The sequence below is a fragment of the Hermetia illucens genome, unplaced genomic scaffold, assembly GCF_905115235.1.
Source record: "Hermetia illucens unplaced genomic scaffold, iHerIll2.2.curated.20191125, whole genome shotgun sequence".
Lineage (NCBI taxonomy): Eukaryota > Metazoa > Arthropoda > Insecta > Diptera > Stratiomyidae > Hermetia > Hermetia illucens.
The window spans coordinates 431,504-503,592 of record NW_024037034.1 but is presented as its reverse complement, the minus strand read 5'-3'; the positions used below and the strand labels follow the sequence as shown (position 1 = coordinate 503,592).

At 39.8% G+C, this 72,089-nt stretch overlaps 4 protein-coding genes across 4 annotated transcripts; 3 read left to right on the top strand and 1 right to left on the bottom strand.

Moving 5' to 3' along the window:
• The first annotated feature begins 26,897 nt into the window (after positions 1-26,897).
• On the top strand, positions 26,898-27,266 carry LOC119661071 (EMI domain-containing protein 1-like). The gene has a single exon (XM_038070268.1). The coding sequence runs from the start codon at positions 26,898-26,900 to the stop codon at positions 27,264-27,266; it is 369 nt and encodes a 122-aa protein (XP_037926196.1).
• A 600-nt stretch (positions 27,267-27,866) lies between these two features.
• Positions 27,867-28,290, top strand: LOC119661070. Its single transcript, XM_038070267.1, has 2 exons — positions 27,867-27,959; positions 28,027-28,290. The coding sequence occupies exons 1-2, from the start codon at positions 27,867-27,869 to the stop codon at positions 28,288-28,290; spliced, it is 357 nt and encodes a 118-aa protein (XP_037926195.1).
• Positions 28,291-39,587: 11,297 nt separating this feature from the next.
• Positions 39,588-39,956, bottom strand: LOC119661069 (short-chain collagen C4-like). The gene has a single exon (XM_038070266.1). It carries the CDS (start codon positions 39,954-39,956, stop codon positions 39,588-39,590), a length of 369 nt encoding a protein of 122 aa, XP_037926194.1.
• A 4,326-nt stretch (positions 39,957-44,282) lies between these two features.
• On the top strand, positions 44,283-45,710 carry LOC119661067. Its single transcript, XM_038070265.1, has one exon. It carries the CDS (start codon positions 44,283-44,285, stop codon positions 45,708-45,710), a length of 1,428 nt encoding a protein of 475 aa, XP_037926193.1.
• Positions 45,711-72,089: the final 26,379 nt, after the last annotated feature.

Genomic DNA, 72,089 nt, shown 5'->3' with positions numbered 1-72,089 from the left:
TGCAAGTGGCAGTAATTGTTAGCACTTGCAACTCACAGCCGGTTTGGCGCGTGTTGTAGATAGGTGGGGCTGATAAGGTGAGGTGGCGCCTGAGGCGATTGTTATGGGTGCGTAGGGGGCTTTGTGTGGTCCGGGGTCGGGGCTCGGGTGTGTGCATGTTTGTTGTTGTATGCCATGTGTGTATTGCTTGGGTGATGGGGAATTGCTTATCAGGTTGACATATTTGGGAGCGTGTGAATATTAGACCGCGGGTCAGTATGTAGTAAGTTTGGAAATGATGGTTTTTGGAGATTTAAATGTACTTTGCTGATTTTGTTGAAGGTGCTGATAAGGGGTGATCGTTTGAGTGCCATGTGCTGATTGTTTGGGTGACGAGAAATTGCTTATCTTGGAATTTGCGTGTTAAGTTAGGTGGAGTTATAATAATAATAATGATAAAAGTGATTGTGTGTGTTTGTGTGATTGATTGTTATCGGGGGTTTTAAAAGTTTTCCGTAAAATCTATTAATTATGTATTGTCACATTCGTTTTGAGAATGATGGGGTCCTAAGTCCGCATCATCTTAATACTGGACCGGACCAAATGGAGAGCAATTTACTCGACCTTGGACTTAACCAAGGTTTATCACCTAATCCCAGTAGCTCCTAAAGACATTCCAAAGACGACAATATGTACACCCTTTAGACTCTTCGAGTTCACCCGAATGGCTTTCGGATTGTGCAATGCGGCGCAAACCTTTCAAAGGTTCATTCACACAGTCCTGCGAAACCTCGAGTTCTGTTTCGTATATTTGGATGATGTTTTGGTCGCTTCTTCCACTGAGTCTGAGCACTTAGCCCATCTCGAGTGCATTTTTCAACGTCTCCTTGAGGCCGGTTTAGTCCTAAATGTTGAGAAATGCAAATTTCTCCAAGAACAGGTGAAATTCCTCGGCCATTTCATTTCCCCTGAAGGAATACAGCCCGACCCAGACAAGGTGAAAGCGGTAACAAGCTTCCCGCGTCCAAAGACAGTGAAGGAGTTGAGGAGGTTCTTGGGCATGCCAAACTTCTACCGTCGTTTCCTACCCAAGGCCGCCCATCACCAGTACATTTTGAACGCGTACTTGTCTGGCCCCAAAACTAAGAACACACGAGAGATCGTGTGGTCTGAAGAGGCTATCCGCGTTTGAAAATCCGTACAATATTCGGAAATAGGCAGTTTGATTGTTTAGGGTGAGCGTAACATCTACGGCTGTATGTCTCGTAGTTTTGTAGTTGTATATGGATAGAAAAATGTGCGTTGAAATTTCTTAGATAAGATGAACACAAAATCTTTATTCCGATATTCCGACTTGTTTATGTTACGAAAATCATACAATTAAATGCCACTAAGAGTGCGCATACCTCCGGCGTAAATTCAACGCAAGTTACAGTAATTGTTAGCACTTGCAACTCAAATAGCGCCTTCCGCCGTTCTCAAAACGAATTCATTCAAATCAATTACATTCATTGACGAAAACGAAAAGTGACGCCAAATTGCTAACGACGTGAAGTATCGACAAGATGGCATCCGACACGGATAGCAGAAGTTCAATTGCGCGTCGCACTTCTTGTTTGTTGCTTCATACAAGTCCGCGTAATGAATTTTACTTGACAGCTCTATCGACACGGACGCACCCGTTGCTTTGTGTGTTGTATATTAGGCTTGATTCGTTGTCTCAGTTGCTGATTGTAGTTCGTGTTGTTACTTAAAAATAATGAGACGAAGTGTGAAATCAGTTGAAAAATGAAGTTTCCAATAAATCAACGTTAGATACAATTACGTTCTCGTTTGAGGTTTGAGTCTAACCGCGATATGGCAGTTCTAGATCGCCTTCGCGTTGTAAAAGCATTGAGACGGAATATCAATTCAGCTGAGGAACTAAGAGAATATTCGCGAGTACTATACGGGGCGCAGCTAAAGTATTTCTTAAATGATTAGCTCCTCAAAATACCAAAATGAAGCAACCGAAAAGACACTTACCGCGCTCACCTTTATGGGGTTTGCAAGGCTCGCTGGCCCGAAAGCCGCAGCTATAGACGACCCCTGCCAGCCGCCTCCACTGTCGAGTTAACATTGTGCTAAATATCATGACAGTTCTCTTGACTGTGGAATAAAAATCTTGAATGAGAATTCAGTTCTACGTCATTCTGGAAAAGATGGAAACATTTGAATATGCCATGGCACTCTAGGCCGCGGTCACATTTCGATCCTCCTGGCAAAGGGCAAAACTTGAGTGAAAATAGAGAGTTACATAGTTCTGAAACAAAGGGAATTATAGAAATGATTTTAATTTCAGATACCCTCAACTCTAAGTTTCCTATTAATTGAATTTATTCACCCATTTCAGTAAAACCGAAATAATCCCAATTGCAAATTAAAAGTCGAAAGCACCAATTTGAAATTATAATGCTGGGCTCTATGCACGACCGCTCGTATTAATTATTTCACAAATTAACCTTGTATCGATCAATCTTATCCACAATCACTTCAGACAAACAAGGTGAAATTAATATAAACTAATATCAAAGTCTTAGAATTTATTTATAAACTAGAATTGGATCCCTAATACATATCCGTTTTCTTGTTTAATTCTGCTTTTTCGGTTTAGAGCATACGATTAAAATATGATTATTACTACACAATTACAGAAAGTTTCTTGTACATATTTAATATATATGCTAACTATGCAGTGTCGTAATTAGCGCAGTTTCAGTTTATTATGCTTGCTAATACTGATATTTATTTCTTAATTCTTGTTCTTCAATCGGGTGAAATTTAGAATTTTTCTGAATTATATATTTCAAAATGAAAAGGGGCAATCTAACTTTAGATTCTATAAAGCAATACATATAAATATAAATAATGATGGACCGTGCTTGAATAATTATAAGACAACATTATTAAGGTAGTGAAAGACTGGGAGTGAAAAATTGATATGTGAAGAAGACAACAACAGAAAAATTTCTTATGTTTTTAAGGTTTTGGGTAAAGCAATAAATGAAACATTTGAGGCAATCAGAGGTAGATGTAAGGTAAACAACAACCTCGTATCCATTCACCGTTATCTATGGCAATTTATAGTTTTCTGTTCAGCTACATGCTCGTAACCACATGGTCAGATACCATCGCAGACATGGGAACCCATATTTACACAAGAATATCCATAAAAAGCATTTGTACTTGCTAATAAGTTACCACACTCTTTTGTTAACATAGCCTAACTATGTTGGACTTAAGATACTTGCGAAGTTGTCGATGATTTGCCTTAAGATGGTTAAACTTGTTGTCAAAGTGTGACTAACAGCTGCATTAGGCCTAACTACATCCGACTCAGTGCTTTACCTTTCGCTTAATTTAACTCTCGGCTCTGGATGGTGGAATATTAATAAAAGTGCTGTTATGTTGATTTGCAATTTAGAACTGTGCTGTCATTGTGTCTTACTCCTTATTAGTAATGGAACATTTAAGAATTTTAAGATATCTTGCCATAAACTGGGGCTAACGGTTTTGTCCAGGGCAGGGGCAACTCAGCAGCGTGACCCTAAGTGACAACAGATAGAAATCGCTCGTTTATATATTCGCAAAAACACGCCAAGAGTGCGCATTATATCCAAGTGAAACCGGCAATAGTTTGACCCTAAGCTAGGCTAAAGCTAGATTATTGTGGGGGATCCTGGGTCACCAGAGGTGAAGCAGCACGTGATGAGTTGCCTCTGCCCTGGATGAAACCGTTAGTCCAACATCAAGTGGAAGTGGACTTAGGAGTCCTCACTGTCCGAAACAATGACATAGCTTTAGCCTAGCCGTCAGTATTTTTTTTTTTTTAATGCTTTAGTGCCATACCCCAAACGAGGGATCCGTGGACCAAGAAACGTGCGAGTAAATTGCACTCCATTTGGTCCGGTCCAACATCAAGTGGATGTGGACTTAGGATCCTTCACTATCCTAAACAATATCTTGCCCTGTTGGAGGAAGTGAAGACAGTGAAAAAATTATGGAGAACGTGTAGTTCTGCAAATTAAATCGTGAACGGAAAATTATTTGAAAATTATATTTCTTGAAATTAAAGATTGCATTTTCAACGTTATCAAAATAAAAGAAATGTTAGAACACTAATAAAATAAAACAGTGATTTATGGATTTTTGTGAAAACCTCTGTAGCCTGCATAGTTGGAAAAGGTGCCGGTCAAGTTTTGGCAGCAGATATAACCATCTTAAGAAAAATGGGCGACAACTTTGCATGTATTTTAAGTACAACATAGCAGCGCTATTGACAATGCAGACTTAAGAAGTTTTCACTAACGTCCGTAGATGGCTCTATTTTGTTTTGAAATTAGTGTTGTCGAATTGTTCCTGAGAGCACCTTGAATTAAACTCAGTAAGGAACTCAATCTACTCTTACTCATTCTATTGGATGACAATCCTTCATTTTTAGAAAAACTAATTTCAAATAGCCATTAGTATTCTAATCGCAATTTATTTTACGGACACTTTTTTCGGTTTCTCCACTTCACTCATTACTTCTACCAACATTATCCAAAATTTCTATATATCCATTATTAATAACAAGAAACACCCGATAGCCCTCACAATTCAAAATTCCAAATCAATGAAACCATACTTTCATTAAAATTCTACTATCCAGAGTCGAGAACTAAAGATTGAGCGAAAGGCGAAGGACTGAGCGAAACTCGAATAAAGTTAAACATAGTCCATTTGGTACATTCGTATATATTGGAAGGAACGTTAATTCAATTTAAGTCCAACACGGTTAAGGCTATAGATTGGTAATTCGATTAAACATGGCTGACGTGATGTTCCATCTCTATCTTATCAATTGGATTTCGCGAATTTTATCCCATGGTTTGCCGATGCATTGATAATTCCTTGCTTTGGGTTAATTAAATATATTGCAATCTTGGCCGGAGCAGAAGTGTGGTGGATATCCAGGCATGTTTGCTGTGGTTAAAGCGTCAGTGTGTTGTTATTTCTGCTGTTTTAGACAAAATAGAGGGGACTAGCTGCTCGCCGATAAGTATGATTTAAAGTAAGATGCAGCTTTAATATTTGTGATTAGGCTTCACTCGACTTCAGAGCAGTAAATTGCGTAAGTATTGTTTTGTTTTATTGAGTTGCAACTGCCAATTCAGAGCAGTAAATAGCGTAAGTATTGTTTTGTTTTATTGAGCTGCAACTGCCAATAATTAATGTCACCTGCATTATTCCCATTGCTTCCATTTATAAGAATTGAATTTAAGCCGGAGGTATGTCTACTGTTAGTAGCATTTAATATTGTGGTTTTTCAACATAAATTATAGAATCTTTCGAAACGTTAATTTTGCAGAAACTTGAAAATTATGTGCAATGCAGTGATTTTGTGTTCGGGCAATCGGCCTGCGTCCATTTTTAAGGTTTTGTGTAAACACAAAACCTTATTAAAATCGGTTTACCGTCTGTCTGTCTGTCTGTCCGTCTGTCTGTCTGTCCGTCACACGCATTTTTCTCGGAGACGGTTATAGCGATTGACATCAAATTTGGTAGAAAGGTGGGAACTGTGAACGCTCGCACATACAGTGAGTTACATCCTTTTACGTTGAATTTAAGGGGGGGTCCCCATACATGCAAAAGGGGGGTGTAAAATTTTTTTTCATCAAATATAGTCATGTGGCATATCAAATTAAAGGTCTCCATTAGTACTTTTCGAAGCCGGTCTTAGTTTAGACATTTCTTGGAAATGTGGGGAGTGTGGGAGGTTGAAAGTGATCATTTCTTTAAGGGGGCCATTCTCAGAAACTACCAAACCGAAAAATCCGAAAAAAATCAGGAGGCTGCCACTATATGGTGTCTTGGCTCCGAAATACCTTTCATACCGATATCTGTTCAAAGAAAGTTAATAATAGTATATTACTATAATTTCTTGTAATTGGCTGGAAACCCCCCTTAAATTCATCCTAGAGGCGCGAAATTCGACAGTGATGTAGGCTATAATGTAGAGCATGATCATACCAAGTTTAATGAAAATCGCACTATTACTAACAAATTTATAATAAATCGAAGTTGTTGCTTCTTTGAAAATGAAGACTATCAATGTCAATATCACCCGAAAGTGGACATATGCTTATATTATGTGCCACGTACTAAGAAATACACAAAACCTTTCGTACCTGAAGCGTCCAGCTTCCGGTTTCCCGACTTGTTATGTTATGAAATTCATACAATTAAATGCCACTAAGAGTGCGCATACCTCCGGGATAAATTCAATGCAAGTGGCAGTAATTGTTAGCACTTGCAACTCACAGCCGGTTTGGCGCGTGTTGTAGATAGGTGGGGCTGATAAGGTGAGGTGGCGCCTGAGGCGATTGTTATGGGTGCGTAGGGGGCTTTGTGTGGTCCGGGGTCGGGGCTCGGGTGTGTGCATGTTTGTTGTTGTATGCCATGTGTGTATTGCTTGGGTGATGGGGAATTGCTTATCAGGTTGACATATTTGGGAGCGTGTGAATATTAGACCGCGGGTCAGTATGTAGTAAGTTTGGAAATGATGGTTTTTGGAGATTTAAATGTACTTTGCTGATTTTGTTGAAGGTGCTGATAAGGGGTGATCGTTTGAGTGCCATGTGCTGATTGTTTGGGTGACGAGAAATTGCTTATCTTGGAATTTGCGTGTTAAGTTAGGTGGAGTTATAATAATAATAATGATAAAAGTGATTGTGTGTGTTTGTGTGATTGATTGTTATCGGGGGTTTTAAAAGTTTTCCGTAAAATCTATTAATTATGTATTGTCATATTCGTTTTGAGAATGATGGGGTCCTAAGTCCGCATCATCTTAATACTGGACCGGACCAAATGGAGAGCAATTTACTCGACCTTGGACTTAACCAAGGTTTATCACCTAATCCCAGTAGCTCCTAAAGACATTCCAAAGACGACAATATGTACACCCTTTAGACTCTTCGAGTTCACCCGAATGGCTTTCGGATTGTGCAATGCGGCGCAAACCTTTCAAAGGTTCATTCACACAGTCCTGCGAAACCTCGAGTTCTGTTTCGTATATTTGGATGATGTTTTGGTCGCTTCTTCCACTGAGTCTGAGCACTTAGCCCATCTCGAGTGCATTTTTCAACGTCTCCTTGAGGCCGGTTTAGTCCTAAATGTTGAGAAATGCAAATTTCTCCAAGAACAGGTGAAATTCCTCGGCCATTTCATTTCCCCTGAAGGAATACAGCCCGACCCAGACAAGGTGGAAGCGGTAACAAGCTTCCCGCGTCCAAAGACAGTGAAGGAGTTGAGGAGGTTCTTGGGCATGCCAAACTTCTACCGTCGTTTCCTACCCAAGGCCGCCCATCACCAGTACATTTTGAACGCGTACTTGTCTGGCCCCAAAACTAAGAACACACGAGAGATCGTGTGGTCTGAAGAGGCTATCTGCGCGTTTGAAAAATCCGTTTTTGTTGATGCCTCTGACATCGCAGTAGGTGCTGCCCTTCACCAAAAGGTGGATCAAGTTTGGCAGCCGTTGAGCTTCTTCTCGAAGCATTTGAACCCCGCTCAACGGAACTACAGTACCTACGATGCTCGCCGCGTACTTGAGCATCAAATACTTCCGTTTCTCCCTAGAAGGCAGGCCGTTCACAGCACGGACCATAAGCATCCCACGTATGCTTTGAAACAAAAGCCCGACAAAGCGTCCTCTCGTCAGCTTCGACACCTGAGCTTTATAAGCCAATTTACGTCAGACATCCAGCACGTGTCCGGCAAGGACAACATAGTTGCTGACGCTTTGTCTCGTGGCTCCGAGGTTAACATCCCCGCCTCATTCGATTTCTCGGCTATTGTCGAGGCACAGGAGGATGACGCAGCACTCCAGAGCCTCAAATCCAACCCCAAATACAGGGAGTTGCCCATCTTCGGCTCAAACCTCTCGCTCTGCTGCGAAGACTAGGAAAAGGGACCTCGGCCATACATTCCGGCCACCTTTCGCAAGGAAGTGTTCCACGCAGTTCACGACTTAGCGCATCCAGGCATCAGGACAACAAATCGGTTAGTCACCAATAAATACTTCTGGCCCTCCATGAACAAGGATGTCAATTCCTGGGCCAGAGAGTGCATCGCATGCCAGAAGTGCAAAGTCTCCAGGCATGTAAGGAAAGAAGTGGGCTCATTCCCCCGCACTACCAAGCGGTTCCACACAATACACCTCGACATAGTAGGGCCTTTGCGAGACTGGCACGATTATAGGTATTGTCTCACAATCATCGACAGGTTTACGCGGTGGCCTGAGGCAATATCTCTGAAAGACATTACGGCGCAATCTTGTACCGAAGCCCTCTGTCGAGAGTGGATACCTCGCTTTGGCGTCCCTGCAGTGGTCATCACTGACCAGGGAATGCAATTTGAGTCCACCCTTTCCTCGGAGTTAGGCAAACTCCTAGGGTTTAAACGCCAGCGGACTACTGCATACCACCCGCAATCCAATGGGATGCTAGAACGTTGGCACCGGACGCTGAAAGCCGCCATTATAGTACGCGAAGATCCGTCCTGGACCTAAGTCTTGCCTCTCGTCCTACTCGGCCTACGTACAACCCGCCTAGAGGAATTTGCAGCCAGCCCCGCGGAGCTGGTATACGGGGAGAACCCGAGACTTCCAAGTGATCCGGTCTTCGACAAGAGATCGGGTCTCACAGAATCCGGGTTGGTGCGTCTGCTGAGAGACAATCTCCGAGGCATCAAGGCCACTCCTCCCACCCAACACTAACACGTATCGCGTTCTCGAGCGAGGAGAACATTTCTTCCAGCTGGTTGAAGGAATATATCGAATTAAATACCCATTACAGGAAAATGAGTACAAATCCTTTCAAGAAAAAATTCAAACTTTTGAATAATGCAGTTTATGGCAAAACAATGGAAAACGTCGACAAAAGAAAGGACGTACAAATTGTTACCGATTGGGAGAGTCGAGGCAGACATTCAGGCGCTCGAGTGCTCATTTCGAAACCCAATTTTCACAGCGCAGCTGTATTTACATCAAAGATGACAGCTATATAAATGCTAGGCTATGCTATGACAAACCAATATGCTTGGGATTTACAGTGCTTGATCTATCTAAACTGAAAATGTATGATTTTCACTATCATTATATGAAACCCAAGTATAATGATTATATTTTATTTATATTATAATGAAGCTAATTCTAAATTATATGGATACAGACAGTTTCATTTACACTATCGAAACGCAAGATGTCTGCAAAGATATTTTGTCTGATATTGATACATAATTTGATCCATCAGAATATGCTATCGATAATATATATAACATCCCTCAGAAAAATGCCAAAATTTTGGGTTTGATGAAAGATGAAAATAATGGTAAGATAATGACAGAATTTATAGGATTAAGATCTAAAATGTATTCATTTAGCGTGAAAAATGACGGTTTTGTTAAAAAAGCTAAAGGAGTTAAGAAAATAATAATGGATGATTATCGCGATTGTCTATTTAGAAAAAAAAAATATTTAGAGGTAACATGTTTATATTTAGGTCTAAGATGCATAATTTGTATACAGAATGTATTAATAAAATTGCATTAAACTACCTAGATACAATTCATAAGAGAGGACGGGGTTAGAACATATGCTTGGGAATATTTTAATATAAAAATGGATGCAAACTAGAATAAAATGATTCTTATGATAATAATAAATGGATGTAGACTAGAAAAAAAAAGTTTCCTTTCTCTCTCTCTTTTTTATGGAATAGAAGCAGCCGAAAGGGTAGGTAATTTCAATCGTTCAGAGCAGTATAAATAGATGCCATGATGGTAAATATACAATTAGTTGGTTTTCGCAAATCGATTGGAATATAATGGAGTTTTTAAATATACTTTTTCGAAGTACAAACAATTTAGCGTTTAATCTCGTGCCACCTGATAACAATACAGTGCAAGTGACATTATCTTTTCGACTTATGACTGTTAGTACAGTTTCAACAGAAACGAACACATCGTTTCGTTGAGAAACCTAGCCACTTCACAAACGCTTGGTTACCATTCCTTTTCAATATTTTTTCCACAAGATAAATTGCCGGATGCCCAGCTTTCAATAGTTCAGGCTCATAAAAACCATCTTCAATTTTATTTCATTCGTAATCTTCTAACAGATATGTATCGGGATTGGTTTCCGTTTTTGTTTTGATGGAAGCCGTCCACGCAAACTTGGAAAACGTGTCGATGATCGTAAGAAGGAAACGGAACCCGGATTGTCGGTAACATATGCTCTCATTTCAATTATATCGGCCTGCCACAAGTCATCCAAACCTTTCATTATGACTCGTCGTCGGTTAAAATTTTTTCGAGCTGACCTATGTAATTCGTTTACTATTTCCCGTTTGCTCATTTTAGAATGAACTGAATTTCGTAATATGATTGATAATTGTATTTGTTGTTTTTAAGGTATGACTTTGAATTGTCATCATCATAGTTTTGTAAGTTCGTCGATTTCAAATTGAATTTGTCTGTCTATGTATTCTTTGAGTTTCTCAATGTTAATATCAACGTAGTTCTTTGTAGAAGCATCAGTATCCTCAATGGGTTCTCCAAAATTCTTGAGTTGTTTGAATTTGATGTTGTAATCACCGCTTTCCGTTTTATTAAATCCCGTACTACGCAAACCCTGTAGCCCATCCTTACCAGGTTTTCCTTCCGGACCTCGGGGACCCCCCTGCTGACCTATAGGACCCTGAGGACCCGGGGGTCCTTGAAGTCCCTACAAACCACGTTTTCCTCCTCCAGTATCGTTTGAAAATCGACCAAATTTATCAACACCCATTCAATAAATGATGTGAGCTGCGTGTTTATTCTATTATTTGCGATTCTTTCAATTCTTAAATGATTGATATAATTTCATTGTTATGATTATTGTGACCGGCTTGCTGTGACGCAATAAGTAACCGCAATCGACTTACTAGTTCATTTGGATCATCCCAATATATATAATCAATCTATTTGTTAGACGTTTGCATTACATTATGATTTTTGCATTTAATATGAGGGGTTCATGTTAACCCTTTTCCTTCTTTTCTATTTAACAATTTAGAAATTATTCTTGTATATTTAAAGCTTTGATTTCCATTGATTTCACTGCTACTGTCATAAGAACGCCTGTGGGCATTAGAGTGTAGAAGAATACTTTTATAATTCTCTAAATTATCGTCAGAATATATTGTTTCATCTGGATACTTCATAAAAAACAGTTCATATAAACCCCGACTTCCAATGTAAGATTTTTCATTTACAATTATACGACTACCATCGATTGCGAAATCTGAATTTCCTATTTTCCACTGATTTCCATCATTGTCATCCCTATATACCCCATAAATACTGTCAATTACAGATGGTTGATTTACATAGATATCTAGATATTGCCTAGTAATAACTGGAAAACGATTTTGCTTCAGGTATTCTCCCAGATATTCTTGCCCTTCCGGAGTGGCAATATATTGGCGAACAGCTCTTGTAGAAGAAGTGTTGGTGAGGTTAAGTTTCGGCTTAAACTTTGACTTAGGAGTTTGAAAAATCTGTTCATTTTTTTCATAGACACGATCTCTCCTCAGTTCCTCATCTTCACATTTAATACGAGCTGATGAAGACTCTTCTTTAATCTCTTTTTTAAGGTTTTGTGTGAAACAAAACCTTATTAGAATCGAGACGGTGTCTGTCTGTCCGTCTGTCTGTTTTTTTTTTGTTTTGAGGAGGTGGAAATCTTGAAAAGACACTGGTCTGGACACACCAGCGTGTGGGATTTTTACCCACTAAAACCACCCCCGACTCCCTCCCTGCCCCGCGGAACCACCATAAGGTATTACATCACTTGGCGGAGTCAGCTCACTCTAGCTTAATCCCATTTCTTCTATACGCGGCGCACGTGACCGCGTTTTTCTCCTTTCCTCTGCCTTTCGCAATTTATCTTGAATTGATGCGATCATGGAGTTGACCGCATCCCAATTCTCTTGATGTGCTAGCATTTTCGGTACCAGATTTTCTGGTACCAGCACCTCTCCTAGAGTCTCCTCTAGGTTCCTCCTTTCTTCCACAAATCTCGGACAGTGGAAGAATACATGCTCTAGGTCCTCTGGGACTCCATCGCAATTTGGACAGTCGGGTGAGGTCTCCAATTTAAACCTGCGAAGGTATTGGAGATATCCTCCATGCCCCGTGAGAAACTGGGTGAGATTATAATTAATCTCACCATGTCGTCTCTCCAACCACTCCTTGATGGCAGGAATGAGCCTGTGAGTCCACCGACCCTTTCCCGAGCGTTCCCACCGCTCTTGCCATCTATTTATGGATCTCTCCCTCTCAGCCTTCTTCGTCTGCAATAAGGGAGAGATTGGCTTCGCTTGGTATATATTCGCCATCCCATCTGCCAAGATGTCAATTGGCATCATTCCAGAGATGACGAATGCTGCATCATCTGAGACACTCCTGAAGGCAGAGCATACCCTCAGAGCTGTCCTCCTGTAGACTCCATTCAGTTTGCTAGTGTTAACTGACATCCGCAACGCCTCGCTCCAAACTGGGGTCACATAGAGCATGATTGAGGTCACCACCCTGACTATAAGCAGCCTAGAGGTATGCCGTGGCCCTCCCACGTTCAGCATCATTCTGGCCAGGGCCATACTAGCTTTGGATCATTTATCACAAACATACTGTACGTGTTGCTTATTGCCGAGCTTCCTGTCTATCACCACCCCCAAGTATTTGATGGCCGGCTTGGAAGTGATGATATGATTCCCGACTCTAACACAGGCGTAATTTCTCTTCCGGCGCTTCGTGATGAGGACCGCTTCCGTTTTTTCCTCCGCAAGCATCAGACGAGAGCTCTCTAACCAGCATTTGACAGCACTGATTGCCTCGGTTGAGTATAACTCAGCATCTTCGAGATGCTTTGCGACAACAACCAGTGCAATGTCGTCAGCGTAACCCACCACTGTGGCTTCCTCCGGAAGGGGAAGATTAAGTACATCGTTGTACATGATGTTCCACAGTAGTGGGCCCAATACGGAGCCCTGCGGGACACCCGCGGAAACGACGTACTCCTGCGGTCTGTCATCAGTGTCATACCAGAGCCTCCTTTCAGTTAAATAACTATCGACAATTGCGGCGAGATAGGCGGGAATACCAACCTTCGCTAGGGATTCCCGGATTAGATTCCAATTGGCCGAATTGAATGCATTTTTCACATCCAGGGTTACTACCACGCAATATTTGCTGGTACTACCCTTTCCGTGGATTGCATCTTCGGCCAAGCCAGTAACCAATTTGATGGCATCAATGGTTGATCTGGCTTTACGGAACCCATACTGCCGATCTGAAAGGCCGCCTTGGCTCTCAACTACCGGGAGTAATCTATTATAGATTACCCGCTCTAGCATTTTCCCCACCGTGTCCAAAAGACATATGGGTCGGTATGAGGATGGTTCACCTGGAGGTTTACCAGGCTTAGGCAGAAACACCAACTTCTGCCGCTTCCATACCGCTGGAAATATTCCCTCGGACATGCACGCTTCGAACAACTCAGCGAACATGTCCGGGCTGGATTTCACGGGAAGCTTAAGGGCCTTATTCGATACTCCGTCCAGACCCGGTACTTTATTGTCTCCTATTCTGCCGCAAATCTCCAGGAGCTCGTCTCTGGTGACTGGCGGGATTGCCGTCACATTCAGAGGTGGTTGGAATGTGTCGGTGCTCTCCTCTTGCTGGAGGAATAACCCCTGGATGATATTTAGCAAGAGGGTGGGGCACGTGATCTGCGGAGACGAACGGCCTCTAAATCGTCCCATCACGATTCCATAAGCTCTCCCCCACGGATTTACGTCCGCTTCTGAGCAGAGCTCCTTAAAGCATTTCCTCTTGCTTCGCTGGATGGCGAGCTTGAGGGTTTTGCGGGCTGCCTTGTAGGCGCACCTCTTTCTGCCCTTGATCGACTCTACCTACCGCCCTCTGAGCCGCTCTTCTGGCTCGGTGGCAGGCTGATCGAAGGCCGGTCAGTTCATCATTCCACCAGTAGTTTGGTCTTCTACTGGGGAATGCGCACCTCCTAGGCATGGACGCGTCACATGCTTTGGCGATGCATTGAGCCAGATGGACAGCTCTCTCCGTAGAGGCGCCTGCTATATCAGGTTGATCTAACCACATCTCTAAGAAGCTCTGCTCATCCAAAGATTTTGCAGATCAGCTCTTTGCCCTGAGGTTCGACACATGTCTCAAAGAAAACTGCCTGTTGATCGCTGTGGGTGTAGCGTTCGCTTACGCGCCAGGACATACCATGCGCCAGCGAAGGGCTGACAAAGGTCAGGTCTACAACTGAGCCTGACCCCCCTTTCTGGAAGGTGTTTACAGCACCTTCGTTAGCCAAAACCATGTCCATCTGCGCGAAAGCTTCTATTAAACTGCGCCCCCTAGCATTTGATTCTCTGCTACCCCACTCTAGGGCCCAAGCATTGAAATCACCAGCAATCACCTTTGGACTACGTCTCCTCGCGTCGAGCACAAGATTATCAAGCATTTGCTCGAATTTAGACAGTGCCAAACTTGGTGGGGCGTAGCAGCTGTATACATATACACCACTTATTTTCGCCCACACAAAGCCACTGGCTGCCTGACTTGCAGTACATTGTATGGTCTGTCGACCGCAAGCCCATATCGCCGCTCCACCAGTCGAATCTGTGACCCATACGCCACCGTGACGGCTTCTCTCACTTATGATGGCGATTTCCATCTTTGATTCGAACGTGGTCTGCTCAAGTAAATCCTGAGCGACCCTGCAATGATTGAGGTTTGTTTGAATAAACCTCATTTTCTTATTGCAGTGAGCGCCTTCCTAAATTCAGGACATTTACTACTTCCGGCAATATGCCGGTTATCCTGTCCCTCTTTCACCTCGCACAATAGGCATTTGGGGTCCCTCTTGCACTCCCTGTCAATATGACCCTTCTCCCCACACCTTCTGCATCGATCGGATCGATCAATGCTGCTGGTGCATACCTTCGCGAAGTGCCCAAACATAAGGCATTTAAAGCACTTCTTTAGTGAAGTCTGTTCTCTTAAACGGCAGACAACCCATCCAATCCGAACTTTTCCGGCAGCCAACAACATCTGCGCTGCCTCCGCTGGTACTCGTATTGTGGCCGTTTGAGTACCGCCATAGGCTTTTCGTAAACTTACAACGGACTCCTGTGTAAGTTCTTCCAACTTGAATTGCTCCTTCAGAGCAGTATAAATTTCTGCTTTTGATGTTATTTCATCGAGATCCTTACATTGTATGTAGATCTCATGTTTTTGGGCACGCACTGCGGCATTCTCCCCAAGTGAGTCCTTCACCTGAGTGCGAAAGTCGTCAGCCTTGCCCACGCTGGATCTTTTCAGCTCGAACATGAGACCCCTTTCTGGGTTCTTCGGATTCGATTCACATTTCCGCTCAGATCTTTTAGGTCGGGATCCGCTTTGACCTTTCTGAGTATCTCTGCGTAGGACAGATTGCCCTTACTGGAGATAACAATCGCATCTGGACGGGTTCGCAATTTTGCTTTTGCTTTCGCTTTTTTGGTTGTAACCTTAGTCCATCCATCGTTTCCGTTCGTCTTGGGCTTCGCAACGCTGGTCGACTTTTCTACATTCGCTATACGCTTTCCTCCTTCAGAGCTATTAGTGCTGGTTTTCAGAGTTTCCTGCCCGCCTTTTTTTCTCTTAGGTGCCTGCTGATTATTTGAAGGATCCCCCTCTTTTTACCGTACTCGTTTATTTCGCCGTGTTTCGATGGTAGTACGGTTAGGTGTCACTTGGGTCGCTTGTGACACTGTTGGTGCAGCGGAGTTCGGCGTATCGTTGGTATTCTTTTCCTCCATCTGCGATATATTATAGAGGACTCTAATAGCCCTCACCATATTCTTTATGGCTTGGTGCACGTTGTGCTTGTCCTTGATGAACTCGGACAGCTCAACTATTTTTGCCCCAAGCTGGATAAATGGTAATTCCTCCGGTTCGGGACTCCACTCCTTATAAGCCCCGACAGGGTTACTCCTTTTATACGATGTTTCACTTCTGCCAGTTATTGATCTCGCCTGTACTTTATCCTTCATCGCCTTTACCATTGTAGGAGATCTCAAAGTTTATGAGCTTCTTTTGAATGGATCCTTATCGTGTTCCTGGAGCACCTCTTGCTGTCACGCATCTTGAATATACGCTGTGGGTGTTGTTACAGTTTTTGTCGTCCAACGATCCATCGTCAGTTCATCCTTGGTTGCTCTTGCTACTGGTGTCCTCGGTAAGGTCGTACTTCGCTTGAACACTTCCTTCTCCAGATCCAAATCACTTGTAACATTATATGCCAAGGTGGCCAAGTTGTCCACCACCGAGGCACTGCGGTCGAGGGATATCGACGACCGGGAGCCCGCTTGCTCACTCCCAAAAGCCGCCGGTACTGGGGTTCCGAGCCCCTGCACCGTAAGTTTACTCCTTCTCTCGTCTTCCATGGTGGTATTATGTTCTGGGTATCCTCCCATAGCCATTTTGGTCCACGCAGCAGAGATGAGCAAACACTAGCCCATACACAGTCAGAAAATAAAAGTGCATGAACACATATTTACACATCAATAGGTATGCCCCTATCCGCCGCCTGGGGTCGCGCCTGATGGGAGATCTGGCAACTCCTCACAGGTCTGTCTGTCTGTTTGTCTGTCTGTCTGTCTGTCACACCCGATTTATTCGGAAACGGCTGGACCATTTGTCACGAAAATCGGTGAAAGTATGTAATCTGGTGTTCCCTTAACATTCAGTAACTAGCGCCATCTTGTGTTAACTTTAAGGAGGGGCTCCCCATACATGTGAACGGAGGCTGCAAATTTTTTTTTCACAGAATGTAGCCATGTGGGATATTAAATGAAAGGTCTCAATTAGTACTTTTCGAAACTGGTTCAATATTTGACGTTGAGTGAAACATAGGGGAGTGAGGGCTCAAAATATGACCCCCAAAAAGGGTAACAGGTCTCGTTCTCAGAACCTATCCAACCAAAAAATCTGAAAAAAATCACAGTGGCGCATCTCTACGAAATCTCGGCCTCAAAATATATCCGGTTCCGATATCCTCACAAATAAAGTTAATAATAGTATATTTCCACATTTTAGAAATTCACCCGGCACCCCCCTTATATTCATCCCAGAATTACAAAATTTGGCCCGCGTATAAAGAAGAACATAATGCACAAGTTGGTCAAGCTTGAAAAAAATCCAACTATTATTAAAAAAGTTATAGGGGGTGAAACTTCACATTTTTTTGTGAATTTTGTGCACTCTACATCCGGCAAACGTCTTCATCACATATCAATTCGCCAATACTACAACGAAATGAGTTCTTATGAATGGGGTCGGAAAGAATTATTTTGTTTTAGTTTTTTAGTCATTTGTATATGAATATCAATTACTCCAACGAAACATGTGTGTATGTAGGTATATAGTATATGCGTGCTAATGAACTTTGCGGGTAGTGCCTAATTCCGATAGATATAAGAAGTAAATCCGAAATATGGGTACGATACAGTTCGCTCCGAAACTTCGAAGCGAACAGACGTGACGAAGAGAATAAAGAAGAGAAGAAAAGTGAATTACAGTGCGCGGTGATAAAATCACTGTACCGAGTGTTCGGAAAAAAGAAAACAAAACGAAAAAGTGAAAAGTGATTTGCCAGAGTGGAGGAAGATACCTAAAGGAAGTATCGTCCAGTACACGTTTTACAGTGCATCTCAAAAATTTTGAGACACTGTACAAAAAACTGAAAAGTTAACTACAAAATTCTTTTGTTATTTCAGATAGCAAGAGTAACCGATATACAGCCACGCAGGACGGGCTTGGGGACAGAATGTCCGCCAAGAGGAGTAAGGTGATACTCCCTGGCGAGATGTCCTCCGAGGAAGAGGGGAGCACGGGCCCCGAGGTCAACGAGGTTGCTTTGGGTCTGCAAAAGGAAATTGCAGACCTGAAGTGCGAAAGAGCGGCCATGGCACAGCAATTGGAGTGCCAGCAGCTGCTCATCAAGCAATTGCAGCAGAAGCTAGCGTCGCTGGAGGAGACGGTCCGCGCTGGGCCGCCAGCAGTACAGCAGCAACGGAGACACCAGCAGCAACAACAACAAGAACAGCATCAGCAACATCAAGAACAGCATCAACAACATCAAGAACAGCATCAACAACAACAACAGGAGCAACAAGAAGCCCTCGCAATGGACATCGTGGGATCGCCTGCAGCCTTCCCTGAGGTCATCATCGATGAGGACCCCTTCAACTTTGTCCGGAGCCGGAAGAGTTATAAGAAAAGCAAGGTTAGTGCGAAAATTGTTACCGCCCTACCACAGCCACCACAGCCATCCGCAAATCCTTCCCCGTCATTGAAAACCAAAAAAGTTAAAATCGCAGCCATTACCGGCTACAATTTAAACGTGCCCCAGTTCCTCCGATTAATTAAAGCTAAGGGATTGAAAGCATCCCTAAAAACACCAGGGCGGATAGAACCCTCATTTTTACGGACACGGCGGCAGAACACGCCCAGGTCTTCGCGCTCATGAAAGAGCAAGGGCTTAACGCCACAACCCGGACTCCGCCTTCTTTGCGAAATAAGTCCCTAATTATCCGAGGGCTTCACAGGGAAACGGACCCCACGGACATCCTGCAAGAACTGCAAGCCGACCACCTTGAGTTCAAACTCAACACGGTGGCGAACTTGGTCACCCGCAGAGACAAAGCTCTGCATAGAGAAGTCCCCACCCTCCCGATGAAATCTCAATCGGGACTATTTATAGCCACGTTCGAGCCCTCTCAAGAGCTCACCGAAGTGATGAAGGTTAGATACATCCTTCACCAAAAGATCTCCTGGCAAAAAGTTATGAGCTTCGAAGAAGTGCAGTGTTACAACTGCCAAAACTTCGGACACATTGCGCAAAACTGCACAATAGTACACAGATGTGTCAAGTGCTCGAAAGCGCACCCTCGTGGGGAATGCACGAGGACTGCAGCCGAAGGAGTACTCTGCTGCAACTGCGGACAAGCAGGCCACCCAGCGAGTTACCGCTTATAAAGAAATGGTAGCTAGGAAGGAAGCTGCCAAGCAAAGAAGAGCGAATGAAAGCTCCCGAGCCAAGCACAGTGACACAACTGTCACAAAGCTTGGCCAGACCCAGCGTCTCGTACGCGCAAGCTGCCAGGAGCTCTGCACCAAGAGTGGCAGCACAATCTGCTCCCACCCCCGCACCAAACGCCTTCCACGAATTGGTGCAATCTCTCGCGACGGCCTCCACCAACGAGCAGCGGCAATTCGCTGCAATAAAACTTTTAATGAACCTATGGAGTTAAATATCGTTACCTTTAACTCCGCGTCCCTGATCTCACACGCCCAACGTGCCACTGCCCAAGTGTTGATCGACAGTCTGAAAGCAGACTTATACTGCGTTTCAGAAACTCACCTCAATAGCAGGCATAACGTGCAATTCACCGGGTATAATATTATACGGAACGACAACAACACTGGCGCTGCCCTTTTAGTCAGAAAAGACTATGAATTTGAGGAAGTCGTTATACGAAACCTGCTTACCTCTTCCGCTGCGGCGGCAATAGTAAAAACCACTGATGATAGACGGATTTTGGTAGTTTCCGTCTACATCAAATGCAACTGTCTAACTGAGCAACTGGGATAAGATCTTAAGATCTTGGGCAATCTCCAGTTAAAGTACAAGTACCTCATTTTCGGTGGCGACTTCAACTCTAGACACACCTCCTGGGGCGATACGGCAGTCAATAGAAATGGGGAAACCCTGCTTAAATGGATCCAAGACCCTTACTCGCCAGCCTATGTCGATTTGGTCTTGCCAGATACTCCGACAAGACCCAGTAGCCAATCAACCATTGACTACTTCCTCCTATCCGAGGAAACTTCCCTGAACTTTCAAGTGATATCGTGCACTACTCTACCAGGCATGTCTGACCATTTCGCAGTACAACTTAAACTGTCCTCGTCCTCCCAACTGCGAAAGCAAGTAATGACCACCGTAAGGTCCTTCGCCCACACTGATTGGGACAAATTCAAGGCAGACCTTGCACCAAGGCTGAACTTGAAAAAACTCGCAACTGACCGCAATCTATCAGACATGGAGATCGACGAAGCCATCACCTTGGCCACAGATGCCATTAATACTGCTACACGCAGAAACACAAGGCTTATCAAAGTCGACGAGTTACAATATAACTCAGTCCCTCACGATATCATGCTCCATATGAAAGTCAGGCAAATATGGCGTAGGAAACTCAAACGGATTTTCCAGAAACTCGGAAATAAAGTCAATGCTGAGTATAAAGCATTGCTTTCCCGGATTAATTGTCTGAGTACAATAATTCGGCAAAGAGTGGCGAATTTCCGCAACAAAGAACTGACAAGGAAACTAGCAGATATTAAGCCCAGCCCAGATATGTTTCAGCATATCAACAGGCTAACCGGCAAACATAAGTCCCGCAATATCGCTCTTTCCAAGAACGGGGAGCACATCTGCAGTGACGCTAGGAAAGCGCAAGTTCTCGCGGAATCTTTTGAGACTCAGCTCAATTCCCCTCCGCCTCAAAACAACCCGGCTATATCGTCGATTGTTGATTTAACAATCAAGGCCTTCGTCTCTGAGAGCTCCAAGAAGCTAACAAAATTCACCACAACCAACACCTCAGTCAAGCCATCGGAATCGCAACATTTTCTGAGTTTACCTCAACTCACCGACTTAACCAGAAACTTCAACGGTAAAAGGTCAGCCGGGCCTGATGAAATCCCGAACTTTGTCATAAAGAACCTCCCCAGAGCCTCACTGAAGTTTTTATTAGCAGTTTTCAACAACTGTATTAATAACGGCTACTTTCCATCCACATGGAAAGTTGCAAAAATTATTGCGATCCGAAAGAAAGGAACCTCCAACGAGCCAAGCAATTTCAGGCCCATTTCCCTATTATCCAACCTTGGCAAACTGTTTGAGAAAGCATGGACAATTGGGCTAGTCCAGCATTGTAATCTCAACAAAGTTATCCCTGACCACCAGTTCGGACTCCGCTCTAAACACGGAACCCAGCACGCGCTGAGCTACCTACACGACACTGTCGTCTCAAGACTTAACGTCAACAATAAACCCACAGTAACATGTGCGTTAGATTTGGAAAAGGTCTTCGACTCCGTGTGGGTAAACGGACTTATATACAAATTGATAGATAATGACTTCCCTGTCCCGATAATAAGACTTGCGTTAAGTTTCTTCGAAGATAGGCACTTTTATGTCAGCGTGGGGAATGAATTCTCCGATCTCTTGCCGGTAACGTCGGGTGTACCACAAGGATCCATTTCAGGGCCAACCTTTTACAATATCTTCACGGCTGACGTTCCGATCCCCGATGACGGCGTTGAACTGATCCAATTCGCCGATGACACGCTTATCTTCGCTTCGAACCTCCACCCCAACAGGGCAGCCAAAGCGGTTGAGAAATACATTGTAAATCTCTGCAGGTACTACCGTAGTTGGGGAATCAAGATTAATGAGGGAAAAACGCAAATCTGCACCTTTAGGAGAAAATCTAGATACTTAGGTTCTAGAGGCATCCATAGAAAAACTAAACGCTTGAAAATGAGAATCGGGAACACCACAGTGAGCGGATCTACTTCGATCAAATACTTGGGAGTAACCCTGCACGAACTCCTCAAGTTCAAACCCCACCTTCAGCTCGCTATCAGCAAGGCACGCGGTGCAGTCAGTAGCATCTACTATCTTCTTCGCAAGACAGTAGGTCTCAGCACCAAAACCAAACTGACCCTGTATAAGGCCCTTATAAGACCTGTTATCTGTTACGGAGCACCAACTTGGATCTCTTGCTCCAACCAAGCAATGGCAAAATGCGAGTCATTCGAACGCCGAATCCTTAGACATTGCACAGGTTTGTCTTACAACTGGAAGACAAAAAAGATCGGCAAAAACGTCGAAGTGTATAGGCGAGCCAAAGTCAAACCACTTCGAGAACACGTTCTCACAATAATGGAAAGGTTTTTCGAAAGAACGGAGGACCACCCCAACCCATTAATTCGGCAACTCTACCAACAGGGTAAAACCTCCCCATTGGCCACATTCTTAAGGCCCTGCCAAATCGTGAGTTCATCTCTAAGACCCAAAATCCTAACCCTTTTTGAAACTCCTTGCCTGGTAGGGGTGGATAGAGGATAAGCACAGGAAATTGTAATGTGCTCATTGTAAATAGTAGTTAAGAATTATTTATGTTAGATTAAGCTAGGTTAAGTTAAAATAAGTTAGGTTAAGTTATATGTAACTAGGTTATGTAAGTAAAATTTCACCTTCTCACGCCTTTAGTGCGGGCGCAGTTTGAATATGCTGAGTCTTATAAAAAAAAAATTGTCAAGATCGATGTATATGATAAGAATATACACAGTAAAGTAAACTACAGAGAAGGTCGGGTTGGCCAAACGATGTAATAGTCACCCGTTTTGATAAGTAGTAGTAGGAATGAAAAATAAACCGAAATTTGTCAAAAGATAGAAACCCGGCACAATGAAAGCGAGAATTAAAGTAGACTTAGCTGCTACAAACAATATAACAAAGGGACGGAAGAAGACTCTCAAGACTCCAAGGATAATACCCATTCCTAAAGTTGGTGGAGCTCTACCTTTTCTAGTTCCTTTTTTCGCAGCATTATCTGCTATTGGTGCTTTATCCGGTGGAGTTACGGGAATAGCTTCTTCTTCTTTTTCTTCAGCCTTTGTCCCGTTCACAAGCGGGGTCGGCTCGTGTGACTTAATCCGATCATCATGTTTGTAACGACATTGTATGCATTTTCTTGGTCGACTTGTCGCGGGGCCTGTCACCAAGAGAGCGAAAGCTGTTAATAATGCTACCAATGCCAAAAAAACCTTAGAAGAAAAAAAGCGTCATAACCAGAAAATGGGGGAGATAATGGGGGGAAGTATGTTTTTCATTGATTTTCAATTCTCGTTTAGCGAATCCCAACAATTGACCAACGGACCTTTCTTCATTGAAGTAAATTGGAGCATTTGACTTTATTTCACTTTTGAGTGTATTATTATTAGCCTGTATTAAAAGAATTATTTTGTCATTGATCTTCGCTAATTCTTTATACAGATAGTTGGCAATATCATCAATTTCGTACGATCCAATGGGTATTTCTATAATGTGCTTCCCAATGTGAAATAAATTATTTTTTTCATCCACGTTAGGTATAGAATTATATGTTTGAAAATCAACAAGTCCGCATACGTAACCACCTTGTAAATCGATTGGTGGAAAATATTCAGTTGTAAGAATGGATGAATTTCCACTTAGAGTTAATGTAAGTGCCATGGCAGCATATAAAACAATGATTGATTTTCAGTTTTAAAAGTATTTATATATATATATATTTACAAAAGATTGTACAAAAATTTCAAACATAAATGTCCACAGTTATATGAGTCGTAGCTTTGATATGCATTGTAGTTGTATTTTATATTAGAACCTAGATAATCTATTAGCTCTTTCGGTGGAGGTAAATTTCCAAAACTATCAAAGTATTCCACATATCGATTCTGTTTTTTGTATGCTACCCAATGAGTACCAGAACCCTGCATATTATCCAGATTTACAATACCACATTCGTTTTGCTTTGCAGCTCCCCTCGGTAAATTATTTCGCATGAAAACTCTTCTGAAGTTTGACAAGAATCTGGCGAATCTCTTTAAATCATTCTCATTTAATGCTCTCTTGGGTAGCGTTTTTAAAAGTTTTTTGAAGCAGGATTCAAAAACAACCCTAATCCTTTTCTGTACGGTTTTAAATGCAATCCTCGGCCTAATGTTATCTCCTCCATTTTTTGGTTATGACGCTGTTTTTCTTCTAAGGTCTTTTTGGCATTGGTAGCATCATTAACAGCTTTCGCTATTCCCGCAGCTCCACCTGATAAAGCACCAATAGCAGATAATCCTGCGAAAAGAGGAACTAGAAAAGGTAGAACTCCACCAACTTTAGGAATGGGTATTATCCTTGGAGTCTTGAGAGTCTTCTTCCGTCCCTTTGTTATATTCTTTGCAGCAGCTAAGGCTACTTTAATACTCGCTTTCATTGTGTCGGGTTTCTTTCTTTTGACAATCCTTCGGACTTTGGAAACAATTGTTCCAAATTTCGGTTTATTCTTCATTCCCATTCCTAATTTTACTTTAGCTTTCATCATGTTGGTTACAAGTAGTGCGTTAGCTCGTTCTGACAATCCTGCGTCTCCTGATCTGACTCGCTGCCATGCCTTTTCAGCTAATATTTTATCTAATATATGACGATCAGCCGTTTCTTTAAATTTTGAATATCCAATATCATGCTCTTTACAGGCTTGATCCAATAAGTTTATTCCTGAATCACCTCTAGCAAGCCGCTCGCTTAGTTTTGTACCAGGACCATAGTATTGATAACCAGGTAGATGCAGTTCAATTGGAAGTTTATTGATTAGGGTATTAATCACACCTCTTCCTTTCACCGCTTTTCGTGTTGTACTAGTATATTTATTTTTATGATCAATCATTTTATAGTGACCGTTCTCTTTGCGTCTATGTATGCGTATAATCCTGCTCGGTTCAACAACTCTCGCAGACTATAACACTTTTTGCAACAACGTAATTACTTTCAGTCTGGTTGTTTAGTTGCACTGATAATGCGGCTTATACAACAACAACAAAGGTTGGTGGTGGAAAACACTGACATTACAAATGAAAGCTGTATAGCTAAACACAGCAATTTATTGCCTAATAATATTCGGGGTATTATTACGGGTCCTTCTAACTGCGGCAAAACTAACGTTATGCTTTCTCTATTAAAGCATCCAAATGGTATAAAATGTGAAAATATTTATATCTATTCGAAATCATTACATCAACCTAAATATGAACATTTGAAGCAGGCTGTTAAAGCTATTTCCGGATTGGGCTTATATACATTCTCAAATAATAGTGAAGTGATTTCGCCTGAAGAAGCCAAATCTGACTCTGTTTTCATTTTCGATGATATTGCCAGCGAGAAACAAGAGAATATTCGATCATATTTCTGTATGGGACGACATCATAATATTGATAGCTTTTATCTGTGTCAAACATATACAAGAATACCGAAACACCTTATTCGAGGTAACGCAAATTTTTTGATTATATTCAAACAGGATGATGATATGAATTTAAGACACATTTACAATGATCACGTAAACACCGACATGACTTTCGAACAGTTTAGAACCATTTGTGCTGAATGTTGGAATGATAAATATGGATTCTGTGTAATTGATAAAGACAGTTCTTTAGAGAAGGGTCGATATCGGAAGGGATTCGATATATTCATAATACTATAAAAGCAAATCCACAGTATGGAAAGAACCCCCCATCTATTAAAAGCATCATTACTAACTTAGCAGTTCAGGAGCAGTTCAAAGCAATTCAGAAGCAGTTCAGAAGCAGTTCAGGAGCAGTCCACGAGCAGTTCAAAGCAGTTAAAATCAGTTCAGGAACAGTTCAAAGCAGTTCAAAGGATCAGTTTGATGCAACTCAATAGCTGTTCAATACAGTTCGATAACAGTTCAATACGGTTTGAGTGCAGCAACAGTGAGGACAGTTCCAAACAATTCAAAAAAGAAACAAATCGATTTAGGTGCTGCAAAAATCAGTTCAAAATCAAACTAAAACCTATTGAAAGAATATTTCAAAACATTTCAGATATATTTCGAAATTTGACCAATTGCATCCGTTGCTGATTCCATAAACAATGAAAAGAACAAAGCTTGACAAACAGTTGCTCAGTGATATTGTAAAGACAACCGATTCAATAAGGAAAAAATATCAACAGCTGAAAGCTAACAAAGCCGGAACAGAGATTCAGTTGGAAGAAACATTTAAGCCCATCACGGAACCCCTCAAAGAATTTGTTAAAAAAGCTAAAATATTGCAGGAACAAGACATAAGAAAACAAGAGTTTAAAGAAGAGTCTTCATCAGCTCGTATTAAATGTAAAGATGAGGAATTAAAGAGAGATCGTGTCTATGAAGAAAATGAACACATTTTTGAAACTCCTAAGTCTTCTACAAAAGCTGTTCGCCAATATGTTGCCACTCCGGAAGGGCAAGAATATCTGGGAGAATACCTGAAGCAAAATCATTTTTCAGATGTTGCTAGGCAATATCTAGATATCTATGTAAATCAACCATCTGTAATTGACAGTATTTATGGGGTATATAGGGATGGCAATGATGGAAATCAGTGGAAAATAGGAAATTCAGATTTCGCAATCGATGATAATCATATAATTGTAGATGAAAAATCTTACATTGGAAGTCGGGGTTTATATGAACTGCTTTTTATGAAGTATCCAGATGAAACAATATATTCCGACGATGATTTAGAGAATTATAAAAATATTCTTCTACACTCTAATGCCCACAGGCGTTCTTATGACAGTAGCAGTCAAATCAATGGAAATCGAAGCTTTAAATATACAAGAATAATTTCTAAATTGTTAAATAGAAAAGAAGGAAAAGGGTTAACACGAACCCCTAATATTAAATGCAAAAACCCTAATTTAATGGAAACGTCTAACAAACAAATTGACTATATATATTGGGATGATCCCAATGAACTAGTAAGTCGATTGCGGTTACTCATTGCGTCACAGCAAGCCGGTCACAATAATCATAACAATGAAATTATATCAATCATTGAAGAATTGAAAGAATCACAAATAATAGAATAAACACGCAGCTCACATCATTTATTAAATGGGTGTTGATAAATTTGGTCGATTTTCAAACGATACTGGAGGAGGAAAACGTGGTTTGCAAGGACTTCAAGGACCTCCAGGTCCTCAAGGTCCTCAAGGTCCTATAGGTCAGCGGGGGCCCTCGGGTCCCCGAGGTCCAGAAGGAAAACCTGGTAAGGATGGTCTACAAGGTTTGCATGGTGCGGGATTTAATAAAACGGAAAGCGGTGATTACAACATCAAATTCAAACAACTCAAGAATCTTGGAGAACCCGTTGAGGATGCTGATGCTTCTACAAAGAACTACGTTGATATTAACATTGAGAAACTCAAAGAATATATAGACAGACAAATTCAACTTGAAATCGACGAACTTACAAAGCTATGATGATGATGATGACAGTTCCAAGTCATACCTTGAAAACAACAAATACAACTATCAATCATATTACGAAATTCAGTTCATTCTAAAATGAGCAAACGGCAAGTAGTAAACGAATTACATAGGTCAGCTCGAAAAAATTTTAACCGACGACCAGTTATAATTAAAGGTTTGGATGACTTGTGGCAGGCCGATTTAGTTGAAATGGGAGCATATGTTAGCGACAATACGGGGTTCCGTTTCCTTCTTACGATCATCGACACGTTTTCCAAGTTTGCGTGGACGGCTTCCATCAAAACAAAAACGGGCAAAGAAGTTGCTATAGCAATTGAACAGATTCTCCAACGAGGACGCATTCCTAAACACCTACAAACAGACGACGGAAAAGAATTCTTCAACAAACATTTTAAAAATGTTATGACAAAATATCAAATAAATCATTATTCCACGTATAGTCCACTTAAGGCATCAATTGTTGAACGATTCAATCGTACCCTAAAGAATATGATGTGGAAAGAGTTTAGTATGAATGGAAACTACAAGTGAATCAATCAGGTCGATGATATAGTTGATGCCTACAATAATAAAAAACACCGAACAATTAAAATGGCTCCATCTGCTGTGAATAGTTCCAATGAAAAATTACTCCTGTCTACCGTATACAACAACATTAAGGTGATGGGTCCATTTAAATATAATGTGGGTGATCATACAAAATAAATAAATAAATAAATAAATAAGTAAATACAAGCATGTATTTGAAAAGGGCTACACACCCAATTGGAGCACGGAAATGTTCAAGATTCGCGAAATTCGTATTACCAATCCCGTTACATATCTATTAGAAGATTACGAAGGAAATAAAATTGAAGGTGGTTTTTATGAGCCTGAACTATTGAAAGCTGAGCATCCGTCAATTTATCTTGTGGAAAAAATATTGGAAAGGAATGGTAACCAAGCGTTTGTGAAGTGGCTAGAGTTCTCAACGAAACACAATTCCTGGATAAATACCAAGGATATGATATATTAAGGTTCACAATGAAACACTGTAATTTTGATTGAAGAATAAAATTTATTTATTAGTTAATCTTTTGTAAAACTGAAGAAGGTTTTTCATTTCATTTATTCTCCTACGAACACTATAACATTCACAAGTGTCTGGTCCGCATTTTGCATCGTCATATGTCCACGGGCAGCTCACGTAATGTTTTCCAAATTGGCTGACTTTCTGCGACATTTCAGCGTATGGTTTCAAAAACGTATAGCTGCTTATAAATTGGTTAAAGTGCTCCGTAAGAATTAGCAATCTGTTGGTACAAAAAAATTGTTTCAACTTCTCAATAGAACGTTGAAGGTCGTCGTCCACATCGTTGTTGTTTTTATTCGTCGTCGTCATTTTTTTAATTCGTTGTGCACAGGTTCGCGGTTCAAGCAATACTCATAGAATAGGTTTGCTTCATTTTCTTCAAGTCCAGAAATTCTATATTGCTCCTATAGTCTGGATCTGCCTGTTTTATATACTCAACCTCGCCATTACTGAGTATTCTTTCGGTTTCGAACTCATGGTATTCATAACATGCGATTTTCAGTGAGCGCATGGAATAGTTGCTATCATATGTACATCGAACTGTTAAAATTTTGTCATCATCGAACTCTAATTTATAGTGCCTGTAAAAAATATTTTCGCTCTCGATAATTTCAGCTATTTCCATTTCCTTCTTAATCAAAGCTTGCCGAAATCCTTCTATTGCTTCATCGACTGTAACATATCTTCTAGACGGTTCTGTTGTTGTTGTTGTTGTTGACGTCGACGTCAGCCATGATGATGATGAAATAGCAACATCGGCATCATTTTGAAACGACGTGTTCGTTTCTGTTGAAACTGTACTAACAGTCATAAGTCGAAAAGATAATGTCACTTGCGCTGTATTGTTATCAGGTAGCACGAGATTAAACGCTAAATTGTTTGTACTTTCGTTGGTATTAAGATTAACCACTGGCAATGGGCTACCTAAAAGAAAAGGCACACCAAAACCTAACACAAGAAGTATATTTAAAAACTCCATTCTATTCCAATCGATTTGCGAAAACCAACTAATTGTATATTTACCGTCATGAGATCTATTTATACGGCTCTGAACGATTGAAATTACCTACCCTTTCGGCTGCTTCTATTCAATAAAAAAGAGAGAGAGAAAGAAAACTTTTTTTTGCTAGTCTACTGGATGTGATTATTATCATATGAATCATTTTATTCTAGTTTACATCCATTCTTATATCAAAATGTGAAAATCATTTTGGAGTCTCGATGGTTTTGTTCAAAACCACATTGTCATGTCATCTATAAATATCCTCAAGTGAAAGCCTTTCAAACTTATATAATAAAGAAAAAGAATGAACAATAAACAAACATTTACAAGAAAAAAAAAACAATCAGGTTGGATATACACACATTTCAAAATTTATCATTGACTATTTAAAATTCTCTTTCAGCTAAATCGACTTCAAGATTTCCCTCATCAACAGCCTCCAGATAACCACCGCTTATCCGAAACGTTTTCTTAGATCTTCCATTCTCCCCCTTCTCTTTTGCAATAATTTTACTCGATAAAGATTTTTTATTTTGTTTTTTTCGAATCAATCGATCAAACTCCCGCTGAATTCGTATGATATCATCTCCATAATAATCATGATGACTTCCATTTCGGCGAAGAACCTCTTTAGTTCTTTCCTCTTCCACTTTTTCAAATTCATTTATTCCATATTTTTGCACTTATTCAACATCATCACCACCATCTATGTCGTTGAACGGACAACCCTTCGGATATCGGCTTTTCGTCTTACATCTTGTCAAACCTGGCAACACTTTTCCCATTACAGTAATTTCACCATTACCTGAAACAACAACCCCAAATTTGCAATAAAAATACACTACTGCCTTCATCACCATCCCACTCACCAAATACTTCAATCTTAACATGTTGCCAGATTTGAAATGTAAATGTCGTATCGAAATTTCCAGGTTTGCAATCCTCTCCATTCCTTAAGCTTAGTACAAGCACCCTTGAACCATCCTCAGGTGTCATATAAACCTCCAGATAACCCGAATCAATCTTCACGTTGATAATTTTAAAACTCTTCCATACTTGTTCACATATACAATATTTATCTCTATGCGATAACCGCTCAATCCAAAACATGGCTTATCGCTTAACACTTCTAATCTTCCTTCACAACTGACAAACATCACTTTCAAACTTACAATATATTCACCTGCGGTTTAATATTCGCACAGTCCCTCATATATATCAACTTGATAAGCGATTTCCCGTCACCCAAACAATTAGCACATGGCACTCAAACGGTCGCCTCTTATCAGCAACCTCAACAACAACAACAAAATCAGCCAAGTACATTTGAAATCTACAAAAAAAAAAAAAAACCATCATTTTCAAACTCGAAAATTTACTAATAGTATATTACCAACGCTTAGAAATAGATTAAAAAACTCCCCCTAAAATTCATGCTAAGTGTACTAAATTTTGCACCGACATAGAGGACAGCCTCGTGCTTACACATGCCAGGTTTCATGAAAATCCAACTATTAGTGGGAAAGTTATAGCAGTTCAAACTCATCAATTTCGTGCTAATTAACAGCATCCTAAGCCATACAAATAAGATGCTGACGTCATAATTAACGGGAATAATTGAAATCCCAGTGAAATATTAAAATTCCATCTAAGAAGAATCTAATTCTCACTAGCCCTTTTTAAGGTTTTGTGTAAAACAAAACCTTATTAAAATCGCTTCAATGTCTGCCTGTCTGTCTGCCTATCTGTCTGTCAGTCACACGCATTTTTCTCCAAAACGGCTAAACCAATCCGAACGAAATTTGGTACACAGATCGGCACTATGAATTTAGGTGGAGTTTAAAGGGGGGCTCCCCATACATGCAAAGGGGATTCAAAAATTTTTTTCACCGGATATAGTTGTGTAGGATTTCAAATGAAAGGTCTCGATTTGTACTTTCCGAAACTGACATTAATTTTGGCATAAATCGCAAAGCGCGTGAGTAAGGAGTCAAAATGCACGCATTTGAAGTGAGACAGGACTCATTTTCGGAAATTACTCAACTCAAAAATCCGAAAAAAACCAGAGTGCGCCTAGATAAAATCTAGGCCTCAAAATATGTCCCATTCCGATATCTGCTCAAATAAACTTACTAATAGTATATTACTACTTTTTAGAAATTTACTGAAAAACCCCCCTTATTCATCCTAGGACTTCCGAATTGTGCCAGCATAGGGGACAATATTTTGTATATACGGGCTAAATTTCATGGAAATCAGGTAATTAACGCCAAAGTTGTAGCAGTTCAAACTTAGCAATTTCGCGCCAGTTTACTGCTTCCAAAGCCATGCAAATCAGATGCTGACGTCATAATTACCCGGAATAATTGACATTCGCGTGGAATATTAAAGTCACATTTATGAAAAATCTACTTATCTGCAGCCCTTTTTAAGGTTTTGTGTAAAACACTTATGTGAAATCTAATCTTCGAGAGACGTCCCATTCCGGTATCTGGTCAAAAAATTTACTAATAGTATATTACCAACTTTTAGAAATAGATTAAAAAACTCCCCTTAGTTCATGCTCAGTGTACTAAATTTTGCACCGACATGGAGGACAGCCTCGTGCATACACATGCCAGGTTTCATGAAAATCCAACTATTAGTGGGAAAGTTTAGCAGTTCAAACTCATTAATTTCGTGCTAATTAACAGCATCCTAAGCCATACAAATAAGATGCTGACGTCATAATTAACGAGAATAATTGAAATCCCAGTGAAATATTAAAATTCCATTCAAGAAGAATCTAATTCTCCCTAGCCCTTTTTTAAGGTTTTGTGTAAAACAAAACCTTATTAAAATCGATTCAATGTCTGTCTGTCTGTCGGTCACACGCATTTTTCTCCAAAACCGCTAAACCGATCCGAACGAAATTTGGTGCACAGATGGGAACTATGAAATCCCACGCATACAGTGAGTGGCATAAATTTAGGTGGAGTTTAAAGGGGGGCTCCCCATACATGCAAAAGGGGGATTCAAAAAGTTTTTTCACCGGGTATAGTTGTGTAGGGTATCAAATGAAAGGTCTCGATTTGTGCTTTCCGAAACTGACATTAGTTTTGGCATAAATTGCCAAGTGCGTCAGTAAGGAGTCAAAATGCACGCATTTGAAGTGAGACAGGACTCATTTTCGGAAACTACTCAACCCGAAAATCCGAAAAAAACCAGAGTGCGCCTAGATGAAATCTAGGCCTCAGAATATGTCCCATTCCGATATTTGCTCAAATAAACTTACTTATAGTATATTGCTACTTTTTAGAAATTTACTGAAAAACCCCCCTTAGATTCATCCTAGGACTTCCGAATTGTACCAGCATAGGGGACAATATTTTGTATATATGTGCTAAATTTCATGGAAGTCACGTAATTAACGCCAAAGTTATAGCAGTTCAAACTTAGCAATTTCGCGCGAGTTTACTGCTTCCAAAGCCACGCAAATCAGATGCTGACGTCATAATTACCCGGAATAATTGACATTCGCGTGGATATTAAAGTCACATTTATTAAGAATCTATTTATCTGCAGCCCTTTTTAAGGTTTTGTGTAAAACACTTATGTGAAATCTAATCTTCGAGAGACGTCCCATTCCGGTATCTGCTCAAAAAATTTACTAATAGTATATTACCAACTTTTAGAAATAGATTAAAAAACTCCCCTTAAGTTCATGCTAAGTGTACTAAATTTTGCACCGACATAGAGGACAGCCTCGTGCATACACATGCCAGGTTTCATGAAAATCCAACTATTAATGGGAAAGTTATAGCAGTTCAAACTCATCAATTTCGTGCTAATTAACAGCATCCTAAGCCATACAAATAAGATGCTGACGTGATAATTAACGAGAATAATTGACACTAGATTGAAATATTAAAATTCCATTCATGAAGAATCTACTTCTCCCCAGCCGTTTTTAAGGTTTTGTGTTTATATCTTATGTAGGTTAATTTCTTCGCATTTGCTAATAATATTAAACTCAGAGACAGATTGACTGTTCACTGTTTCCATCAAATGATTTATTTAAATTACTTTCTAACAAATAAATGCCAATAGAATTTTTAACTATGTGACACGGGACCGTCAGGTTCACCGCTCCTCACATTTTCTTCTTTTTCTTCAGCCTTCAGTTCACAAGCGGGGTCGGCTCGTCGTGATCGGTTTCGTCATTTTACTTTATCAAATGCCTGATCAGGATGTAATCGCGAGACCTTCAAATCTCCATCCAGTGTATCATGCGACCATTGTTTTGGCCGACCTTTTAGTTGCTTACCATTGACTTCCATGTTCTGACCAATACTGGTTGTTGAATTCTCGTTAGCGTGAATTACGTGCGTTTTTGTTGTTGTTGGATGTCATGTGCGTATTGCTTGGGTGATGGGGAATTGCTTATCAGGTTGACGTATTTGGGAGTGAATATTAGACCGTGGGTGAATATGTAGTAAGTTTGAAAATGATGGTTTTTGTAGATTTTAAATGTACTTGGCTGATTTTGTTGTTGTTGTTGCTGAGGTTGCTGATAAGAGGCGATCGTTTGGGTGCCATGTGCTAATTGTTTGGGTGACTTGAAATCGCTTATCAAGTTGATATATGTTAGGGACTGTGTGAATATTAAACCGCAGGTGAATATATTGTAAGTTTGAAAGTGATGTTTGTCAGTTGTGAAGGAAAATTAGAAGTGTTAAGCGATAAGCCATGTTTTGGATTGAGCGGTTATCGCATAGAGATAAATATTGTATATGTGAACAAGTATGGAAGAGTTTTAAAATTATCAACGTGAAGATTGATTCGGGTTATCTGGAGGTTTATATGACACCTGAGGATGGTTCAAGGGTGCTTGTACTAAGCTTAAGGAATGGAGAGGATTGCTAACCTGGAAATTTCGATACGACATTTACATTTCAAATCTGGCAACATGTTAAGATTGAAGTATTTGGTGAGTGGGATGGTGATGAAGGGAATAGTGTATTTTCATTGCAATTTTGGTGTTGTTGTTTCAGGTAATGGCGAAATTACTATAATGGGAAAAGTGTTGCCAGGTTTGACTAGATGTAAGACGAAAAGCCGATATCCGAAGGGTTGTCCGTTCAACGACATAGATGGTGGTGATGATGTTGAATGGGTGCAAAAATATGGAATAAATGAATTTGAAAAAGGGGAAGAGGAAAGAATTAAAGAGGTTCTTCGCCGAAATAGAAGTCATCATGATTATTATGGAGATGATATCATACGAATTCAGCGGGAGTTTGATCGATTGATTCGAAGAAAACAAAATAAAAAATCTTTATCGAGTAAAATTATTGCAAAAGAGGAGGGGGAGAATGGAAGATCTAAGAAAACGTTTCGCATAAGAAGTGGTTATCTGGAGGCTGTTGATGAGGGAAATCCTGAAGTTGATTTAGCTGAAAGAGAATTTTAAATAGTCAATGATAAATTTTGAAATGTGTGTATATCCAACCTGATTGTTTTTAAGGTTTTGTGTAAAACAAAACCTTATTAAAATCAATTCAATGTCTGTCTGTCTGTCTGTCTGTCTGTCTGTCTGTCTGTCACACGCATTTTTCTCCAAAATGGCTAAACCGATCCGAACGAAATTTGGTGGACAGATGGGAACTATGAAATCCCACGCATTCAGCGAGTGGCATAAATTTAGGTGGAGTTTAAAGGAGGGCTCCCCATACATGCAAAGGGGGGATTCAAAAATTTTTTTCACCGGATATAGTTGTGTAGGGTATCAAATGAAAGGTCTCGATTTGTACTTTCCGAAACTGACATTAGTTTTGGCATAAATTGCAAAGTACGTGAGTAAGGAGTCAAAATGTACGCATTTGAAGTGAGACAGGACTCATTTTCGGAAACTACTCAACCCAAAAATCCGAAAAAAATCAGGGTGGTGCGCCTAGATGAAATCTAGGCCTCAAAATATCTCCCATTCCGATATCTGCTCAAATAAACTTACTAATAGTATATTACTACTTTTTAGAAATTTACTGAAAAACCCCCATTAAATTCATCCTAGGACTTCCGGATTCTGTACCAGCATAGAGGACAATATTTCGTGTATATGCCCTAAATTTCATAGAAATCAGGCAATTAACACCAAAGTTATAGCAGTTCAAACTTAGCAATTTCGCGCGAGTTTACTGCTTCCAAAGCCATGCAAATCGGATGCTGACGTCATAATTACCCGGAATAATTGACATTCGCGTGGAATATTAAAGTCACATTTATGAAGAATCTATTTATCTGCAGCCCTTTTTAAGGTTTTGTGTAAAACACTTATGTGATATCTAATCTTCGAGAGATGTCCCATTCCGGTATCTGCTCAAAAAATTTACTAATAGTATATTATCAACTTTTAGAAATAGACTAAAAAACTACCCTTAAATTCATCCTAAGTGTATTAAATTTTGTACCGACATAGAGGACAGCCTCGTGCATACACATGCCAGGTTTCATAAAAATCCAACTATTAATGGGAAAGTTATAGCAGTTCAAACTTATCAATTTCGTGCTAATTAATAGCATCCTAAGCCATACAAATAAGATGCTGACGTCATAATTAACGAGAATAATTGAAATTCCAGTGAAATATTTAAATTCCATTCAAGAAGAATCTAATTCTCCCTGGCCCTTTTTAAGGTTTTGTGTGAAACAAAACCTTATTAGAATCGATTCGATGTCTGTCTGTCCGTCTGTCTGTCTGTCTGTCTGTCTGTCTGTCACAGCCGATTTATTCGGAAACGGCTGGACCGATTGTCACGAAAATTGGTAAGAGTATGTGATCTGCCGTTCCCTTTACATGCAGCAACTGGCGCCATTTTGTGTTAAGTTTAAGGGGGGGCTCCCCATACATGTGAAAGCAGGCTGCAAAATTTTTTTGTACAGAATGTAGCCATGTGGGGTATCAAATTAAAGGTCTCAATTAGTACTTTTCGAAACTGGTTCAATATTTGAAATTAGGTGAAACATAGGGGAGTGAGGGCTCAAAATATGACCATCAAAAAGTGTAACAGGTCTCGTTCTCAGAACCTATCCAGCCGAAAAATCTGAAAAAAATCACAGTAGTGCATCTCTACAAAATCTAGGCCTCAAAATATATCCGGTTGCGATATCTGCACAAATAAAGTTAATAATAGTATATTTCCACATTTTAGAAATTTACCCGGCACCCCCCTTATGTTCATCCCAGAAGTACAAAATTTGGCATGCGTATAAAGAAGAACATAATGCATAATTTGGTGAAGTTTGAAGAAAATCAAACTATTATTAACAAAGTTATAGGGGGTAAAACTTTCGAATTTTTTGGGAATTTCGTGGACTCTACAACCTGCATGACGTCATCATCAGATATCAATTCGTCAATACCACAACAAAGTAAGTTCCTATGAATTGGGTGGAAAAGGATTATTTTGTTTTAGTTTTTTATTCATTTGTATGTGAATATCAAATATTCCAACCAGACATGTGGGTATGTAGGTATATATTATATGCGTGCTAATGGACTTTGCGGGTAGTGGCTAATTCAGATAGATACAAGAAGTATGATAAATCGGAAATATGGGTACGATCAATTCATATATGTGCATATATGTGTACAGTATTCGGAAATAAGCAGTTTGTTTGTTTAGGGTGCGCGTAATATCTACGGCTGTAATATGTACGTATGTCTCGTAGTTTGGAGAAATATCAAGGAGTATGATCGATTTGTAGCTATATACGGATAGAAAAATGTGCGTTGAAATTTCTTAGATAAGATGAACACAAAACCTTTATACCCGAAGTGCGAGCTTCCGGTATTCCGACTTGTTTTTTCTTGTAAATATTTGTTTATTGTTCATTCTTTTTCTTTATTATATAAGTTTGAAAGGCTTTCACTTGAGGATATTTATAGATGACATGACAATGTGGTTTTGAACAAAACCATCGAGACTTCAAAATGATTTTCACATTTTAATATAAGAATGGACGTAAACTAGAATAAAATGATTCATATGATAATAATCACATCCAGTAGACTAGGAAAAAAAAGTTTTCTTTCTCTCTCTTTTTTATGGAATAGAAGCAGCCGAAAGGGTAGGTAATTTCAATCGTTCAGAGCCGTATAAATAGATCTCATGGCGGTAAATATACAATTAGTTGGTTTTCGCAAATCGATTGGAATAGAATGGAGTTTTTAAATATACTTCTTGTGTTAGGTTTTGGTGTGCCTTTTCTTTTAGGTAGCCCATTGCCAGTGGTTAATCTTAATACCAACGAAAGTACAAACAATTTAGCGTTTAATCTCGTGCTACCTGATAACAATACAGCGCAAGTGACATTATCTTTTCGACTTATGACTGTTAGTACAGTTTCAACAGAAACGAACACGTCGTTTCAAAATGATGCCGATGTTGCTATTTCATCATCATCATGGCTGACGTCGACGTCAACAACAACAACAACAACAGAACCGTCTAGAAGATATGTTACAGTCGATGAAGCAATAGAAGGATTTCGGCAAGCTTTGATTAAGAAGGAAATGGAAATAGCTGAAATTATCGAGAGCGAAAATATTTTTTACAGGCACTTTAAATTAGAGTTCGATGATGACAAAATTTCAACAGTTCAATGTACATATGATAGCAACTATTCCATGCGCTCACTGAAAATCGCATGTTATGAATACCATGAGTTCGAAACCGAAAGAATACTCAGTAATGGCGAGGTTGAGTATATAAAACAGGCAGATCCAGACTATAGGAGCAATATAGAATTTCTGGACTTGAAGAAAATGAAGCAAACCTATTCTATGAGTATTGCTTGAACCGCGAACCTGTGCACAACGAATTAAAAAAATAACGACGACGAATAAAAACAACAACGATGTGGACGACGACCTTCAACGTTCTATTGAGAAGTTGAAACAATTTTTTTGTACCAACAGATTGCTAATTCTTACGGAGCACTTTAACCAATTTATAAGCAGCTATACGTTTTTGAAACCATACGCTGAAATGTCGCAGAAAGTCAGCCAATTTGGAAAACATTACTTGAGCTGCCCGTGGGCATATGACGATGCAAAATGCGGACCAGACACTTGTGAATGTTATAGTGTTCGTAGGAGAATAAATGAAATGAAAAACCTTGTTCAGTATTACAAAAGATTAAATAATAAATAAATTTTATTCTTCAATCAAAATTACAGTGTTTCATTGTGAATCTTAATATATCATATCCTTGGTATTTATCCAGGAATTGTGTTTCGTTGAGAACCCTAGCCACTTCACAAACGCTTGGTTACCATTCCTTTTCAATATTTTTTCCACAAGATAAATTGACGGATGCTCAGCTTTCAATAGTTCAGGCTCATAAAAACCACCTTCAATTTTATTTCCTTCGTAATCTTCTAATAGATATGTAACGGGATTGGTAATACGAATTTCGCGAATCTTGAAAATTTCCGTGGTCCAATTGGGTGGCCCTTTTCAAATACATGCTTGTATTTACTGATTCGAACATGATCACCCACATTATATTTAAATGGACCCATCACCTTAATGTTGTTGTATACGGTAGACAGGAGTAATTTTTCATTGGAACTATTCACAGCAGACGGAGCCATTTTAATTGTTCGGTGTTTTTTATTATTGTAGGCGTCAACTATATCATCGACTTGATTGATCCACTTGTAGTTTCCATTCATACTAAACTCTTTCCACATCATATTCTTTAGGGTACGATTGAATCGTTCAACAATTGATGCCTTAAGTGGACTATACGTGGAATAATGATTTATTTGATATTTTGTCATAACATTTTTAAAATGTTTGTTGAAGAATTCTTTTCCGTCGTCTGTTTGTAGGTGTTTAGGAATGCGTCCTCGTTGGAGAATCTGTTCAATTGCTATAGCAACTTCTTTGCCCGTTTTTGTTTTGATGGAAGCCGTCCACGCAAACTTGGAAAACGTGTCGATGATCGTAAGAAGGAAACGGAACCCCGTATTGTCGCTAACATATGCTCCCATTTCAACTAAATCGGCCTGCCACAAGTCATCCAAACCTTTAATTATGACTGATCGTCGGTTAAATTTTTTTCGAGCTGACCTATGTAATTCGTTGACTACTTGCCGTTTGCTCATTTTAGAATGAACTGAATTTCGTAATATGATTAATAGTTGTATTTGTTGTTTTTAAGGTATGACTTTGAACTGTCATCATCATCATCATAGTTTTGTAAGTTCGTCGATTTCAAGTTGAATTTGTCTGTCTATATATTCTTTGAGTTTCTCAATGTTAATATCAACGTAGTTCTTTGTAGAAGCATCAGCATCCTCAACGGGTTCTCCAAGATTCTTGAGTTGTTTGAATTTGATGTTGTAATCACCGCTTTCCGTTTTATTAAATCCCGCACCATGCAAACCTTGTAGACCATCCTTACCAGGTTTTCCTTCTGGACCTCGGGGACCCGAGGGCCCCTGCTGACCTATAGGACCTTGAGGACCTTGAGGACCTGGGGGTCCTTGAAGTCCTTGCAAACCACGTTTTCCTCCTCCAGTATCGTTTGAAAATCGACCAAATTTATCAACACCCATTTAATAAATGATGTGAGCTGCGTGTTTATTCTATTATTTGTGATTCTTTCAATTCTTCAATGATTGATATAATTTCATTGTTATGATTATTGTGACCGGCTTGCTGTGACGCAATGAGTAACCGCAATCGACTTACTAGTTCATTGGGATCATCCCAATATATATAGTCAATTTGTTTGTTAGACGTTTCCATTAAATTAGGGTTTTTGCATTTAATATTAGGGGTTCGTGTTAACCCTTTTCCTTCTTTTCTATTTAACAATTTAGAAATTATTCTTGTATATTTAAAGCTTCGATTTCCATTGACTTGACTGCTACTGTCATAAGAACGCCTGTGGGCATTAGAGTGTAGAAGAATACTTTTATAATTCTCTAAATCATCGTCGGAATATATTGTTTCATCTGGATACTTCATAAAAAGCAGTTCATATAAACCCCGACTTCCAATGTAAGATTTTTCATCTACAATTATATGATTATCATCGATTGCGAAATCTGAATTTCCTATTTTCCACTGATTTCCATCATTGTCATCCCTATATACGCCATAAATACTGTCAATTACAGACGGTTGATTTACATAGATATCTAGATATTGCCTAGCAACATCTGAAAAATGATTTTGCTTCAGGTATTCTCCCAGATATTCTTGCCCTTCCGGAGTGGCAACATATTGGCGAACAGCTTTTGTAGAAGACTTAGGAGTTTCAAAAATGTGTTCATTTTCTTCATAGACACGATCTCTCTTTAATTCCTCATCTTTACATTTAATACGAGCTGATGAAGACTCTTCTTTAAACTCTTGTTTTTTTATGTCTTGTTCCTGCAATACTTTAGCTTTCTTAACAAATTCTTTGAGGGGTTCCGTGATGGGCTTAAATGTTTCTTCCAACTGAATCTCTGTTCCGGCTTTGTTAGCTTTCAGCTGTTGATATTTTTTCCTTATTGAATCGGTTGTCTTTACAATATCTCTGAGCAACTGTTTGTCAAGCTTTGTTCTTTTCATTGTTTATGGAATCAGCAACGGATGCAATTGGTCAAATTTCGAAATATATCTAAAATGTTTTGAAATATTCTTTCAATAGGTTTTAGTTTGATTTTGAACTGATTTTTGCAGCACCTAAATCGCTTTGTTTCTTTTTTGAATTGTTTGGAACTGTCCTCACTGTTGCTGCACTCAAACCGTATTGAACTGTTATCGAAGTGTATTGAACAGCTATTGAGCTGCATCAAACTGATCCTTTGAACTGCTTTGAACTGTTCCTGAACTGATTTTAACTGTTCCTGAACTGATTTTAACTGCTTTGAACTGCTCCTGAACTGCTTTGAACTGATGCTTCTGAACTGCTTCTGAACTGCTTTTGAACTGCTTCTGAACTGCTTTGAACTGCTTTGAACTGCTTTGAACTGCTCCTAGACTGCTAAGTTGGTAATGATGCTTTTAATAGATGCGGGGTTCTTTCCATACTGAGGATTTGCTTTTATAGTATTATGAATATATCGAATCCCTTTCGATATCGACCCTTCTCTAAAGAACTGTCTTTATCAATTACACAGAATCCATATTTATCATTCCAACATTCAGCACAAATGGTTCTAAACTGCTCGAAAGTCATGTCGGTGTTTACGTGATCATTGTAAATGTGTCTTAAATTCATATCATCCTGTTTGAATATAATCAAAAAATTTGCGTTACCTCGAATAAGGTGTTTCGGTATTCTTGTATATGTTTGACACAGATAAAAGCTATCAATATTATGATGTCGTCCCATACAGAAATATGATCGAATATTCTCTTGTTTCTCGCTGGCAATATCATCGAAAATGAAAACAGAGTCAGATTTGGCTTCTTCAGGCGAAATCACTTCACTATTATTTGAGAATGTATATAAGCCCAATCCGGAAATAGCTTTAACAGCCTGCTTCAAATGTTCATATTTAGGTTGATGTAATGATTTCGAGTAGATGTAAATATTTTCAAATTTTATACCATTTGGGTGCTTCAATAGAGAAAGCATAACGTTAGTTTTGCCGCAGTTAGAAGGACCCGTAATAATACCCCGAATATTATTAGGCAATAAATTGCTGTGTTTAGCTATACAGCTTTCATTTGTAATGTCAGTGTTTTCCACCACCAACCTTTGTTGTTGTTGTATAAACCGCATTATCAGTGCAACTAAACAACCAGACTGAAAGTAATTACGTTGTTGCAAAAAGTGTTATAGTCTGCGAGAGTTGTTGAACCGAGCAGGATTATACGCATACATAGACGCAAAGAGAACGGTCACTATAAAATGATTGATCATAAAAATAAATATACTAGTACAACACGAAAAGCGGTGAAAGGAAGAGGTGTGATTAATACCCTAATCAATAAACTTCCAATTGAACTGCATCTACCTGGTTATCAATACTATGGTCCTGGTACAAAACTAAGCGAGCGGCTTGCTAGAGGTGATCCAGGAATAAACTTATTGGATCAAGCCTGTAAAGAGCATGATATTGGATATTCAAAATTTAAAGAAACGGCTGATCGTCATATATTAGATAAAATATTAGCTGAAAAGGCATGGCAACGAGTCAGATCAGCAGACGCAGGATTGTCAGAACGAGCTAACGCACTACTTGTAACCAACATGATGAAAGCTAAAGTAAAATTAGGAATGGGAATGAAGAATAAACCGAAATTTGGAACAATTGTTTCCAAAGTCCGAAGGATTGTCAAAAGAAAGAAACCCGACACAATGAAAGCGAGTATTAAAGTAGCCTTAGTTGCTGCAAAGAATATAACAAAGGGACGGAAGAAGACTCTCAAGACTCCAAGGATAATACCCATTCCTAAAGTTGGTGGAGTTCTACTTTTTCTAGTTCCTCTTTTCGCAGGATTATCTGCTATTGGTGCTTTATCAGGTGGAGCTGCGGGAATAGCGAAAGCTGTTAATGATGCTACCAATGCCAAAAAGACCTTAGAAGAAAAACAGCGTCATAACCAAAAAATGGAGGAGATAACATTAGGCCGAGGATTGCATTTAAAACCGTACAGAAAAGGATTAGGGTTGTTTTTGAATCCTGCTTCAAAAAACTTTTAAAAACGCTACCCAAGAGAGCATTAAATGAGAATGATTTAAAGAGATTCGCCAGATTCTTGTCAAACTTCAGAAGAGTTTTCATGCGAAATAATTTACCGAGGGGAGCTGCAAAGCAAAACGAATGTGGTATTGTAAATCTGGATAATATGCAGGGTTCTGGTACTCATTGGGTAGCATACAAAAAACAGAATCGATATGTGGAATACTTTGATAGTTTTGGAAATTTACCTCCACCGAAAGAGCTAATAGATTATCTAGGTTCTAATATAAAATACAACTACAATGCATATCAAAGCTACGACTCATATAACTGTGGACATTTATGTTTGAAATTTTTGTACAATCTTTTGTAAATATATATATATATAAATACTTTTAAAACTGAAAATCAATCATTGTTTTATATGCTGCCATGGCATTTACATTAACTCTAAGTGGAAATTCATCCATTCTTACAACTGAATATTTTCCACCAATCGATTTACAAGGTGGTTACGTATGCGGACTTGTTGACTTTCAAACATATAATTCTATACCTAACGTGGATGAAAAAAATAATTTATTTCACATTGGGAAGCACATTATAGAAATACCCATTGGATCGTACGAAATTGATGATATTGCCAACTATCTGTATAAAGAATTAGCGAAGATCAATGACAAAATAATTCTTTTAATACAGGCTAATAATAATACACTCAAAAGTGAAATAAAGTCAAATGCTCCAATTTACTTCAATGAAGAAAGGTCCGTTGGTCAATTGTTGGGATTCGCTAAACGAGAATTGAAAATCAATGAAAAACATACTTCTGATCTACCTGTGAGTATAAGTAAAGTGAACGTAATACGGATTGAGTGTAACATAGTTGGAAATTCTTACATCAATAATATTCCCTCACACACAATCCATGAATTCTCACCTGAAGTAGGACGAGGTTATAAAATAGTGGAGGTTCCTAGTAACGTCATTTATTTACCGGTAAGCCTTAAACGAATAAGCACGCTAACTCTTAAGCTGATTGATCAAAACGGAGATATAATAAACTTCAAAGGGGAAACAATAACGATTAGACTTCATTTGAAGCCTCAGGATGCTGCTATATAACGATGATAAATACCTGCCCGATAATGTAGATAGAACCAGTTCAATCAGAAAAATCGAACGAGCTAGACCGCGATTAACATTGCAAAATAAACAGTATCTAAAGTTATTGGGATTCAAATTGAAACAAAAATAATGAGCGATATCCTGAACGTTACACGTAAAATCAGTTTTGATAATAGTATATCAAAAATCGAATACCATAGCTACTCTCCATTCTTATCATCATACAACTCCAGTGATGAAATCCGAATACCCATACAACAACAGGATTTGTGTATTTTGCCGAGTCAGAGTTTCATTTACATTGCAGGCGCCTTAACTAAAACAGATGGAACAATATCAGCACTAGCTAAATTGACGAATAATAGCGTAGCTTTCCTATTTGATGAGATAAGATATGAACTGAATGGAGTAGAAATCGATCGAAACAAAAATGTGGGAATAACATCGACCTTAAAAAATTATGTATCACTTAATGAAAACGAAAGTAAAATGCTTTATAATGCCGCTTGGTCACCGAACGAATCTATCACACCGTCAAGTGGTTACTTCAACTTTTCTATTCCGCTAAGAAAACTTTTGGGATTTGCCGAGGACTACAAGAAAATTATTGTAAACGCTAAACACGAGCTAATTTTGGTTCGCACAAGAAGCGATGAAAATGCATTTATTTCATCCACTGATAATGTACACATCAAAATTTTTAAACTACAGTGGAAGGTGCCCCATGTTAATCCCGATGGCGCTGAAAAATTGTCAATGTTGAAATATATTGAATCGGGACATCCGATTCAAATAAGCTTTCGAAATTGGGAACTGTACGAATATCCGGTTCTACCCACAACAACAGATCATGTGTGGAATGTGAAAACCACAGGTCAACTCGAAAAACCTCGATATGTTATTTTAGCTTTACAGACAAATCGAAAAAATCTCAAAGACAAAGATGCCAGCAAATTTGATCACTGTGATTTAACAAATATCAAAATACATTTAAACTCCGAATCGTATCCTTATGACGATATGAATATTAAATTTTCCCGTGATCGATTCGCTCTTCTCTATGATATGTACTGCAATTTTCAACAATCTTATTACGGTGTACAACCTCAGCCACTACTTTCACGAAGCGAATATAAGGAATCTGCACCAATTATAGTAATTGATTGTTCACGTCAAAATGAATCCATGAAATCTGGCAGTTTTTCAACACTATCAAGAGAGCTGCAATCTCAGGGACACTGGGTATACGAAAATCATCATGGATTGAAATGGGAAGGTGGACTAACAACATTTTGGGAAGTGAAAGAATATTTACTTCTAAACATGAAAAATACAACCATCTACGTCAAAGGAACAGAGAAGAAAAAATGGCTGGATGATTTGCTGGGAAATATTGCACTAGTATTCAATGTGGAGGATCACAGCTGTCCGAATCTAAAATCACTGAAACAAAATTATCCCGACATGTTACGCTGTAATGCCCACAGCGGATGTTGCGCGCTACAAAACGCATTCCTTCTGAAAAAATTTATAACTCAAAATAATAATCAAATGTAATAAAAAGAAGTTTTCATTGTAAATAATAATAAATTTTGTTTTTTTCTTTATTGTAAGTAATTTTTCTGTGAATAATAATAATAAATGTTCACATCTAAATCTACATTTTCATGGTTTATTATTATATATGAAGATGGAATTCCAAGTTTTTGGAATTGGCCGCACCGCTGCAACTCAAGGACAACTTCCCTGTATTGAAGTCGTCCAACACATTATCGCTACATTTACTATAGCGCGATGGTAAAAATAGCCGCATAGTACCCTCCAAATCCACGACGATAGTCTGTCCATATCTATAGAAAAAGCAATGAAAAAAAGAACTTGTTAGCAGAAGCAAAGTTTAATTTTAAATTCTAACTTACCGTGTTTCCATTCTCTCGCCTCCAGTGATGTGGTACCGCTTTCCCACTTCCAACTCTGACGTTTTAATATAAATGAGCGGCTTGGAGCCCAATAATTCGTTAATCGAATCCATCCTCTACGGCAACTTTTCACTTATAACAAAATCTTTTCACAAATTCCACTATTTATATTAATTTGTCATCCAAACAATTAGCCCATGGCGCTCAAACGATCACCTCTTATCACAACAACAACAAAATCAGCCAAGTAAATAAAATCTACAAAAAAAAAAAACCATCATTTTCAAACTTACTACATATTCACCCACGGTCTAATATTCACTCCCAAATACGTCAACCTGATAAGCAATTCCCCATCACCCAAGCAATACGCACATGACATCCAACAACAACAAAAACGCACGCCGCCCCGCCCCGCCCCGCCCCGGCCCGGAACGAGGCTCCCCGAACCCCCGCGGACGACGCCCTACGAACTACGCTTCCCTAAAAGTCGCCCCCGGCACGCGCCAAACCGGCCGCCCCTAACCACAACATTTTCATATGAAACTGGATTCGAACATACATGCCGTCTCAAAACCGCAAGATTTTTATATGAAAGTGGATTAGAACATACATATTTATACTACTCACGATCAATGCAAACCCATATCGATCGCGGATATTCTCATTTTAGACGTAATCAAAACGTGTCACGCCACCAGTGCAATGCAACATCTTCGTCCCCGTTACCGCAAGACGCCGTTCATTGTCCTTTATAGTCAACACTCAAACTATAGAGAGCGACAGACGGACGACATTACAGTAAATTTTAGATTTGGGACGTGCGCTGATACGTCGATCACAAAGAACACTAGTTGTGGAATGTCACTTCATCCAGGTGGCGTTAATGCTTGAAACATTTCATTACGCAGTTCTCCATTGACTGGTAGCATTGACTCGAGATATTTAAATCGCTCAGTTCTTTCAATGGCAGTAATATGCCCTTTGAGAAATTTAAATCGCTGAGTTCTGGCAATGGTGGTAAGCTGCCCAGAACTGAGCGATTTAAATATCTCGGGTCAATGCTATAAGCCAATGGAGAACTACGTTATGCTCCTCACATTGGAAAACACAAAACCTTTTATACCTGAAGCGTCAAGCTTCCGGTTTCCTAACTTGTTTAAGGTTTTATGTAAAACAAAAAAATCGATTCAATGTCTGTCTGTCTGTCTGTCACACGCATTTTTCTCGAAAACGGCTAAACCGGTCCGAACGAAATTTGGTGGACAGATGGGAACTATGAAATCCCACGCATAGAGTGAGTGGCATAAATTTAGGTGGAGTTTAAAGGGGGGCTCCCCATACATGCAAAGGGGAATTCAAAAATTTTTTTCACCGGATATAGTTGTGTAGGGTATCAAATGAAAGGTCTGGATTTGTACTTTCCGAAACTGACATTAGTTTTGGCATAAACTGCAAAGTGCGTGAGTAATGAGTCAAAATGTATGCACTTGAAGTGAGACAGGACTCATTTTCGGAAACTACTTAACCCAAAAATCCGAAAAAAACCAGAGTGCGCCTAGATGAAATCTAGGCCTCAAAATATGTCCCATTCCGTTATCTGCTCAAATAAACTTACTAATAGTATGTTACTACTTTTTAGAAATTTATTGAAAAACCCCCCTTAGATTCATCCTAGGACTTCCGAATTGTACCAGCATAGGGGACAATATTTTGTATATATGTGCTAAATTTCATGGAAATCAGGTAATTAACGCCAAAGTTATAGCAGTTCAAACTTAGCAATTTCGCGAGAATTTACTGCATCCAAAGCCATTCAAATCAGATGCTGACGTCATAATTACCCGGAATAATTGACATTCGCGTGGAATATTAAAGTCACATTTATGAAGAATCTATTTATCTGCAGCCCTTTTTAAGGTTTTGTGTAAAACACTTATATGAAATCTAATCTTCGAGAGACGTCCCATTCCGGTATCTGCTCAAAAAATTTACTAATAGTATATTACCAACGCTTAGAAATAGATTAAAAAACTCCCCTTAAGTTCATGCTAAGTGTACTAAATTTTGCACCGACATAGAGGACAGCCTCGTGCATACACATGCCAGGTTTCATGAAAATCCAAGTATTAGTAGGAAAGTTACAGCAGTTCAAACTCATCAATTTCGTACTAATTAACAGCATCCTAAGCCATACAAATAAGATGCTGACGTCATAATTAACGAGAATAATTGAAATCCCAGTGAAATATTAAAATTCCATTTAGGAAGAATCTAATTCTCCCTAGCCCTTTTTAAGGTTTTCTGCAAAACAAAACCTGATTAAAATCGATTCAATATCTGTCTGTCTGTCTGTCTGTCTGTCACACATATTTTTCTCCAAAACGGCTAAACCGATCCGAACGAAATTTGGTGCACAGATGGGAACTATGAAACTATGAGTGGCATAAATTTAGGTGGAGTTTAAAGGGAGGCTTCCCATACATGCAAAGGGGGAATTCAAAAATTTTTTTCACCGCATATAGTTGTGTAAGGTACCAAATGAAAGGTCTCGATTTGTACTTTTCGAAACTGACATTAGTTTTGGCATAAATTGCAAAGTGCGTGAGTAATGAGTCAAAATGTATGCACTTGAAGTGAGACAGGACTCATTTTCGGAAACTACCCAACCTAAAAATCCGCAAAAAAATCGAGGTGGTGCCCCTAGGTGAAATCTACGCCTCAAAATATGTCCCATTCCGACATCTGCTCAAATAAGCTTACTAATAGTATATTACTACTTTTTAGAAATTTACTGAGAAACCCCCCTTAGATTCATCCTAGGACTTCCGAATTTCGTACCAGCATAGGGGACATTATTTTGTATATATGTGCTAAATTTCGCCAAAGTTATTGCAGTTCAAACTTAGCAATTTCGCGGGAGCTTACTGCTTCCAAAGCCATGCAAATCAGATGCTGACGTCATAATTACCCGGAATAATTGACATTCGCGTGGAATATTAAAGTCACATTTATGAAGAATCTATTTATCTGCAGCACTTTTTAAGGTCTTGTGTAAAACGCTTATGTGAAATCTAATCTTCGAGAGGCGTCCCATTCCGGTATCTGCTCAAAAAATTTACTAATAGTATATTACCAACTTTTAGGGGTCAAGCAGTGTACTGCAGGATAGACTGATGCGGAGCATAGCCCCCTGAGGCCAGACTATCTTTCTCTAAGGATGAGTTGTCTCTCCTCTGGGACGCTGTGTGCCTTTTCAGGGGCCAAGCCTCTCGTCTACCAAGACCGTTAGTGAGTGGTGATAGCTACACCCTGTACGTGGTGACCCTACTATTAACAAAACGCTACGGATCTAGACTGGGGAGTCGAAAAACACCTCGCCCAATCCAGGGTGTCATGCGAACCGTGCCCATTGGATAGTTTGCAGTCGTGGGTAACTGACTGTATTCGAACGGAGCCTCACTGATACCTGGTCGCCTCAGTGAGTAAGTTAGATCTTACCGTGCTACGGGGGGCTATGGCACGGCGGACCTCTTAACCCCCATACTCGTGGGAATCAGATGAGTACAAAACTGAAGAAAAAAAACGGGGCTCCGTACCGCACCAAGACTGATTAATCAGGTGGAGGCACATCTCCGAATTACTGAAAGCCAGGTGACTACACCCAAGAAGGGAGAAGTTGGGACGTCAAGCAGTGGATCCAAGGTGAGCATTGGTATACTGCGTGGACTACAGCCAACGAACACCACTGCTCAAAGAGCAGGGACCAGCAAAAGCACGTCTGAGATGAATATAGCAGACGTCAGGAAGGAGACAGGTCTCAGTGGCGCCGGGGTTAAATGGTACCTGCGCTATCTGAAGGAAGGCCTGAAACCAGAAGAGGCCCTTAAGAAGGCTCAGGACAGACCTAAGCCATCTCTACCGGAGCCGAGAAAGCGGGGAGCAGCAGAGATCAGCCCGCATGAAGGGAATGCTCCCAAAAAACCCAGACCTGAACCCACGGGAGGAGAAAACCCGGGCAGGTCAGGAGTGAAGGCAGGACCCAGGAAGCCCGGCATTAGCTATGCTAGTGCGGTCAAGGGCATTCGACTGGCCATACTGCCAAAAAGGTTTCCCGAGCAAATACTCACTCGGGAGGAACAGGAAATCATTGAAGAACTTGTCGTCAAGCAGATGATCAAGGGTTGGACGTCGAAACTGGTGTTCACCGGGATACGCTTTCGACCAGGCCTTATACTGGTGGACTGCGCGACGGAAGGTACCGCAGAATGGGTCAGAACCATAATTCCTAGATTGCCAGGCTGGGAAGGGGTGGAACTGTCAACATGTGCTGGAGATGATATAGCAGGAGCCCACATGGTGACAGTTTTTCTCCCAAAGGCCGCGGCAATAGTAACAGAAGATCTTATGAGACTCCTAATTGCTCAGAACGAAGATCTCCATACTCGACTATGGAGAGTCTTCAGAAGCAAGGTGGAGGGAAAGGGTAAACTCCTCACGATCGGGGTAGATGACCGATCCCTAGAGGCAATTAAACGTCGGAGTTGTCATATCAACTACCGATTTGGCAACATACCCGTGCATGTGCACAAGGAAAAGCCAAGGAAAGAGACCTCGGAGGAGGCATTGGGTGGAAAACTTACCGAGGTCCCTGAAGAAGTCGCGGAAGTCATAGAGGCGGAAAGAACGGGATCAACCAGGGAAATAGACCTGCTGCCCAGTGAAGAGCAGAAGCTGGACGACCTAGACCTAGGACTGCTAGGGCTCGGGGTGGACAGCGACGCGCAGGAAAGCGCCATGTCGGAGGAGGAGGGTGACACTCCGACAGTGGAGAAGAGCTTCAAACAATAACGGAGCCAATGGCCAACACTAGGATAGCCCAGATAAACCTCCACCATGCGAGAGCTGCATCTGCGGTGATTGCAAGGGCAAATTCCAAGGATAACATTGGAATAGTGCTGGCTCAGGAGCCCTGGGTGTACCGGGGGCAGATTCGCGGTCTGCAAGGAGGAGACATGCAGGTAATTTGGGACTCCTCTTGTGAAAAACCAAGAGCTTGCATAATTCTCAAACGTAATCTAAAATACATATGTCTTTCAGAGTTCTTAACCGGGGACCTTGTGGCTATCCAAGTCTCATTGGAAGCCGGGAGGAGCACTCGAGAGGTAGTTGTAGCATCGGGATACTTCCCAGGAGACGAGAGCCGGGCTCCACCGGAACAAGTCGCAAAGCTGACGGAGTATTGCGAGGAGAGGGCGTTACCACTTCTTCTCGGCTGCGATGCCAACGAACACCACGAAGTCTGGGGAAGCAGCGACACCAATCGTAGAGGTGAGTATCTTCTCGAATTTATTCTTAGCAGTAAGTTAGAAATATACAACGTAGGGAACACTCCAACATTTGTGACCAGCACCAGACAGGAGGGTGTCGGATGAACCCTCAATGTCTGATCACAGGATAATTAGAAGATAAGAATAATAAGGAATCCCAAGAGAACGGATTGGGAATCCTACACAATGCACCTGAGCAACAACATTGCCCACCTTCAAGGGAGCGGTGACATCAGGAGCGAATTAGAATTAGAAACGGTGGTGGAAGACCTCAACACAATCGTCATTGACGCATATGAGGCCAGCTGTCCGGCCAAGACAGTCGAGTCATCAAGGGATGTACCATGGTAGAACAGGAACTTAGCCAGAATGAGAACGGAGGTACGAAAACTCTTTAACCGGGCAAAACGAACCGGGGACTGGCGGAGGTATAAAAATGCACTGACTGCGTATAGCAACGCCATCAGGGAAGCGAAACGGAACAGCTTTAGGGAATTCTGTGAAGGGATTGAACAGATCACAGAAACAACCAGGCTGTACAAGGCTGTAGCCAAAGACGGGGGAATATCCTCTGTCTGCTTGAAAAAGGAAGATGGGACATTCACCGAGAATGAGGAGGACAGGGTACACCTGCTTCTCAGAACTCATTTCCCGGGGTCCTACCCCTCGGCGGCAGGTGACAATAATCTACCTGACACCCCAACAACGAATAAAAGGGGAAGGAAAGAGAGCTGGAAACTAGCAAAAGAGGTATGCTCAGAAGCTGGGCTAAGATGGGCAGTGGGAACCTTTCAACCAATGAAATCTCCCGGAGCAGATGGCATTTTCCCAGCACTTATCCACAGAGGCCTAGGAATTATCTTAGAGTCTCTTCTGAGGGTGGTAAGGGGAAGCATAGCACTGGGTTACATACCAAGGGCATGGAGACGGGCAAAAGTGGTCTTTATTCCGAAGGCGGGTAAAAAGGATCCTTTTCACCCTAAATCTTTCAGACCAATCTGCCTAGCATCGTTCGTACTCAAAACGGTGGAGAAGGTCATAGACAACTATATTAGAACTAACGTTCTAAAGCGCAATCCCTTACATCACTGTCAACACGCTTACCGGCCAGGAAGGTCAACTGAAACTGCTCTGTATCAGCTGACAGAGGTACTACGGGACGCCATAGAAACAAAAGAAATCGCACTGTGCGCGTTTTTGGATATCGAAGGAGCATTCGACAACACATCGCACACAGAGATACAGGATGCCCTGAGCCGCAAAGGAGTGGGAAACACCCTGGCACTCTGGATGGGCAAAATTCTAGAAAGCAGACAAATAGAGGTACAAACAGGTACAAATTCTATTACCATGAACACCACTCAAGGCTGTCCACAGGGCGGAGTACTATCGTCGCTGATGTGGAGTATGGTAGTGGATGAACTCCTGGACGTGTTAACTAATACCGGAATACAAGTCCAAGGCTACGCGGATGACATTGTTCTAATCTGTAGGGGCAAATATGAAGATACTCTATGTGATAGAATCCAAACTGGATTAAGGGTTACTAGTGCCTGGTGCAGGAAGGTGGGACTGCGGATCAACCCAACCAAAACCACCATAGTACCATTCACTAGGAGGTGTAAGCTGGATCACCTGAAAGCCATAACATTACATGATATGGAGGTGAAACGAGAAACAGAGGTCAAATACTTGGGAATCACGCTAGACCAAAAATTACTCTGGAAGACACATGTCGGAAACACTTGTCGGAAAGCCACGAGGGCTCTGATGACTTGCAGATCCATAGCAGGAAAAAAATGGGATTGTAGCCCGAAGATACTACTTTGGATATATACTGCAATAGTAAGACCAATGATTACCTATGGAGCGGTAATCTGGGCAGAAAGAACCCAACTCAGCACACAAGCCAGGGAATTACATAAGCTCCAAAGGCTGGCTTGCGTGTGTATCAGTGGGGCAATGAGGACATGCCCAACGGCATCCCTGGAGGTCCTTCTGGGATTAACCCCTCTCCATCTGCACATACAGATGCAGGCAAGGAGATCAATATTCAGGATGGCCGGTAGTATGAGTGAGGCGGGGAGCTGCCTGAATCGAAGGAAGATTGATATTCTTTCTAGGCGGTATCCCGAATTACTGATACCGAGAGACAACATGACAACGAGGTTTCACTTCGATAAGAAGTTTGAAACACGTTGGAGTAACAAGGCAAACTGGGAGAGCGTGGCTGCGACATACGGCTTAAACCAGCAACTGATTACTTGGTACACTGACGGATCCCTCACAGCAGAGGGAGCGGGTGCCGGTGTCATTGGTCCAAGGAAAATGTACTTTGAGCCAATGGGCAGGTACACTAGCATATTCCAGGCGGAAATTTACGCCATAGACAAATGTGCCTCCTTTAATCTGCAAAGGAACTACAGGGGGCAGAACATAGCTATTCTCACCGATAGCCAAGCAGCGATCAAGGCACTTAGGTCCAACCAGGTGAACTCTAAACTGGTATGGGAGTGCCTTGAGAGACTGAATACACTCGGCTCGTCCAACAAGGTCTGGATACTTTGGGTTCCAGGCCATGCTGGGCTGGAAGGCAATGAGGCAGCAGATGAACTAGCCAAGAAGGGAGCAGGGACGCCTTTACACGGGCCAGAACCCTTCTGTGGAATCGGAAACGGTTTCATGGCTATGAATCTAAGGAACGAAGAGAAACGGTTGAGGGAACTATATTGGGCGGGCCTACCAGGGATGGAGCAGTCCAGAGTGCTTATTGGGGGATACGAACCCATGCGCACAAAGGATTGCTTAAACCTCACCAAAAAGAACCTCCGAATCATAGTGGGAATTCTCACTGGTCATTGTCGGTTGAACTACCACCTAGGGAAGCTAGGGATATCTACGGATACTGCCCGCAGGTTCTGTGAGGAGGAGGACGAAACCTCTATGCACGTCCTCGGACAGTGTCCGGCACTTGTGCAAAGTAGGTCGATACATCTGGGAGAACACTTAATACCAGATTCAAAGTTGAAACTTCTGGAAGTGGGGAACATACTAAAGTTCCTAACGGTTACTGGCCTGCTTGAGATACTATGATCAACAGGTACACTATAACCAGTAAAAGGGGCACAATAGTTCTTCAAGGACGCGGTGCGACTTTCCCTTAACAGAATAATAATAATAATACCAACTTTTAGAAATAGATTAAAAAACCCCCTTAAGTTCATGCTAAGTGTACCAAATTTTGCACCAACATAGAGGACAGCCTCGTGCATACACACGCCAGGTTTCATGAAAATCCAACTATTAGTGGGAAAGTTATAGCAGTTCAAACTCATCAATTTCGTGCTAATTAACAGGATCCTAAGCCATACAAATAAGATGCTGACGTCATAATTAAGGAGAATAATTGAAATTCGAGTGAAATATTAAAATTCCATTCAAGAACAATCTAATTCTCCCTAGCCCTTTTTAAGGTTTTGTGTAAAACAAAACCATATTAAAATCGATTTAATGTCTGTCTGTCTCTCTGTCACACGCATTTTTCTCCAAAGCGGCTAAACCGGTCCGAATGAAATTTGGTGGACAGATGGGAACTATGCAATCCCACGCATAGAGTGAGTGGAGAAATTTAGGTGGAGTTTAAAGGGGAACTCCCCATACATGCAAAGGGGGGATTCAAAAATTTTTTTCACCATATGACATATGTCCCATTCCAAAATCTGCTCAAATAAACTTACTAATAGTATATTACTACTTTTTAGAAATTTACTGAAAAACCCCCCTTAGATTCATCTTAGGACTTCCGAATTGTACCAGCATAGGGGACAATATTTTGTATATATGTGCTAAATTTCATGGAAATCAGGTAATTTACGCCAAAGTTATAGCAGTTCAAACTTAGCAATTTCGCGCGAGTTTACTGCTTCCAAAGCCATGCAAATAAGATGCTGACGTCATAATTACCCGGAATAATTGACATTCGCGTGGAATATTAAAGTCACATTTATGAAGAATCTATTTATCTCCAGCACTTTTTAAAGTCTTGTGTAAAACGCTTATGTGAAATCTAATCTTTGAGAGACGTCCCATTCCGGTATCTGCTCAATACATTTACTAATAGTATATTACCAACTTTTAGAAATAGATTAAAAAACTCCCCTTAAGTTCATGCTAAGTGTACTAAATTTTGCACCGACATAGAGGACAGCCTCGTGCACACACATGCCTGGTTTCATGAAAATCCAACTATTAGTGGGAAAGTTATCGCAATTGAAACTCATCAATTTCGTGATAATTAACAGCATCCTAAGCCGTACAAATAAGATGCAGACGTCATAATTAACGAGAATAATTGACACTAGATTGAAATATTAAAATTCCATTCATAAAGAATCTACTTCTCTCCAGCCCTTTTTAAGGTTTTGTGTTTATATCTTATGTAGGTTAATTTCTTCGCATTTGCTAATAATATTAAACTCAGAGAGAGATTGACTGTTCACTGTTTCCATCAAATGATTTATTTAAATTACTTTCTAAAAAATTGATCCCAATAGAATTTTTAACTATGTGACACGGAACTGTCAGGCACACCGTTCCTCACATTTTCTTCTTTTTCTTCAGCCTTCAGTTCACAAGCGGGGTCGGCTCGTCGTGATCGGTTTCGTCATTTTACTTTATCAAATGCCTGATCAGGATGTAATCGCGAGACCTTCAAATCCCCATCCAGTGTATCATGCGACCATTGTTTTGGCCGGCCTTTTGGTTGCTTACCATTGACTTCGATGTTCTGACCAATACTGGTTGTTGAATTCTCGTTAGCGTGAATTACGTGGCCACACCATCGAAAACGCCTCTCTTGCAGGTTTTCCACGATCAATGCAAACCCATATCGATCGCGCATATTCTCATTTCAGACGTAATCAAAACGTGTCACGCCACCAGTGCAATGCAACATCTTCGTCCCCGTTACCGCAAGACGCCGTTCATTGTCCTTTATAGTCAACACTCAAACTATAGAGAGCGACTGACGGACGACATTACAGTAAACTTTAGATTTGGGACGTGAGTTACGAATAGCGGGCTTGCGCTATTCAAAACGATAAATTTTAAAAGTCTCTTCCGCGAGACTTATTATTTGAAACGCCACTTTTATTAATTTAAAAGCACTTTATTAAACTTCGAATAACACTAGTATTCTATTATACTTAATACTATATCCCGGAACTAAGTATTACTTGACAATAACTCCATTACAAGAACCCGACTCTACTTTGATATAATACTAATACTTTTAGAAGAACTCCAGGAGAACTTCACTCGACTTTGATATAATGAGAAACTTTCTAATGTTGGGATGAGTTCTATATTTATAGTGTTCCGAACAAAGGATGCAAAATGCTGATAATGCATTTTGCATATTCTGTAATATGATATTTTAATTACGCGCTGATCTTCATTTGATCTAGTTTGTTTATAGATCGAATGAAGTCATCTATCGTTTGAAATGATGAAATAGTGATGACTCATCGTATTGAAGATACGAATTGGATATTGGAAAAGATAAGATGATGAGTCATATGAGATTGAACGGATCGATGTTTACATTAGTTAAGGGATGTTTACATATGAACTTAGGTTAGTGTTTACATTGGTTGAGGATGTTTATATATGTTCTTATATTACTGATGATATGGACTGATGTCATCATCTGGATTATTGGTGAAGGTGACCTTAGGGTTAGGTACAAGTGTACTTGGTGTACTTATGTTAATGGGTGTAAGGTCCTGTGTAACTCGTGCGCTGATACGTCGATCACAAAGAACACTAGTTGTGGAATGTCACTTCATCCAGGTGGCGTTAATGCTTGAAACATTTCATTACGCAGTTCTCCATTGGCTGGTAGCATTGACTCGAGATGTTTAAATCGCTCAGTTCTTTCAATGACAGTAATATGCCCTTCCAGAAATTTAAATCGCTGAGTTCTGGCAATGGTGGTAACCTGCCCAGAACTGAGCGATTTAAATATCTCGGGTCAATGCTATAAGCCAATGGAGAACTACGTTATGCTCCTCACATAGGGAAACACAAAACCTTTTATACCTGAAGCGTGAAGCTTCCGGTTTCCCAACTTGTTTAAGGTTTTGTGTAAAACAAAACCTTATTAAAATCGATTCAGCGTCTGTCTGTCTGTCTGCCTATCTGTCGGTCACACATATTTTTCTCCAAAACGGCTAAACCGATCCGAACGAAATTTGGTGCACAGATGGGAACTATGAAATCCCACGCATACAGTGAGTGGCATAAATTTAGGTGGAGCTTAAATGGGGGCTCCCCATACATGCAAAAGCGGGGAATCAAAAATTTTTTTACCGGATATAGCTGTGTAGGGTATCAAATGAAAGGTCTCGATTTGTACTTTCCGAAACTGACATTAGTTTTGGCATAAATTGCAAAGTGCGTGAGTAAGGATTCAAAATGCACGCATTTGAAGTGAGACAGGACTCATTTTCGGAAACTACTCAACCCAAAAATCCGAAAAAAACCAGAGTGCGCCTAGATAAAATCTAGGCCTCAAAATATGTCCCATTCCGATATCTGCTCAAATAAACTTACTAATAGTATATTACTAATTTTTAGAAATTTACTGAAAAACCCCCCTTAGATTCATCCTAGGACTTCCGAATTGTACCAGCATAGGGGACAATATTTTGTATATATGTGCTAAACTTCATGGAAATCAGGTAATTAACGCCAAAGTTATAGCAGTTCAAACTTAGCAATTTCGCGCGAGTTTACTGCTTCCAAAGCCATGCAAATCAGATGCTGACGTCATAATTACCCGGAATAATTGACATTCGGGTGAAATATTAAAGTCGCATTTATGAAGAATCTACTTATCTGCAGCCCTTTTTAAGATTTTGTGTAAAACACTTATGTGAAATCTAATCTTCGAGAGATGTCCTATTCCGGTATCTCTTCAAACAATTTACTAATAGTATATTACCAACTTTTAGGAATAGATTAAAAAACTCCCCTTCGGTTCATGCTAAGTGTACTAAATTTTGCACCGACATAGAGGACAGCCTCGTGCATACACATGCCAGGTTTCATGAAAATCCAACTATTAGTGCGAAAGTTATAGCAGTTCAAACTCATCAATTTCGTGCTAATTAACAGCATCCTAAGCCATACAAATAAGATGCTGACGTCAGAATTAATGAGAATAATTGAAATCCCAGTGAAATATTAAAATTCTATTCAAGAAGAAACTAATTCTCCCCAGCCCTTTTTGAATTTTTTTGTGTAAAACAAAACCTTATTAAAATCGATTCAATGTCTGCCTGTCTGTCTGTCTGTCTGTCACACATATTTTTCTCCAAAACGGCTAAAGCGATCCGAACGAAATTTGGTGGACGGATGGGAACTATGAAATCCCACGCATAGAGTGAGTGGCATAAATTTAGGTGGAGTTTAAAGGGGGGCTCCCCATACATGCAACGGGCGGATTCAAAAATTTTTTTCACCGGATATAATTGTGTAGGGTATTAAATGAAAGGTCTCGATTTGTACTTTCCAAAAAAGACATTAGTTTTGGCATAAATTGCAAAGTGCGTGAGTAAGGAGTCAAAATGTATGCACTTGAAGTAAGACAGGACTCATTTTCGCAAACTACTCAACCCAAAAATCCGAAAAAAACCAGAGTGCGCCTAGATGAAATTTAGGCCTCAAAATATGTCCCATTCCGATATCTGCTCAAATAAACTTACTAATAGTATATTACTACTTTTTAGAAATTTACTGAAAAACCCCCCTTAGATTCATCCTAGGACTTCCGAATTGTACCAGCATAGGGGACAATATTTTGTATATATGTGCTAAACTTCATGGAAAGCAGGTAATTAACGCCAAAGTTATAGCAGTTCAAACTTAGCAATTTCGTGCGAGTTTACTGCTTCCAAAGCCCTGCAAATCAGATGCTGACGTCATAATTACCCGGAATAATTGACATTCGGGTGGAATATTAAAGTCGCCTTTATGAAGAATCTACTTATCTGCATCCCTTTTTAAGATTTGTGTAAAACACTTATGTGAAATCTAATCTTCGGGAGATGTCCTATTCCGGTATCTGCGCAAACAATTTACTAATAGTATATTACCAACTTTTAGAAATAGATTAAAAAACTCCCCTTAGGTTCATGCTAAGTGTACTAAATTTTGCGCCGAGATAGAGGACAGACTCGTGCATACACATGCCAGGTTTCATGAAAATCCAAGCATTAGTGGGAAAGTTATAGCAGCTGAATCTCATCAATTTCGTGCTAATTAACAGCATCCTAAGCCATACAAATAAGATGCTGACGTCATAATTAACTAGAATAATTGATATTCGAGTGAAATATTAAAATTCCATTCAAGAAGAATCTAATTCTCCCTAGCCCTTTTTTAACTTTTTTGTGTAAACCAAAACCTTATTAAAATCGATTCAATGTCTGCCTGTCTGTATGTCTGTCTGTCTGTCAGTCACGCGCATTTTTCTCCAAAACGGCGAAACCGATCCGAACGAAATTTGGTGGACAGAGACGAACTATGAAATTCCACGCATACTGCGAGTGGCATAAATTTAGGTGGAGTTTAAAGGGGAGCTCCCCATACATGCAAAAGGGGGATTCAAAAATTTTTTTCACCGGATATAGCTGTGTAGGGTACCAAATGGAAGTCCCGATTTGTACTTTCGGAAACTGACATTAGTTTTGGCATAAATTGCAAAGTGCGTGAGTAAGGAGTCAAAATGCACGCATTTGAAGTGAGACAGGACTCATTTTCGGAAACTACTCAACCCAAAAATCCGAAAAAAACCAGAGTGCGCCTAGATGAAATCTGGGCCTCAAAATATGTCCCATTCCGATATCTGCTCAAATAAACTTACTAATAGTATATTACTACTTTTTAGAAATTTACTGAAAAACCCCCTTAGATTCATCCTAGGACTTCCGAATTGTACCAGCATAGGGGACAATATTTTGTATATATGTGCTAAATTTCATGGAAATCAGGTAATTAACGCCAAAGTTATAGCAGTTCAAACTTAGCAATTTCGCGCGAATGTACCGCATCCAAAGCCATGCAAATCAGATGCTGACGTCATAATTACCCGGAATAATTGACATTCGCGTGGAATATTAAAGTCACATTTATGAAGAATCTATTTATCTGCAGCCCTTTTTAAGGTTTTGTGTAAAACACTTATGTGAAATCTAATCTTCGAGAGATGTCCTATTCCGGTATCTGCTCAAACAATTTACTCATAGTATATTACCAACTTTTAGAAATAAATTAAAAAACTCCCCTTAACTTCATGCTAAGTATACTAAATTTTGCTCCGACATAGAGGACAGCCTCGTGCATACACGTGCCAGGTTTCATGAAAATCCAACTATTAATGGGAAAGTTATAGCAGTTCAAACTTATCAATTTCGTGCTAATTAACAGGATCCTAAGCCATACAAATAAGATGCTGACGTGATAATTAACGAGAATAATTGACACTAGATTGAAATATTAAAATTCCATTCATAAAGAATCTACTTCTCCCCAGCCCTTTTTAAGGTTTTGTGTTTATATCTTATGTAGGTTAATTTCTTCGCATTTGCTAATAATATTAAACTCAGAGAGAGATTGACTGTTCACTGTTTCCATCAAATAATTTATTTAAATTACTTTCTAAAAAATAGATGCCAATAGAATTTTTAACTATGTGACACGGAACTGTCAGGCTCACCGCTCCTCACATTTTCTTCTTTTTCTTCAGCCTTCAGTTCACAAGCGGGGTCGGCTCGTCGTGATCGGTTTCGTCATTTTACTTTATCAAATGCCTGATCAGGATGTAATCGCGAGACCTTCAAATCCCCATCCAGTGTATCATGCGACCATTGTTTTGGCCGGCCTTTTGGTTGCTTACCATTGACTTCGATGTTCTGACCAATACTGGTTGTTGAATTCTCGTTAGCGTGAATTACGTGACCACACCATCGAAAACGCCTCTCTTGCAGTTTTTCCACGATCAATGCAAACCCATATCGATCGCGGATATTCTCATTTCAGACGTAATCAAAACGTGTCACGCCACCAGTGCAATGCAACATCTTCGTCCCCATTACCGCAAGACGCCGTTCATTGTCCTTTATAGTCAACACTCAAACTATAGAGAGCGACAGACGGACGACATTACAGTAAATTTTAGATTTGGGACGTGTGCTGATACGTCGATCACAAAGAACACTAGTTGTGGAATGTCACTTCATCCAGGTGGCGCTAATGCTTGAAACATTTCATTATGCAGTTCTCCATTGGCTCCAATGTGAGGAGCATAACGTAGTTCTCCATTGGCTTATAGCATTGACTCGAGATATTTAAATCGCTCAGTTCTTTCAATGGCAGTAATATGCCCTTCCAGAAATTTAAATCGCTGAGTTCTGGCAATGGTGGTAAGATGCCCAGAACTGAGCGATTTAAATATCTCGGGTCAATGCTATAAGCCAATGGAGAACTACGTTATGCTCCTCACATTGGAAAACACAAAACCTTTTATACCTGAAGCGTCAAGCTTCCGGTTTCCCACCTTCTTTAAGGTTTTGTGTAAAACAAAACCTTATTCAAATCGATTCATTGTCTGTCTGTCTGTCTATCACACGCATTTTTCCCCAAAACCGCTAAACCGATCCGAACGAAATTTGGTGGACAGATGGGAACTATGAAATCCCACGCATACAGCGAGTGGCATAAATTTAGGTGGAGTTTAATGGGGGGCTCCCCATACATGCAAAGGGGGGGTTCAAACATTTTTTTCATCGGATATAGTTGTGTAGGATATCAAATGAAAGTCCCGATTTGTACTTTCCGAAACTGACATTAGTTTTGGCATAAATTGCAAAGTGCGTGAGTAAGGAGTCAAAATGCACACATTTGAAGTGTCACAGGACTCATTTTCGGAAACTACTTAACCCAAAAATCCGAAAAAAACCAGAGTGCGCCTAGATGAAATCTAGGCCTCAAAATATGTCCCATTCCGATATCCGCTCAAATAAACTTACTAATAGTATATTACTACTTTTTAGAAATTTACTGAAAAACCACACTTAGATTCACCCTAGGACTTCCGAATTGTACCAGCATAGGGGACAATATTTTGTATATATGTGCTAAATTTCATGGAAATCAGGTAATTAACGCCAAAGTTATAGCAGTTCAAACTTAGCAATTTCAGGCGAGTTTACTGCTTCCAAAGCCATGCAAATCAGATGCTGACGTCATAATTACCCGGAATAATTGACATTCGCGTGGAATATTAAAGTCACATTTATGAAGAATCTATTTATCTGCAGCCCTTCTTAAGGTTTTGTGGAAAACACTTATGTGAAATCTAATCTTCGAGAGACGTCCCACTCCGGTTCAAAAAATTTACTAATAGTATATTATCAACTTTTTGGAATAGATTAAAAAGCTCCCCTTAAGTTCATGCTAAGTGTACTAAATTTTGCATCGACATAGAGGACAGCCTCGTGCATACACATGCCAGGTTTCATGAAAATCCAGGAATTAGTGGGAAAGTTATGGCAGTTCAAACTAATCAACTTCGTGCTAATTAACAGCATCCTAAGCCATACAAATACGATGCTGACGTCATAATTAACGAGAATAATTGAAATCCCAGTGAAATATTAAAATTCCATTTAAGAAGAATCTAATTCTCCCTAGCCCTTTTTAAGGTTTTCTGCAAAACAAAACCTTATTAAAATCGATTCAATGTCTGTCTGTCTGTCTGTCTGTCACACATATTTTTCTCCAAAACGGCTAAACCGATCCGAACGAAATTTGGTGGACAGATGGGAACTGTGAAATCCCACGCATACAGTGAGTGGCATAACTTTAGGTGGAGTTTAAAGGGGGGCTCCCCATACATGCAAAGGGGGAATTCAAAAATTTTTTTCACCGCATATAGTTGCGCAGGGTACCAAATGAAAGGTCTCGATTTGTACTTTCCGAAGCTGATATTAGTTTTAGCATAGATTGCAAAGTGCGTGAGTAATGAGTCAAAATGAACGCACTTGAAATGAGACAGGACTCATTTTCGGAAACTACACAACCTAAAAATCCGCAAAAGAACCGAGGTGGTGCCCCTAGGTGCAATCTAGGCCACAAAATATGTTCCATTCCGACATCTGCTCAAATAAACTTACTGATAGTATATTACTTCATTCTAGAGATTTACTGAAAAAACCCCCTTAAATTCATCCTAGCACTTCGGAATACCAGCAGAGAGGATGAAACTTTGTGTACATTTCTAAAATTTCGTAGAAACCAGGCAATTAACGCCAAAGTTATAGCAGTTCAAACTTAGCAATTTCGCGCGAATTTACCACATCCAAAGCCATGCAAATAAGATGCTGACGTCATAATTACCCGGAATAATTGACATTCGCGTGGAATATTAAAGTCACATTTATGAAGAATCTATTTATCTGCAGCACTTTTTAAGGTTTTGTGTAAAACACTTATATGAAATCTAATCTTCGAGAGACGTCCCATTCCGGTATCTGGTCAAAAAATTTACTAATAGTATATTACCAACTTTTAGAAATAGATTGAAAAACTCCCCTTAGTTCATGCTAAGTGTACTAAATTTTGCACCGACATAGAGGACAGCCTCGTGCATACACATGCCAGGTTTCATGAAAATCCAACTATTAGTGGGAAAGTTATAGCAGTTCAAACTAATCAATTTCGTGCTAATTAACATCATCCTAAGCCATACAAATAAGATGCTGACGTGATAATTAACGAGAATAATTGACACTAGATTGAAATATTAAAATTCCATTCATGAAGAATCTACTTCTCCCCAGCCCTTTTTAAGATTTTGTGTTTCTATCTTATGTGGGTTAATTTCTTCGCATTTGCTAATAATATTAAACTCAGAGAGAGATTGACTGTTCACTGTTTCCATCAAATGATTTATTTAAATTACTTTCTAAAAAATAGATGCCAATAGAATTTTTAACTATGTGACACGGAACTGTCAGGCACACCGTTCCTCACATTTTCTTCTTTTTCTTCAGCCTTCAGTTCACAAGCGGGGTCGGCTCGTCGTGATCGGTTTCGTCATTTTACTTTATCAAATGCCTGATCAGGATGTAATCGCGAGACCTTCAAATCCCCATCCAGTGTATCATGCGACCATTGTTTTGGCCGGCCTTTTGGTTGCTTACCATTGACTTCGATGTTCTGACCAATACTGGTTGTTGAATTCTCGTTAGCGTGAATTACGTGGCCACACCATCGAAAACGCCTCTCTTGCAGGTTTTCCACGATCAATGCAAACCCATATCGATCGCGCATATTCTCATTTCAGACGTAATCAAAACGTGTCACGCCACCAGTGCAATGCAACATCTTCGTCCCCGTTACCGCAAGACGCCGTTCATTGTCCTTTATAGTCAACACTCAAACTATAGAGAGCGACTGACGGACGACATTACAGTAAACTTTAGATTTGGGACGTGAGTTACGAATAGCGGGCTTGCGCTATTCAAAACGATAAATTTTAAAAGTCTCTTCCGCGAGACTTATTATTTGAAACGCCACTTTTATTAATTTAAAAGCACTTTATTAAACTTCGAATAACACTAGTATTCTATTATACTTAATACTATATCCCGGAACTAAGTATTACTTGACAATAACTCCATTACAAGAACCCGACTCTACTTTGATATAATACTAATACTTTTAGAAGAACTCCAGGAGAACTTCACTCGACTTTGATATAATGAGAAACTTTCTAATGTTGGGATGAGTTCTATATTTATAGTGTTCCGAACAAAGGATGCAAAATGCTGATAATGCATTTTGCATATTCTGTAATATGATATTTTAATTACGCGCTGATCTTCATTTGATCTAGTTTGTTTATAGATCGAATGAAGTCATCTATCGTTTGAAATGATGAAATAGTGATGACTCATCGTATTGAAGATACGAATTGGATATTGGAAAAGATAAGATGATGAGTCATATGAGATTGAACGGATCGATGTTTACATTAGTTAAGGGATGTTTACATATGAACTTAGGTTAGTGTTTACATTGGTTGAGGATGTTTATATATGTTCTTATATTACTGATGATATGGACTGATGTCATCATCTGGATTATTGGTGAAGGTGACCTTAGGGTTAGGTACAAGTGTACTTGGTGTACTTATGTTAATGGGTGTAAGGTCCTGTGTAACTCGTGCGCTGATACGTCGATCACAAAGAACACTAGTTGTGGAATGTCACTTCATCCAGGTGGCGTTAATGCTTGAAACATTTCATTACGCAGTTCTCCATTGGCTGGTAGCATTGACTCGAGATGTTTAAATCGCTCAGTTCTTTCAATGACAGTAATATGCCCTTCCAGAAATTTAAATCGCTGAGTTCTTGCAATGGTGGTAACCTGCCCAGAACTGAGCGATTTAAATATCTCGGGTCAATGCTATAAGCCAATGGAGAACTACGTTATGCTCCTCACATAGGGAAACACAAAACCTTTTATACCTGAAGCGTGAAGCTTCCGGTTTCCCAACTTGTTTAAGGTTTTGTGTAAAACAAAACCTTATTAAAATCGATTCAGCGTCTGTCTGTCTGTCTGCCTATCTGTCGGTCACACATATTTTTCTCCAAAACGGCTAAGCCGATCCGAACGAAATTTGGTGCACAGATGGGAACTATGAAATCCCACGCATACAGTGAGTGGCATAAATTTAGGTGGAGCTTAAATGGGGGCTCCCCATACATGCAAAAGCGGGGAATCAAAAATTTTTTTACCGGATATAGCTGTGTAGGGTATCAAATGAAAGGTCTCGATTTGTACTTTCCGAAACTGACATTAGTTTTGGCATAAATTGCAAAGTGCGTGAGTAAGGATTCAAAATGCACGCATTTGAAGTGAGACAGGACTCATTTTCGGAAACTACTCAACCCAAAAATCCGAAAAAAAACCAGAGTGCGCCTAGATAAAATCTAGGCCTCAAAATATGTCCCATTCCGATATCTGCTCAAATAAACTTACTAATAGTATATTACTAATTTTTAGAAATTTACTGAAAAACCCCCCTTAGATTCATCCTAGGACTTCCGAATTGTACCAGCATAGGGGACAATATTTTGTATATATGTGCTAAACTTCATGGAAATCAGGTAATTAACGCCAAAGTTATAGCAGTTCAAACTTAGCAATTTCGCGCGAGTTTACTGCTTCCAAAGCCATGCAAATCAGATGCTGACGTCATAATTACCCGGAATAATTGACATTCGGGTGAAATATTAAAGTCGCATTTATGAAGAATCTACTTATCTGCAGCCCTTTTTAAGATTTTGTGTAAAACACTTATGTGAAATCTAATCTTCGAGAGATGTCCTATTCCGGTATCTCTTCAAACAATTTACTAATAGTATATTACCAACTTTTAGGAATAGATTAAAAAACTCCCCTTCGGTTCATGCTAAGTGTACTAAATTTTGCACCGACATAGAGGACAGCCTCGTGCATACACATGCCAGGTTTCATGAAAATCCAACTATTAGTGCGAAAGTTATAGCAGTTCAAACTCATCAATTTCGTGCTAATTAACAGCATCCTAAGCCATACAAATAAGATGCTGACGTCAGAATTAATGAGAATAATTGAAATCCCAGTGAAATATTAAAATTCTATTCAAGAAGAAACTAATTCTCCCCAGCCCTTTTTGAATTTTTTTGTGTAAAACAAAACCTTATTAAAATCGATTCAATGTCTGCCTGTCTGTCTGTCTGTCTGTCACACATATTTTTCTCCAAAACGGCTAAAGCGATCCGAACGAAATTTGGTGGACGGATGGGAACTATGAAATCCCACGCATAGAGTGAGTGGCATAAATTTAGGTGGAGTTTAAAGGGGGGCTCCCCATACATGCAACGGGCGGATTCAAAAATTTTTTTCACCGGATATAATTGTGTAGGGTATTAAATGAAAGGTCTCGATTTGTACTTTCCAAAAAAGACATTAGTTTTGGCATAAATTGCAAAGTGCGTGAGTAAGGAGTCAAAATGTATGCACTTGAAGTAAGACAGGACTCATTTTCGGAAACTACTCAACCCAAAAATCCGAAAAAAACCAGAGTGCGCCTAGATGAAATTTAGGCCTCAAAATATGTCCCATTCCGATATCTGCTCAAATAAACTTACTAATAGTATATTACTACTTTTTAGAAATTTACTGAAAAACCCCCCTTAGATTCATCCTAGGACTTCCGAATTGTACCAGCATAGGGGACAATATTTTGTATATATGTGCTAAACTTCATGGAAAGCAGGTAATTAACGCCAAAGTTATAGCAGTTCAAACTTAGCAATTTCGTGCGAGTTTACTGCTTCCAAAGCCCTGCAAATCAGATGCTGACGTCATAATTACCCGGAATAATTGACATTCGGGTGGAATATTAAAGTCGCCTTTATGAAGAATCTACTTATCTGCATCCCTTTTTAAGATTTGTGTAAAACACTTATGTGAAATCTAATCTTCGGGAGATGTCCTATTCCGGTATCTGCGCAAACAATTTACTAATAGTATATTACCAACTTTTAGAAATAGATTAAAAAACTCCCCTTAGGTTCATGCTAAGTGTACTAAATTTTGCGCCGAGATAGAGGACAGACTCGTGCATACACATGCCAGGTTTCATGAAAATCCAAGCATTAGTGGGAAAGTTATAGCAGCTGAATCTCATCAATTTCGTGCTAATTAACAGCATCCTAAGCCATACAAATAAGATGCTGACGTCATAATTAACTAGAATAATTGATATTCGAGTGAAATATTAAAATTCCATTCAAGAAGAATCTAATTCTCCCTAGCCCTTTTTTAACTTTTTTGTGTAAACCAAAACCTTATTAAAATCGATTCAATGTCTGCCTGTCTGTATGTCTGTCTGTCTGTCAGTCACGCGCATTTTTCTCCAAAACGGCGGAACCGATCCGAACGAAATTTGGTGGACAGAGACGAACTATGAAATTCCACGCATACTGCGAGTGGCATAAATTTAGGTGGAGTTTAAAGGGGAGCTCCCCATACATGCAAAAGGGGGATTCAAAAATTTTTTTCACCGGATATAGCTGTGTAGGGTACCAAATGGAAGTCCCGATTTGTACTTTCGGAAACTGACATTAGTTTTGGCATAAATTGCAAAGTGCGTGAGTAAGGAGTCAAAATGCACGCATTTGAAGTGAGACAGGACTCATTTTCGGAAACTACTCAACCCAAAAATCCGAAAAAAACCAGAGTGCGCCTAGATGAAATCTGGGCCTCAAAATATGTCCCATTCCGATATCTGCTCAAATAAACTTACTAATAGTATATTACTACTTTTTAGAAATTTACTGAAAAACCCCCTTAGATTCATCCTAGGACTTCCGAATTGTACCAGCATAGGGGACAATATTTTGTATATATGTGCTAAATTTCATGGAAATCAGGTAATTAACGCCAAAGTTATAGCAGTTCAAACTTAGCAATTTCGCGCGAATGTACCGCATCCAAAGCCATGCAAATCAGATGCTGACGTCATAATTACCCGGAATAATTGACATTCGCGTGGAATATTAAAGTCACATTTATGAAGAATCTATTTATCTGCAGCCCTTTTTAAGGTTTTGTGTAAAACACTTATGTGAAATCTAATCTTCGAGAGATGTCCTATTCCGGTATCTGCTCAAACAATTTACTCATAGTATATTACCAACTTTTAGAAATAAATTAAAAAACTCCCCTTAACTTCATGCTAAGTATACTAAATTTTGCTCCGACATAGAGGACAGCCTCGTGCATACACGTGCCAGGTTTCATGAAAATCCAACTATTAATGGGAAAGTTATAGCAGTTCAAACTTATCAATTTCGTGCTAATTAACAGGATCCTAAGCCATACAAATAAGATGCTGACGTGATAATTAACGAGAATAATTGACACTAGATTGAAATATTAAAATTCCATTCATAAAGAATCTACTTCTCCCCAGCCCTTTTTAAGGTTTTGTGTTTATATCTTATGTAGGTTAATTTCTTCGCATTTGCTAATAATATTAAACTCAGAGAGAGATTGACTGTTCACTGTTTCCATCAAATAATTTATTTAAATTACTTTCTAAAAAATAGATGCCAATAGAATTTTTAACTATGTGACACGGAACTGTCAGGCTCACCGCTCCTCACATTTTCTTCTTTTTCTTCAGCCTTCAGTTCACAAGCGGGGTCGGCTCGTCGTGATCGGTTTCGTCATTTTACTTTATCAAATGCCTGATCAGGATGTAATCGCGAGACCTTCAAATCCCCATCCAGTGTATCATGCGACCATTGTTTTGGCCGGCCTTTTGGTTGCTTACCATTGACTTCGATGTTCTGACCAATACTGGTTGTTGAATTCTCGTTAGCGTGAATTACGTGACCACACCATCGAAAACGCCTCTCTTGCAGTTTTTCCACGATCAATGCAAACCCATATCGATCGCGGATATTCTCATTTCAGACGTAATCAAAACGTGTCACGCCACCAGTGCAATGCAACATCTTCGTCCCCATTACCGCAAGACGCCGTTCATTGTCCTTTATAGTCAACACTCAAACTATAGAGAGCGACAGACGGACGACATTACAGTAAATTTTAGATTTGGGACGTGTGCTGATACGTCGATCACAAAGAACACTAGTTGTGGAATGTCACTTCATCCAGGTGGCGCTAATGCTTGAAACATTTCATTATGCAGTTCTCCATTGGCTCCAATGTGAGGAGCATAACGTAGTTCTCCATTGGCTTATAGCATTGACTCGAGATATTTAAATCGCTCAGTTCTTTCAATGGCAGTAATATGCCCTTCCAGAAATTTAAATCGCTGAGTTCTGGCAATGGTGGTAAGATGCCCAGAACTGAGCGATTTAAATATCTCGGGTCAATGCTATAAGCCAATGGAGAACTACGTTATGCTCCTCACATTGGAAAACACAAAACCTTTTATACCTGAAGCGTCAAGCTTCCGGTTTCCCACCTTCTTTAAGGTTTTGTGTAAAACAAAACCTTATTCAAATCGATTCATTGTCTGTCTGTCTGTCTATCACACGCATTTTTCCCCAAAACCGCTAAACCGATCCGAACGAAATTTGGTGGACAGATGGGAACTATGAAATCCCACGCATACAGCGAGTGGCATAAATTTAGGTGGAGTTTAATGGGGGGCTCCCCATACATGCAAAGGGGGGGTTCAAACATTTTTTTCATCGGATATAGTTGTGTAGGATATCAAATGAAAGTCCCGATTTGTACTTTCCGAAACTGACATTAGTTTTGGCATAAATTGCAAAGTGCGTGAGTAAGGAGTCAAAATGCACACATTTGAAGTGTGACAGGACTCATTTTCGGAAACTACTTAACCCAAAAATCCGAAAAAAACCAGAGTGCGCCTAGATGAAATCTAGGCCTCAAAATATGTCCCATTCCGATATCCGCTCAAATAAACTTACTAATAGTATATTACTACTTTTTAGAAATTTACTGAAAAACCACACTTAGATTCACCCTAGGACTTCCGAATTGTACCAGCATAGGGGACAATATTTTGTATATATGTGCTAAATTTCATGGAAATCAGGTAATTAACGCCAAAGTTATAGCAGTTCAAACTTAGCAATTTCAGGCGAGTTTACTGCTTCCAAAGCCATGCAAATCAGATGCTGACGTCATAATTACCCGGAATAATTGACATTCGCGTGGAATATTAAAGTCACATTTATGAAGAATCTATTTATCTGCAGCCCTTCTTAAGGTTTTGTGGAAAACACTTATGTGAAATCTAATCTTCGAGAGACGTCCCACTCCGGTTCAAAAAATTTACTAATAGTATATTATCAACTTTTTGGAATAGATTAAAAAGCTCCCCTTAAGTTCATGCTAAGTGTACTAAATTTTGCATCGACATAGAGGACAGCCTCGTGCATACACATGCCAGGTTTCATGAAAATCCAGGAATTAGTGGGAAAGTTATGGCAGTTCAAACTAATCAACTTCGTGCTAATTAACAGCATCCTAAGCCATACAAATACGATGCTGACGTCATAATTAACGAGAATAATTGAAATCCCAGTGAAATATTAAAATTCCATTTAAGAAGAATCTAATTCTCCCTAGCCCTTTTTAAGGTTTTCTGCAAAACAAAACCTTATTAAAATCGATTCAATGTCTGTCTGTCTGTCTGTCTGTCACACATATTTTTCTCCAAAACGGCTAAACCGATCCGAACGAAATTTGGTGGACAGATGGGAACTGTGAAATCCCACGCATACAGTGAGTGGCATAACTTTAGGTGGAGTTTAAAGGGGGGCTCCCCATACATGCAAAGGGGGAATTCAAAAATTTTTTTCACCGCATATAGTTGCGCAGGGTACCAAATGAAAGGTCTCGATTTGTACTTTCCGAAGCTGATATTAGTTTTAGCATAGATTGCAAAGTGCGTGAGTAATGAGTCAAAATGAACGCACTTGAAATGAGACAGGACTCATTTTCGGAAACTACACAACCTAAAAATCCGCAAAAGAACCGAGGTGGTGCCCCTAGGTGCAATCTAG

What these genes read in the sequence shown, in the direction of transcription:
- LOC119661071 (XM_038070268.1), top strand. Translation starts at nt 26,898, where the DNA reads ATGGGTGTTGATAAATTTGGTCGATTTTCAAACGATACTGGAGGAGGA.
- LOC119661070 (XM_038070267.1), top strand. Translation starts at nt 27,867, where the DNA reads ATGGCTCCATCTGCTGTGAATAGTTCCAATGAAAAATTACTCCTGTCT. An exon ending in TGGGTCCATTTAAATATAAT is followed by an intron (nt 27,960 to 28,026) that starts GTGGGTGATCAT and finishes GTATTTGAAAAG; the next exon opens with GGCTACACACCCAATTGGAG.
- LOC119661069 (XM_038070266.1), bottom strand. Translation starts at nt 39,956, where the DNA reads ATGGGTGTTGATAAATTTGGTCGATTTTCAAACGATACTGGAGGAGGA.
- LOC119661067 (XM_038070265.1), top strand. Translation starts at nt 44,283, where the DNA reads ATGAGCGATATCCTGAACGTTACACGTAAAATCAGTTTTGATAATAGT.